At 39.1% G+C, this 72,089-nt stretch overlaps 1 long non-coding RNA gene across 1 annotated transcript; it reads right to left on the reverse strand.

Annotated features, from left to right (window-relative positions):
* Positions 1-5,667: 5,667 nt before the first annotated feature.
* LOC131519718 (uncharacterized) lies at positions 5,668-40,219 on the reverse strand. Its single transcript, XR_009265755.1, has 3 exons — positions 39,863-40,219; positions 37,383-37,506; positions 5,668-5,949 (listed from the first exon to the last, which is right to left on the reverse strand). It is a non-coding gene; the product is annotated as an uncharacterized LOC131519718 (long non-coding RNA).
* Positions 40,220-72,089: the final 31,870 nt, after the last annotated feature.

Consider the following 72,089-nt stretch of genomic DNA (forward strand, 5'->3'; position numbering starts at 1 on the left):
CCATAACAGCACTAGAAAACCAGAGGCCATGTCATTAGCAGACCAAAATACTAAGGAATTTCTGTATGAATGATATAAAGCAAATGGACTTGGTTACTGGCAAAACCAAACAGTATGCAGGAATCTACTTTCCAAACAGTTGCCTATGGCATTTGCCCCTTAGGGCCTCTTCTTAGGACTGTAGACCTAAGAATACCTCTCAAAATAAGTGAGTTTACTTCTAGGGAATGCCTAGCACGAGCCCTGGAGGTGGAAAGAGAAGTAGGGTAAGGTCCTAGATCACTGCCAGCCTCCATGCACATGGAGCCCCAAACCCCAAAGATGGGCTTCTCCAGCCTTCACACAAACCCACCCAATATGGATTCAGGCCCCAGTATTTGAGGGGAGAAAAAAAGTCAATAAATGGACCAAGTAGAGGAACTGTCCTCAAGGAAAGCACTATTAATGCAAGAAAACTAAAATCTTAAACTTATAGAAGTGTCTGACAATTTAAGAAAATCATTGCCATTAAATGAGAAAGGAACAGTAGGAAATTTAAAGCATGAGAACACTGAATAACTTTCAGAAGCTAAAATTCTGGTTGCTAGAATGAAAGTTGAGTAGAAGGACTGAATAGAAGACTACAGATGACGGGAGGTGTCTTAGGCAATCTGGAAGCTTGAGCTAAGGACTTTCCCCAAGAACACCATTCAAAAATAAGGAAAAACTATGAAAGGAGTTAATACACATGGAGCTATATCCAGACATCTAATATTTACCCAATAAGTGAACAGAGCATGGAGGGGGAAAAAAAAGAAATAATGGAAGGAATTTCCATATGCTAAAGAAGGACATGTACGTTCAGATTGAAATGGCCCACCGTGTGCTTTATGCAAATGTTAAAAAACACGTTTTGGTGATTTTTATGAATTCCAAGGATAAAAACGTTACAAACTTTTAAAACCAGAAAAAGGGTAGAAGGGAAGGAAAAATTACAAAGGACTTAGAGTGAAACTGGCACCAGACTTCTGACTAGCAAGTTGAAAAGCTAGAAAATCATGAAGGAATTGCCAAACTATTCTGAGGGGAAAGGATTTGGAAACTTTTCCCAGGCAAATTAGCATTCAAGTATGAAGGCAAAATGAAGATAATTTTGAACATGCAAGCAATTTAGAGATTTTGCCACCCACATAACCTTCTGAAAATATTACTCAAAATAAAAATGTAATCCAAGAATGGGAAGGAGATAGGACACAAGAAATAGAATAGGAATAGAAGAATTGAATAAGCAACCAGTAAAGCATATAATTGGTACAAATAAATTCTTGTAGGGTGGCCGTAATATGTATTGTAATTGTTGAGCAAAGAGTCCCAAGATAGAAAATGTAACTTAACAATGTGGAACGATAGTTGCAGCAGCAATGGCAGGTAGGAGATGGAGCGGACTGGGGAGGGCAGAAAGGAGCTAATTGATGCCAATGCTCTTGAACAGTTTTTTTTTTTTAGATTTTTTTTTTCAACATTTTTTATTTATTTTTGGGACAGAGAGAGACAGAGCATGAACGGGGGAGGGGCAGAGAGAGAGGGAGACACAGAATCGGAAACAGGCTCCAGGCTCCGAGCCATCAGCCCAGAGCCTGACGCGGGGCTCGAACTCACGGACCGCGAGATCGTGACCTGGCTGAAGTTGGACGCTTAACCGACTGCGCCACCCAGGCGCCCCGCTCTTGAACAGTTTTAAGGGAAGACTAGAAGGGGAGTATACAGTGCTTAGAAGGGTATAGATGAGTGGGAAGGAGGGGGGTCCCATTGTCACTGAAGATTCCATTAAGTTCCCAATTCAACTAGCATGAATGCCGACTATTTATCAGGCCTCCAGGAACTCTGTAGGGCAAGAGCAGATCTGTGTATCCTGAGTAGCTTTTTCCTGACCTCTTACTTGTTTAAGAATAAGTTGTCCATAAAGCTTATCATCCAAATCTAGATATGCTTGAGATTGAACGGGACTATGAACTGGCTCAATGCAGCACAATATGCAGGACTGTCCTGGAAAGTGAAGATATACAGTCATCCTACCTGTAAGGTAGTCATCGGTCAGTTACACTGACTAGGCTGGATAGGGTATACTCAGGTTGGAGAAAACAGCTGGATCCTTGCTTGGCAGCAAATTATGGGTTTTTATCAGTGTTGTTGATGAACTTGCATTCCAACCTATGCATTCTATGTAAGGGACGGTTTGCAAACATCAGGATCTGTTCTTGAATCAAGCTCTGCCACAATGTTTATTCCCAAAGTAAATCTAACAAAAGACACCACATTTGAGGTCTGTTGCAACCCTTGTTTAAAATGATCATTTCCTGAGGTGCCTGGGGGGCTCCATCGGTTAAGCACCCGACTTCAGCTCAGGTCATGATCTTGCAGTTCGTGGGTTCAAGCCCTGCATCGGGCTCTGTGCTAACAGCTCGGAGCCTGGAGCCTGCTTTGGAGGCTGTGTCTCCCTCTCTCTCTGCCCCTCCCCTGCTCATGCTCTCTCAAAAATGAATATTAAACACAATTTCTGAATAATCATTTCCTCACATTCCAAAACTGAGAGGCAGAGGTTGTAAATGCTCCTTTCAAGGGACTTAAGAGATAATTATTGCTATCTCAGAGGTGGAGAGTTCTGCAGTATCCATATGGGCTGGTCATAGCGAAGGAAAATATAAGGAAGCGTGTGTAGACAAAAAGACCACCAAATAGCCTTATTAAACCCTGCCTGAAGTGCAGGAAAACAAAGCAGCTAATAGCTGTAAGGGCCCCAGGTGAGCCAGAATCAGGGTTTCCTGACTTGCGTCCTGCAAATCTTAAATAACATCTTTACAAGCAAGGCTTTCCCGGATATGGTCTTCCCAGGATTGAGGCTCTGAATGCAGGTTCCAGTACATCCTCTCAGATTTTAAAGTGTTCTATGTCAGTGTACCCCTTTCTGTCTTCAAGGCCCTTAAAAAGACACATTTAAGATAAAATTAAAGTTGTCCAAAATATAAACATATATGATGAATAGGTGTGTAATTCCCTTTCAATTATTTCTGGATTCTTCTGGAAAGCCAGTATCCAGTCTTTTTTTTTTTTTAAGTTTATTTTGAGAGACAGCACAGGTGCATGCACAAGCAGAGGAAGGGCAGAGAGAGAGAATCCTCAGCAGGATCTGATGCAGGGCTCAAACCCATGAACCATGAGATCATGACCTGAGCCAAAACCAACTGTTGGACACTTAACCGACTGAGCCACCCAGGCACCACCAATATCCAATCTTATTAAGCAGAAGTACAAGCAAGTGTGAAACCATGTGTTAAGAGAAATCCAAAATTGAGCATGTACAACCGGGTTGTTTTTATTTATAATACTTAGGTTGAACCACATGAAATTAGACCTGATGCTCAGCATTAGCTTGTTCTCTACAGCATATATGGGGGGTGGGGGGCTGGGACTTTGCCATAGTAACACTGAATTATCCTCTAGTGTTCCTCTCCAGAACAAGACTTAGTATAAAATAGGTCCATCTTGGATCACAGCCAAAGTGATTTAATTCCTGAAGTTTTAAAAGAACATCACTATAAGGCAAGGTGGGCCCCAAAGTATGCCTAAGGTAGGTCCATATTTTAGTTAGTAAATTAAGTTAGTAAATAAAAGTATTTCAAACAATGCTTACTGTGTGCCTGGAATTGTTTTAAATGCTTTACAAATACTAACTCATTATGGTGAAGTCAAAGACTTTAAGAATATAAAGTGCTTTTAATAATGTAAAAAACCTTATTTTTAAAGGCAGGCAAGGGAGACAAAGAGGGAAGAGAAAAGCAAGAAAGAGAGGAAACCAGGAAATTAACAAAGATGAGGAAAGAAAGTGGAATTTTTCACTGGGAAATTGAGGTAATTGATGGAAGGGGTTAACGATGAGAGAGACGGTGTGCAAAGTTGCTCATCGAAAACCGAGCCCCTTCCAGCACTGGTATTTTGGGAAAGCCGTTTGTAAGAGCACAACACTGGTAGGAAGAAAACAAAGGTGCATTTCTACTCTGGCCTGAAGCAGCCTCAGATTCCCATCCTGGAGTCTGCCTTTCCCCCATTGTTGAGCAATGCCAGACCAACAATAAAAACAGCGTGAATTGAGCATTATCCATGTTACTGGCACGTTTCCAAGCAGATCACGTGCATTTTAGCAGATAAATTCCTTCATCTCTATTCCCTTACAGAGGATGCTGAGGCCATTGGGCAACAGATACACTCTGTGAGTCAGGAAATAGAAGATGAAAAGTGAAAAACTACATTTCCCTGATTCCTTTATAGTTCAGCCAGTCATATAGCTTAGGCCAAGCAGATACACCTGCATGAAATTTGGAAGCTTCAAATTCTAGGGTATCTACAAAGATAGAAGTTGTGCTCTATTAACTTCTTTTGGAAATCACTGCCACGAGGGTATTTCGGTATCAGACTTAGAAGAAGCTGGTTCTTTGGAGTATCCGTAGCTTTACGGGGTTGAGAGGTAAGGAGCAGAGGACTCATTCACCCAGTCCACATCATGGCAGACGTCAGGAGCAAGACGGTTTCTAGAACCGGCAGTTGTGGAGGCAGCTTCCGAGTTCCCCAGCTTCCTAATAATGACAGAGCATAAGCTCACTCACTTCGTAGACCAATTCTGCAGTACCATTTTGGGAGCTTGCCTGGAGCCTGTTGCTTCCTCTTTGAAAGTTTTATAAGCATCTAATCCCCCAACCGAAGCTCTCCTTAAACTGGCTCGAGTGGATTCTGTTGTCTACCACTGGATCCTTATTGAGGTACCTTGGCTGACTGGAACCGGTTATCTGATTTGGTTGGGTTACACAGTAGTGAAGATTCATTTGCCATTAAGGAATAGAATACTTATAATTCACAACGTGGCAGTGGCAAAATAGCTACTTAAGCCATCCTAGCCATACAGAGAAAGTGCCTATTAAAGAGATTTTGGCACATGGGGCCTACCTCCACAGCACGGTAGGAGAATCACAAGAAATAGAGGAGTGCTGGGCATTAAATGCTTTTAACTACGCTTCAGAACTTAAAGAAAATTGAGGCTTAGTGTCAACTTTTAGATAAAGACAGAATCATGGAGTTTCTCGCATTTTCTAAAAAAAAATCTTATGAATGACATAGCTGGATAAAATATAACACATCGATTGACAGAATACAACAGATCGATCAACTGGCAGACTACATTAGCAGATCGATTGGTCCATAAATGGATCCATAAACAGATAAAAATCAGAGTGTCATTGTGCAGGGTGGGGAAGTAAATTTTCTAGTGTATTTTATGTGAAACAGCACTGACTGAGAAAGAGTGGAACCATGAGAATTAGAATGGTAACGTTTGGGAGGAATAAGGATTCTGAGTTATCCAAACTCTATTAATCACCCTGTGAGAGCAGAGTTACTGCTGAAAGTTGTTCCTGCTTGAAGTCTCCTCAGGTTCCATCAATTCCACCTCTCATTGCCTTCAGACTTTTAATTATAGCCCAGCATTCCCCAGGAGACCAATTAGAAAGTCAAATCCAGGAGAAGAACACTCAAATGCCAAAAAAATTACATAATTAGCTTTACATATTGCTACATAACATACCAACCCAAAACTTTGCAGCATAAAGTAACAAAAGTTTTATCTAGCTCATGAGTCTGGTTATCAAGCGGGGCTGAGAAGACCTGGGTGGTCCTTCTGATCTGGGTCAGGATCAGCTCTTCATGTCTGAGTTCACTCATGTCTGGGATCTTAAGTAGATGGCAGTGCACTGTTCATATGGTCTCTAATTCACCAACAGGCTTGCTTGGGTTTGCCCAAAGGTTTTGGGATGGTTTCCACTGCTTGGGTTTGCAGAAGCTGCAAACCTTCGTGAAGCCCAAATTCAGAACTTGAGTAATGTTGCCTTCTCCACATTCTTTTGGTTAAAGCTGGTCAGAAGCCTGTCAAGAAGTGGAGAAATAGATTCCACTTTTTTGAAAAAAAATTTTTAGTGTTTATTTTTGAGAGAGAGAGGGAGAGGACAGAGCGTGAGTGGGGGAGGAGCAAAGAGAAAGGGAGACACAGAATCTGAAGCAGGCTCCAGGCTCTGAGCTGTTAGCACAGAGCCCGACGCGGGGCTTGAACTCACAAACTGAGATCATGACCTGAGCCGAAGTTGGCTGCTTAACCGACTGAGCCACCCAGGTGCCCCAGATTCCACTTCTTGATGGAAATGGGGCAAATAATTTGTAGGCCTTTTTAAAACTACCATATGTTTACGGTGACAAGTGACAATCAAACTAAGGTGGCAAAAAATAAGGAAATGGATTCTGATGGTGCTAGAGCAGACCAAGAGAGGGTGTAGATCTATACTTTTTCTTTTGGAGCATTTGTTTCACATAAGCAGCATGGAATGAGCAGAAAGCATCAGATAACAGTCTGAGAAGACAAACAGCTTTCAGGAGTCTCACTTGTTGAAAGAACAAAATTCAGGACCCACAAAAGTAAGAGGCTGTTATAAACTTCATGTTTCTAGGTAGACTATTATACAGCTAAATGTAGGAGCAAGAGTGAACCAGAAATAAACAGGTTTCTACAAATGGTGAAATCCACCTTCAAGTCAGATCTATACTTGACTGCATAGAGGTAATCTACCCTGTTCTGTCTGCCAGAAGAAAATTAAATTCTCTTGGGAGGAAAAAAGACCTCATCCCAAATCTTCATGGTTTTTCATATTGTTCAACATTCAACTTAAAAAGTTATTAGGCATGTTAACAGAAAGGAACAAGAAAAAAATCCAGAAACAAATCTACAGATGATCTAGATGTGATTATCAAGTTATATTTTAAGAAGATGAGGAGTTTCTCCAAATAAGTGAAGTCTATTTAAAAGAAAAAAAAAAACAAAGGAAATGGAACTGTAAATTAAATAACTAAACTTAAAAATTCAAGAATTCTTTAACCACAGCTAGTCATAGCAATAGACAGGATTAGTGAACTACAAGATAGATTAAGAGAAAAATTACAAACTGAAGCATAATATTGCAGGTAAGATTCCTTAGGAAGCAGACTCTAAAACAGAGAGTAGAATTCAGAAATTTTCAGGGGAGAGCTCTTTGGGATAAACATTTGGAGGGAAGTAAAGAAAGTGAAGGGCAGAGAGAAAAATCGCATCTCAATAGAGTCAGCCAATTTCACGGGAAACGCTCAAGCCAGGGGGCAACTGGGCCCATCTTTTATACTCCTGCATTGATCAATCATTTGATAGGCTGTTCCCAGGATGAGGGCATGGACTTCAGGGAGGTGGTTAGCTTCAGCTGAATTAAATTCCTGGAAAGAACCAACACGTGAGAATTGTCAGCACCAACATACCCAGCAGCTGGGAAAACAAGCCTCTCAATCAATCGTAACTGGGAAAGGTGAGTGTGATGCAGTGCAGCAACCAAAACATAAGAAGATGGGCACCTGGGTGGCTCGTTCCGTTAAGCATCCGACTCTTGATTTCAGCTCAGGTCATGATCTCACAGTTTGTGGATTCAAGCCCCATGTCAGGCTCTGCACTGACAACATGTTGCCTGCCTGGGATTCTCTGTCTCCCTCTCTCTCTGCCCCCCACCCCCGCTTGCACTCTCTCTCTCTCTCTCAAAAATAAATAAACATTAAAATAAATAAAACACAAGGAGAGAAAAAAAGGTTTAAACAAACAGAAAATATATTTGTAAGACAGAGATGGGATATGATGAAAGGGCCTAAGACACATATAATTGGAACCCAGAAAAAGAATGGGGCAGAAGGAATATTTGAGATTTTTCTAAAACTGACCAAAGATATCAAATCACATATTTTAAAATCCTATGAATCCAGGAAAACCACACCCAGGCACATCATAATCAGATTGCTGAAAAACAAATTTAAAGCAGCCAGGATAAAAGACACATTACCTTCAAAGGAACAACAATAAGTCTGAGAGCTGATTTATCAGTAGAAACAATGGAATTGAGAAGACAAAGATAGAATATGTTCAAAGTGTTGAAAACAAGTAACTGCCACACAACCTGAAGAAAATACTGTTTTAAAAAACTACACACAACCTGAAGAAAATACTGTTTTATAAAATGAAATTGAAACAAAGACATTTTTTAGACAAAAACTGAAAGCATTTGTTGCCAGTAGACCCTTTACTAGAAGAAACACTAAGAGACTTTTTAAGCAGAAGAAAAATAACCCAAGATGGAAGCACAGAAATGAAGAATGAAGAGTATTAGGAGTAAATCTAAGTCAATGTTATTTCTACAAAAACTGATAATATTGTCTTAAGGGGATTAGCATATGTGTAGAATAAAAATACAGGAATAACATAAAGGATAGGAAGGGTGAACAAAGTTGAACAGTTCTCTGGTTCTTGCATTACGCAAAAAGTAAAAGTGACAAGTTATATTAGTCTGCAGTCAGTCAAGAACGCATGGTGTAATCTCTAGGGCAAGGTGTAGAAGAATAGTATTAGAGTATGTAATTAACAAAATAATCAAGCAGAAAAGTGGAATAAAAAAAATTTGATTAATCCAAAGGAAGTTAAAAGTAGAGAAAAATAGAACAGGTGGGTCAGATAAACACAAGTAGTAAGAGAGTCATTATAAACTTAAATATATTAGTAATTACAATAAATATAAATAGAACAAATAGTTTGACTAAAAGACAAAAATTGTCAGACCCAATTTCAAAAACCCACAAATACATGCTGGTTATAGGAGATACATTTTTTGAGAGAGAGAGAAAGAGAGTGAGAGAGAGAGAAAAAAACACAGTGGGGATGAGAGGTAAAGTGAGAGAGAGAAATAGAGAGAGAATCCCAAGCAGGCCCCATGCTCAGTTTGGAGCCTGATGTGGGACTTGATCCCATGATCCTGGGATCATGACCTGAGACGAAATCAACTGACTACACCACCCAGGTGCCCCTAAGAAATATAATTTAAATATAAGAACAAAGAAAAAGATTAAACAGAATGGAAAAGTATACACCATACAAACACTAACCAAAATACTGGTAAGTCTTAACTATTATCAGAAGGATAGTATTTAAGAGAACAAGCATTACAAAAGATAAAAGGGGCATTTATTCATGTCAAAGCGGTTAATTGACTGTAACACATAAAATACTAAACCTGTAATCATCTAATAACTTAGCTTCAAAATACATACAGCAAAAACTTATAAAACTAAAAGAAAATTTACATAATCCATAAATATAATGGAAGAATTTAGCATGTATCTCCAAGTAACTGATACAATAATCAGATTAAAAAATTGTAAGGATGGGGGGTGGGAGGGAGGGGAGGGTGGGTGATGGGTATTGAGGAGGGCACCTTTTGGGATGAGCACTGGGTGTTATATGGAAACCAATTTGACAATAAATTTCATATATTGAAAAAAAATAAAAATAATGATTAAAAAAAATTGTAAGGATATAGACAATTTGAATAACATGCTTAACAAACTTTTCCTAATCTACACATACAGAACTCTGCACCAACAATTTCAGAATATACCTACTTTGCAATTATCTATGGAATAGTTACCTTAATTACTCACAGACCTCAAACAATTTTAAATATTGAAGCCATACAAAGTATGCTCTCAACACAGTGGAATTAAGCTCAAAAACAATACAAAAATAGAAGTTAAAAATCTCCAACTGCTCAGAAATTAACTACAAATCAAGGAAGGTATAAAAGTAGAAAATGAAAATATTTTAACTTTATAAAATTTTAATGTTTTTAATTATTTATAAATTTATAAATAATTTATTAATTATAAATTATTGATATTTTAATAATTTTTTAATATTTAAAGGTTAATAAAAATATGGCAAATCAAAATATGTGGGATACTGCTAAAGCTGTGCTTGTAAGAAAAGTTATTGTGTTAAATGCAGATATACCTAAAGGAAGTAAAAAAGAAGAAGAAGAATAAAAAGCAAAAATTGTTAAGATAGAAAACTGGTACATTATAGAAATACTCAAGAAATTCAAAGGTGGATCTTTGCAAAGACTAATGAAAAGAATAAATTCCTAAGAAGACTAATCAAATATAAAGAGAAAAAAAGTGCAAATACAATATCAGAAATGGAAAAGAAACATCACTATGGATCCTACTGATATTGAAATGATAATGAAAAGTTCTAAATAACTTTATGTTAATATATTTGAAAATGTAGATGAATTAGACCAATTCCTTGAAAAACGATATTGAAAACTTAAACAATTTTATGTTTATTAAAGATGTTGAAACTGTAACTTAAAACCATCCCACCAAGGAAACTCCCCACCCAGATAGATTTACTCATGAATTCTTCTAAACATTTTAGGAAGCAACAACAATTGATTTTATGTAGTTTTTCAGAGCATAGAGAAAGAATATTTACCAGCTTGTATTATAGGACCATATAACCTGGACATTAAACCTGGGTATGGACATAAAAAGAAAGGGAAATTATGGATTAGTATTTTTGCAATAATATAGATACAAAAACCTTGAATGAAACATTAAGAAATGAAATTCTGGGGCGCCTGGGTGTCTCAGTCAGTTAGGTGTCTGACTGTGGCTCAGGTGATGATCTCACGGCTCATGAGTTCAAGCCCCACTTAGGGCTTTGTGCTGACAGCTCAGAGCCTGGAGCCTGCTTCAGACTCTGTCTCCCTCTCTCTCTGCCCCTCCCCTGCCTGCGCTCTCTCTCTACTTCAAAAATAAATAAACATTAAAAAATTTTTTTAATGAAATTCTGAAATGTGAAGGAAAAGAAAATATATAATGACCAAGTTGAGTTTGTTCCAAGAATTGGAAGTTGGTTTACCATTCCAGATTCAATCAATGTGTCTCACTTACTTTAACAGAAAAAAGTAGAAACAGCTTGTGATCAACTTGAAAGATGCAGAAAAGCACTTAATAAAATGCAACACTCTTCTATGATAAACTTTTAGCAAATTAGGACTCAAAAGGAAATTCATTTTCTGATAAAGAGGATTATAAAAACTGTATAGCATATATCATACTTAATGGTAATAATTTTCAAGTCAGAGAATATATTTTAAATACACATATCTGACAGAGGACTCATATCCAGAATATGTAATGACCTCCACAGCTATAAGGAAAAGGCATGTAATCCAACTTTTAAAAATGGGCAGAAGACTCGAACAGGCATTTCACAATAGGGAATATTGAAATGGCCAGTACACGTGAAAAGACGATCAAGTTATTAGACATCAAGGAAATACAAATTAAACCCACAATATGTTACCAGCAGATATCTATCAGAAAGAAGAGCTAAAGAAGGAGGAGAAGGTGGAGGAGGTGGAGGAAAAGGAGATAGGAGGGAGGAGATATAGAAGGAGAAGAAGGATAAGGAGGGGAAAGGAGGAGGAAGAGGAAGATGGAGGGGAAGAGAAGGAAAATGAAGGAGGAAGGGAAGGAAAAAGAAAGAGGAAGAGGAAGAAAAGTAGACCACGAAGACTGAGAAAGAAGTGGGAGAAGAAGAAATGCACAAGTTATGGATGCCGTCAGCAACTGGAACTCTGATGGTACTGCAGATGGGCATGTAAATCGGTACAACTGCTTTGGCAAACTGTCTGGCATCATCTTTTTAAGCTGAATCTACATACACCATATGATCCAGTAATTCCACTCATAAGACTATACAACAGAAAAGTGTACATATACTTACCAAAAGACTCTCACAAAAATACACTTTTACCATTTACAGCACCATTCACCAAAGCCCCAGACTAAAAACATCACAAATATCCATCAACAGAAGAATGGCTAAAAAACTGTGGTATATTTGTACAATGGAAGAGCACAGTAATGAGAATAAATAACCTACCACTACATACAAACTCACAGATCAATCTCACAAATTTAATACTGAGCATAAGAAGCCAGACACAAAAGAATGCATTAATAGAATTCAAGATGAGGCAAAACTAATCTATGTTGATAGAAGCCAGGGTACTGGTTGCCTTGAGAGGGGTAGGCAGGCACTGCGAGAGGGCTTCTGGAGTCCTGGGAGTGTTCTGTTTTTTTCATCTGGTTGCTGATTACAGTTTATGTAAATTCAATAAACTCTACACTTAGTATTTTGCTTCTTTATAGATCCGTTATTTCAAATTTAAAATTAAATGTGTTTAAATTAAACACGTTTAAAATTAAATGTGTTTCCTTATAAAATATATAAAAATTATTGATTTTCTATATATTCACAAACTTTAATCAGTTTTTTAACATTACCTATTTTCAGCATCATGTCTGGCTATTTTTTCTAGAATGTATCTTTTTAACTATGGTGTTTACAAAAATTAAAATGCCTACAATTTTCCTCAAATTTATATTTTATGGGCATTCAGTGTTAAATTATTGATGCTTTAAAATAATCCTGTTCTGTATATTTTCTCCACCTGATAAAATCTCTCTCTACTGAGGTACCTGGTAAGCTCAGAGCAAATTCTGCTAAATTTGGGATACTCTTAAGTCAATACTTTTATATTGAAGTATGCAAATTTAGAAGCCCAGATAGTTTCTCAGAAAATATCTCTTGGCCTGCCTTCAGGATCTATTTCTTTGATGAATATTTTTACAGGACAGAACTTGTCAATTAACTTTATGATTCTTCTGAACGTTTTGCCAGATTTAGATACTGAAAAATAATTTTTATTAAAATATGATTAGTCAATCTCAGAGCTTTGTAGTTCCCCTAGGATCAGTCATTGGGGATTGTCCCTTGCCCCTCCTTCTCGCTGAGGTGGCGTCTATATTGGGGTTCATGTACCATCATGGCATGAGGGTAGACATCTAGTCTTTAATCATCTGTCCACAGCCATCTGCCCAGTCACAACCATGGTCATTGTCCCACTTCCTTGCTGGAAGCTTCTAAGCATTCTCATTCTTAGTGATTTGGAGACATACCATCCTTTGATGTCTTTTGATGACATCCCCTTGCAACTGATAGAACAACTTTAGGTCTGCCAGTTGGCCTGTAGCTATTTTTTGTGCCTATTTTTTATAGACAAATTCTGCTCTCCTTCTAACTCCTTTGTCTTATACAATGGGTTGCAGGAAACCCACTGGGGCTACCTCATACCCGTCCAACCCTGCTCCCCATGTTTCTGTCCCTAAGTTTATGGTCATGGGATGCTCCTGAATGAATAGTTCCCAGGGTTCTAGACAGGAAGCAGAGCATGTGTCCCCTCTACTCAAGGCTTCTCATGTTTTAGAGAGTTGTTCTAGTTTTTGTCTTTTCCCCCATGTTAGAGCTAACCACAAGGCAGGGGAGCAGGGCATACCACACTTGTTTAGAGATCTTCACCATCATCCTGCTCTCTGCTTCTACGCTAAGTTTTCCCCTAACTCTTAAGACCCCACCCTGTAGGGCGCAGAAGGGCTAATGAACAGAGTCCGCAGGTTTAATAGGATAGGCTTTATGACACTTAAATACCAAGGATTTAATGCATTTATCCTCTGACTCTGCTGGGCTGACGTCCGCTCAGGACAACGGAAGCCTGTGGTCCAGCCCCAAGAGGGGCATGTCACAGGATAAACAAATAACCTAAATAACAAAAACCACACGGACGAATACGATCCTGCCATAGTAGGCAGCCATTCCCTTTACAGCACTTGTTACAGGACAGCAAAGTCTTCTTAGCTCAACACTTGGAGTAAACTTTGCATGTGCATATGCAGAGCCTAAAATCTTTCTGCTCAATAGTAATAACCCTGTTAAAAGTAAACATTGGCTTTGGTAGAGTACAGTAGAGTGCACACAGGAAAGAACAACAGAACTGGATGATGAATAGGCCACCAGACAATAGCAGAATTTTTAAAAATTCATTCCTTATATAGAACAGCGTTTCTCAACTAGGATCCCTGGACTCATGGGGGTCTGTAAGTACATTTTCAATGGCCTATGTGTTCCCTGCAGAAATTTTTTAAGTCTATATTTCCCTTTTGATAATAATCTTTAAAAATACTATCAACTTTGGGGCACCTGGATGACTTGGTTGAGCGTCTGACTTCGGCTCAGGTTATGATCTCCCGGTTTGTGAGTCTGAGCCCCACACTGGGCACTCTGCTGTCAGCGCACGGCCCGCTTTGAATCCTCTGTCTCCCCCTCTGTCTCCTCCTCCCCTGCTCCTGCGCTCTCTCGCTCTCGCTCTCTCTCTCTCAAAAATGAGTAACTATTAAAAAATACTATCAATATATGGGGCACCTGGGTGGCACAGTCGGTTAAGCGTCCGACTTTAGCCAGGTCACGATCTCACAGTCCGTGAGTTCGAGCCCCGCGTCGGGCTCTGGGCTGATGGCTCAGAGCCTGGAGCCTGCTTCCGATTCTGTGTCTCCCTCTCTCTCTGTCCCTCCCCCGTTCATACTCTGTCTCTCTCTGTCCCAAAAATAAATAAACATTGAAAAAAAAATTTAAAAAAAATACTATCAATATAAAAAATACTATCAACATATTAGTAATCATCTAGACAACCATGTTATCCTCAAATGATATTACCATGCAATTTTAGCTCCAGCACCTGCATTTGTGTTTACAGTAGCTCAAAGGAGTCACTTTAAGGGACCACACAGCCAGACCTTAGGTGTCCTAATATCAAAACAGAAATGACTGACTACCCCTTATTCTCAATTACACTCACGATGAATTATTTTACCAGTTATGAACGTGCAAGTTCTCTTTTGAATGATAGTTTTCAATTAAAAGATTTTTCCAATAGCATGCAATTTTGATTTCACGTATTAGTTAATAACGAGATTGATTTGACAACTTGAAACAACCTCCTGCCACCAAGTAATATAATGGACTATTCTAAAGATTAAGACTAGTTGCAAAAAACGGCAGTTGAGGATTTAATGCATAGATGAGGCATTTCTGCTAAATGGAAGCCAAATGATGTCACTGTGTACCTTATGAGAAAACTTTTTCATACTTTGGATGAAGAAAAGGGATGAGAGATTTGAGTCATCCCTTGGCACAAGACAGCTTAGGTACAGCAAACTCAGAAGACCCAAACAACACTGCATTCACATTTCAAACTGCAACTTAGCCAAAGAAAACAATTATCCAATACACTGAAATAATATTGTTAATTTTGATTATTATGGTTTTTATTTATGGTTTGTTGATTTTTAGTATATAAATTTTGTTTTCACATTTGTACTTCTTGTAACTAGTTCTTCTTTTTTGCATGTATAAGAAACATTAAGATAAAAACAATTTGAGTTCCCAAAAATAAACCTTCACACACACACACACACACACACACACACACACACACACACACAATCCAGGTCCAATGTTCGCACCTGTGAACTCTTCCAAATATTATAGAAGAAATAATAGTCCTTTATACAAACTATTCCAGAGAAGAGAAAAAGAATATGCATTCTCAACTCATTTTCTGAGGCCAGGATAACTTTGACACCAAAAACTGTCCAGAATGTTACAATAAAGAAAAGAAACTGCAAATCAATCTCTCTCAGGAACAAAGATGGAAAACTTCTCCATCTCCAAAATACTAGCAAATTGAATAAAAGGAGATTTTTCACTGGAGTTTGTGAATCATTGATCTACAGAGGAATTATTCATTAATAGTAGAACAGCACTATATGGCATTTATTGTTAACATAAGTACTTTTAATGAAAAAAATCATTTCAGAGTCAATAGCCACATTTTCCCAGTAAGCATATCATTTTTTATTTGAAAAACACTCTGATAGGACATGGTTCTGGAAAGTGGAGGTGCGACACAAAGAGAAAAGCTAATTGCTGTGAATAATGAAGAAAAAAGAGATGGTGTTCCTTTGGCAGCACAGGAAAGAGAACAGGAGGAGACTAGACTAACAAGGAAGGGAGACGAAGATGGTGAAGCCCGAAGAGAGGAAGAGCTCAGGAACCGGGCATGTAGGACAAAACAGGAACACGTTCCTGGAAATGGGAATGTCCAGCGGACTTTTGAAAGCAGAGGTGGCTGACAGTCTGTGGTGAGTTGCGGGGCTGTGCGACAAGCCCTCACTCTACTATCCTCAAAGCCTCAGATAAAATTCTTCCAACTTGCCTTGTGATGGAGATACTTGGGGGAAATCTAGGACAAGGGGCTGTGTTCTACATTTGGACCCACAGGTAGAAAAAGGAACAGGCACAGGAGGTGAGAAAGAAAGTGAAGGTCTAATAAGCAAGAGCTGCTGGAATCTACATGAATCTGGGGGAGGTGCTAAAGATAGGATCTTTGGTCATTTTAATATTAATATCAAGAACAAGATGACTCTTTGGGATGATGACATTTGGGTTAAACATATATGAGAAAATACCGATATTTATTGAGTTCTTACTATGTACCAGGCAGTTTTTCTGAGCCCTTCACATGTATTAACCTATTTAATTCTTACAATAACTGTATAACTAACTAAAATCCTTACTTCCACTTTACAGTTGAGGGTTAGGTAACTTGCCCAAGATCACACAACTTTTTACGTGCAGAGTTGGCATTTGAACCCAGGGGGTTGATTTAACAGACCCTGTGTTCTTCCCTGCCTCAAAAGTGTTTCCTACCTTACCCAGTACATTGGAGCAAGTAGGCTTAAGCTGCTACATCTACATCGTCTCCTCACACCTCCTGCTGCTCCTATAGTTTGCATTTCAGGTGGTGACAACACTATCTACCCAGCCACCCTGCAGAAAGGGGAATCATCCTTGATCACACACCAATCCTCCATCAATTACCCACATTTTCCAGTACATCCCAAACACTCCTCAGATTTGTCACCACCTCATCATTCTTTGTAACGCTGACTCAGGGTGCCCTTATCATCTTTCAGAAAATGATCACAATAGTTTTCTCTTGGTCCGGCTGCATCCACTTCTTCACCCTCTTGAAACTGAACACTCCCACATGCAGCCTTTTTGATCAATCTCAAATCCAACTTCTACCACATCATGCTGCCTTATCTTCCCCGTGCTCTTCTGTATAGGATAAAATGTTAAGCCAACCTCCTCCTTTTCTTCCTCCGATACTTAATTGGCAATTGTATCATCAGGTTTATGCATTTTAAAGCCATTCCTATTTTCAGCCACTGGAATTAGGACAAGACAAAGAGGGCTGGCAACTTGAAGCTCTTTTGCAGCCCCTGAATGGCAGGATCATCGTTATGGCACTCAGCCTTCAGCTTCAAAATAGAGAATAAAAAGCAACAGGAATTGAAGAGAGAAGTATTTATTTTTATTTGTTTGAAATCAAGATCCAGCCATGGTGGAACAGACATGGTGCCTTGGGCTCCATATCTAATTACTTACACAGCTGGCACACAACAAACCCAAGCTAATTAGACATACTTAAGTAAAAACATGGCATGTGATAAAAGAAAATTAACAAATTATTTTCTTTTGCAGACACCATGTAATATTCAAGTTAATGTTGCTGTTGTGGTGTTTTCATATATTCTGGCCCCTTTGGGGTTAGGATGTCTCTTTGTTCCTGAGCTGGTTCACACATGCCTGTGTAGTCTCAAGTTGTGCTATAGATGCACGCTATTGGAGTGAACACTGCATATTTTGGAAATTTGTCATGTCTGAAAGCAGGAGCTTCCTCTTTCTGGTGGACTGAGGCAGGTACTTGCTTGTTTCAGTTCACTTCTTCCTTCCCAAAAGGCTTAGCAACTCAAGGAAACTGACAGCTCATTATTTCAGAACTTGGAAGAAGTGTCGGGGTTGGCATGCATGAGCCTGTCTTCCCCATGAAGACTGCCTCCCTGATCTTCAATTCAATGTCATTCAATTATACAAATATTTATTAATTGACTTCGGTACAAAGGATCAGGCTGGGTACCCCAAGGAGGAAAAGGAGCAGGACACAATTTCTGCTGTAAGAAGTCTTGTTATAGGGGCAGTAAACAAACACCTGTACTGTAAGGTATGGCAAAGGGTCCTGAGAAACACACAAAGTGCTCCGTGGGAGGGACAGGAAAAGAGAAGACAGGCTTAGTGTCTGCAGCACTGCTGTGCACAGTGCTGGGGACAGCGCAGCTCTGCCCTTCACTAGCTGAGGAGAGAACTCAACTCAAAGCCTTTTCTTATTATCCCATGACAAAAATTTAGATTGAGGACTAAACATCTTTTATGTGACTGTCCTCAGTGCAGCACCCAAAAGATAGAAGGAACTTAGCAAATGTTGTTCCCTTTTTCTTTGCCAGTATCTTTGAGATAGATTCTCCCCTAAATGGGTATGAGATTTACAGGCAGGGGTTGGGGCATGGAGATAAGCATTTTAGGCACAGGAAAGATCGTGAGAGGACACAGAGGTGGGGGAAATGAATGTTGTTGAGAAAAGGGTGAATGTTCGCCAGTTTTACTCGTGGGAAGTAAAGAGATGGACTTGGAAAGGGAAGTTCGGGCCTTACTGAAGGGGCAGCAATACCTGGAGAGGCAGGGTGGTGCGGTGGTTAGGCCTGGGTTTGGGAGCCACATTTGTCTAGTTCCAGTCCTGGCTCTGCCACACCTATTCACTGTGTGACCTGGGGCAAGCTATCAGCTCTCTGCGCCTCTGTTCCTCCACCTATAAAACGGAGTTAATACGAGTGCTTTTGCCATATTCCTGTTCTGTGGATTAAAAGGGTTAAAATTTGTGAAACAATCAGAAATGTGCCTGGCACATAATAAATACCCAATAAGCACTAACTAGCTCTTATTATTAGCAGGCTGAAATAGTCATCATGAAGTGTCATAGCCAGGAGGCATGCTACAAGTGCTAACCAAGCAGAGGAAATTTAATCTGTTTTTATAAGATAAATGGGCCTTTCTGATCTGAGAAACAGCTCTGCCTTTTTACCTGGTTGAGGTGATATAGAGGTTTCTTAGCAAATGATAAAGAATAGGTATGAACTGTCCCCTAGGATTTCCTATTCTTTACCTGATACCTGTAGCTCCTCAACTCCATGAGGTTCCCTAATTCCACTCCTGTAGGGAGATAGACAGCTGCCCCTCACCGCTGGAATGTCCTACCAATAGAAAACATGTCCCCTTATTGCTTGCTGGTGACAGAAGCACCATGTTGGATGGAAAGATGACTAAGTGGCCAGTGGCTAGCTTGAGGAATGATCGATCAAGTTTGGAGAAACTAAAAGCCTCACCTTCACAAAGAAACTAAGGGAACCCTGGGTTCAGAGATTAGAGACCAGCCTGGACAAGCACCAGCTCCTGATCTCTGTGTGGCTGTGCTCCAGAGGCTGAATGGAGGAGCCACCCAGAGAGTGATGTTCTGAAAGCCCTGGGTGGCCCCTGCGCCTCCCTCCCCCAGACCTTATCTTTAGCTGGCAGGCATATTTGTGGGGTAGCATTGTGTCCTTTGGACTAAGAACATGTTTTTCCTCTTGAGTAAGGAACAGGTGGTTGGAATTAATACTTTTGTCTTCAAAAAACCTAGTAAGTGAAAAATTCAATCCACATGGCTTTGAGAAGAGAAATTATATCCAAAAACCAGGAGCTGGGGAGCCTGGGTGACTCAGTTGGTTAAGCTTCCAACTCTTGATTTTGGCTCAGGTCATGATCTCAAGATTCATAAGATCAAGTCCCGCGTTGGGCTCTGCACTGCCAGCATGGAGCCTGCTTGGGATTATCTCTCTCCCTCTCTCTCTACCCTTCCCTTGCTCCCACTCTCTTGCTCTCTCTTGCTCTCTCTCTCTCTCTCTAAGATAAACTTTAAAACAACAACAGCAACAGAAACCAGGACCTAATCCCTCAATCCCTCAACAAAAGGAAGAAATTAGAAGGGGAATCACTCATTTGCACCAGGGTGTGTGTGTGTGTGTGTGTGTGTGTGTGTGTGTGTGTTTACACTATAACCATAATGAAGTAGATGAGAGTGAATTCCAAAAGTTCAAAATAGGCATAAGGTACAAGACTTAGTGAAGAAATGTGTACTCCAAGGAAGTTTGGAGACCCCTGCCTTCCTAATGTTACAAGCTTAAAAGTGGACTTATTAGTGAGAGGAACAAACACTTTTAGACTCTGATGCTGAGCCACCTGAACTTGAGTGTTTGCTGATAAGGGGAGTACTGAGAAATGCTAGCTATCCAGGACCTGGAGACCTTGAGGGTCCATAGGAATTCGCAGCTCCCTCCTGCTGTGGAAAAGACACCACTAGTCCAGAGACCACTATGTCCTTTGCAAGCTGGGTTCAGGTGCATCCCTATCCACTGGGAAACAGGGGCCTTCAGTCCCAGCCAATTCATCGTTAACAATCCACAAAGAATTCCTAGGTCATTCCACAAGCCCCATCCCTGGAGCCCGCACACTGGAGAACAAGTTTTTATCAGGAAGGGAGAGTCTAAGCTGTGCTCTGATTCCAACAGCAATGGAAAGGGAGATTGAGGAGGAGAATCCATCAGCTGTCGCAGCATCATTCAGACACTCATATAAGCTGCACCCACTTTGCTCTGGATATTCGAGATGGCAAAGAGTCCAAAAGCCATATCCTCACATCCTCAGAAAACAGTTAAATATACTTTGCAACGTTTGGCTGCGAGGGACTAAGCTCAAGTTTAATGGTCACACACAAGAAAAAGTAGATTTAGTTAGTATAATTCCTGGTAATAATGAGTAAATTTTACCTCAACATAAAAGCAAATGAAAACATAATGAGAGCTGCCCAGCAGTAGATCGAAGTATTGGCCTTCAGAAGAGTGAGTTCCCTATCACTGGAGGTATTAAAGCCCAGACTGGGGGCCATCTGTCAGCTATTGTGTAGATGTGATTTCTGTAATGGGAGATGGCTGAAGTAAACAAAGAAGGTTTATCCTTGACCAACTCTCACCAAGGCTGTTTTTGCTCTTTCAATGACCCAAGCTCTTCCATTGCTTTAATCTTGCTTCATAGAACCCTAGAATTAGAGTTTTGCTTTGGTTTTTCAAGTTCTAAAAAGGACCTTAGAGACCATATGGATCAAGCTTGGCTCATTTTACTGATGAAGAGCTTGAGGTGCAACTGCTAGTTGTCATCTTACACGGTCAGTAAGTGGTAAAACAGGGACATGAACCCATGACCTGAAGTCCTATGGTGGTTTCCCATCTGGCTTCCTTCCATCCATTATCTTCCTAATACTATTAATCCTACACATATGCCAGATTGATATTTCTAAAAGATAGCTCTGATTATGTCATTACTGTATTAAACTACTTCAAAAGCTCCTGTGTTCTTTAACACTATACTTACAATTATTTATAATGGCATTTAAGACTCAACTTTCTTGGTTTTATTTCCAATTCCAATCCCTCAACCCAGTTCTTCATATACATCAAGATGTTAAATGTGTATTGATGCTATAAACATTGGGGTACAAGTGCCCCTATGCATCAGCACTCCTGTATCCCTTGGACTGGAAAGTGTTATGCTAAGTGAAGTAAGTCAGGCAGAGAAAGACAGATACCATATGTTTTCACTCTTATGTGGATCCTGAGAAACTTAACAGAAGTCCAGGGGGGAGGGGAAGGAAAGGAAAAAAAAAAGGTTAGAGAGGGAGAGAGCCAAAGCATAAGAGACTCTTAAAAACTGAGAACAAACTGAGGGTAGATGGGGGGTGGGAGGGGGGGGTGGGTGATGGATATTGAGGAGGTCACCTTTTGGGATGAGCACTGGGTGTTGTATGGAAACCAATTTGACAATAAATTTCATATATTGAAAAAAATAAAAATAAAATAAAATAAAATAAAATAAAATAAAATAAAATAAAATACAAGTTTCCTACCCTCATTAAACACAGCTTCTGAGATGGCTGATTGACAAAGACTAAATAACTTTTAGAGGTATTGTTTAGCTCTGGGACTTTATAGCCATTTCTAAGTTAGAGGTAGTAGATAATAACAGGGTTCAGAACACACTACCCCCAAATATGGCACTCTGGCATAGTGAATATTTTAAGCTGAAGGAGTCTGAGTAAAAGGCAGAAGCAGGGAGGTCTCTCTAACCGCCCCCTAACCCTTCTCCGCTGAAGTAGGTCATAAGATCTTCATGTGAGAGGTGCCCTCCCTATACCCAAAGGAAAGGAGTATCCTTATGTCCAAGACAGGGACACTAAGAAGAATCCAAACAGACCTTGCTAAGCTTTCCCCAGGTTGCTACCCTCAGCTCATACTCTTGGGCTTATCATATCTTTCCATTCTTCATCAAACCTAGCTAAAAAAAAAAAATGTGTATTGAATGCAATTGGCTTTGGAGAAAACAGTTTTACTTCTCAGACTATTTCTTGCCATATTTCTCCTTTGTAGGGTTCACTGATCATCTGGTTGTTGAGAAGCATGTGACAGACCTCAGATTTTTTTTTTAACATGCTGGTTTTCAGGAAAATTAGCACAAGATACCATGGAGCGAGTTTTGACCATTATCGCACTGAGGAAGCTTCACATGAAAGTGTAAAATGTGGCAGGGGAAAAAAATCTAGTCACAGCCCATTTCCAAGAATTTCTTAATAATTCATCTTTATTTCACCATAATAATAAATCAGAGCTTTTAAAATGTGCCTTCCAAATACCAGTTTCTCAGAATTCATTCTGCAGTTATGTGAGAGTATGTGCCTTCACAAGATCAACACCAGCATCTTTAGTATTTTAAGAGAAAAGATCAAGCCTCCTGAATGCATTTAAAAGCCAAGTAGAAAAGACTCCTGCAAAAACATTTAAGACATCTGTCATTCTGGACTTTAATACAAGTGACACAGTAAAATGTACTGAATCACAAATTAATCTGAATTCATGACCATGACAACTTTGACTCTCAAGCACTTTTACAAGCCAGCATTTCCATTAATGATTGACAATCTCTACACTCTCCAACTTCCATGTCAAATAAGCCAGGATCCTACTCCTTTGAGGATGAAAAACAGAATGACTTGTGATAGAACTATTATTTGCCAAAGCGTGTAAGTTAGCTTTCTTTGCTGCTTAATGACTTACTACCCAAACTTAGCTTAAAAACATCTACTAGATTTTCAGAGGATGATAAATCAAATAAACAAAAAGATAATCAAATAAACAAAAAGATCAGCAGACTACTGATCTTATAAAGGACTTGGAGGATACATGAATTTCAAAGTTTGGTTGATTTTCAGAGTTATAAGTGAGTTGACATCACTTGTTGAATCATGGTTACTTTGACAAGACTTCTGTTGATTAGCTGGCCCACTCAGAGGTGTGCCTATTTGAGTGAATTCACTCCTGACTGATTTTTCCAAAGAAATAAGAGGCTCCTACTGAATGGTTGGGCTTACAAAAGTATGTTTAATGAGAAAGTTGTAGTTGATCTATTAAATGGATTCAAAATTGGTATGGTAGATATCTGTTTCCATGGTTACAGAAAAATTGCTCTCTTTATAAGAGTATGTGAAGTAGGAAACCTCAAAAATAACTTCCAATGACCTCTGCCTCCTGTTATCATGCCCTTGTGTAATTCCCTCGCCTAGAATGTGGGCTGGATTTAGTAACTCACTTCTAACAAATAGAGTGTTGCAGAAGTCATACAATGTCAATTCTAAGATTAGGTTATAAAAAACACTATGGCTTCTGCCTTATGGGTCTTCTTTCACTTGCTTTCACTTGGATGTCTCACCTTGGCAGGGACTGAGCTGCCATGTTGTGAGCTCTGTTGAGAGGCCCATGTGACAAGAAACTGATAGCTCCTATGAACAGCCAGTGAGGACCTGAGGTTTGCCAAAAGACAAGTGAGTGAGCTTAGAAGTGGATTCTTCCCTAGCGGAGTTTTGAGATGACTGTAGTCTCAGCCCAACACCTAGACCTCAGTATCAAGTCAGAGGCACCCAGATAAGCTGTGCCCGGCTCCTGACCTACAGAAACTGTGGGAAAACAGAGGTTTGTTGTGTTAAGCTGCTAAACTTGGGGATGGTTTATTATATAGCAGTAGAAGTCATATGGCATGTGAACTTTTTAAAATCTTTACTATTTAGTTATCATCTGTGAGTCAGCTGGGCAGTTCTTTTGAACTGGGCAAGTTCATTTTATCATCACTGGACTTTCTCATGCATCTGGGATAAGCTGGTGTATCTGATGGTGACTGAATCATCTTAGAGGGCTTTACTTGCATCTGATGGTTGGCAGGCCATTGTGTAGGCCTCTCTACTTCTTTTCCATGTTTTAGCAGGTTAGCTCTCAGGGTTCTAAACCCAGCAAGAAGGCAAGCCCTCGTATGCAAGTATTTTTCAAGTCTGTGTTTGCATTAGGTTTGCTAATATTCCATTGGCCAAAGCAAGTCACATGACTAACCCATATTCAAAGGGTGAGGACAGAGACTAGCCCTTTAAAGGGAAAATCTGCAATGTCACATTACAAGAATGTGGCTGCTGTGAAGTGAAGGATTTGTGGTCACTTTAATAAAAAAAATGACAAAAATAACAGCAAATGGCATTTCCTCTTTTTTCTTCTATTTTACAAAGAAAAGAGGTGAACATCCCAAGCATTACTAAGTATTTATAAGTAAGCTGGAAAGATTTCACAAAGTTAAAAAGAATTATAAAGAAAGTTAAAGAATTATAGGGCTGCTCTAAAAAGGAAGATTAGATGAGCAAAACTATGTCATTTGGATAAGAAACAATAAATGGAGTTCCTATAAGTGTCTAAACATACAGTGTTCACAAAAATAAGAAAGCATATACATACATGATCCTGAAGTCACAAAAGTAAATCTCGCCGAAACATCAAGAAACCCATCTTCCAAAGGGATTTGCTCCTGTTATTACAAAACAGCTCTCTTCCATTAATGAACTTTGGGAACTGCATTGCAATCACCCTCATTTTAGGAACACATGGCAAGTTTTCTGGATTCACATATAAGGTGATGTGTTGCCTCCACATTTGGAGCCTAAGACTATAGAAAGGATTCCAGTATATATCACCCTTTAGATATTTATTTGATCTATTGATATCTTTAGGTTCTCCCCGCAGTTGATCATAAAATTTAGCAATACTGAAATTGCACAAGAAGCTCTACCCAGGGATCCAGATGCATAGGCCCATTCTAAATTATAATGAGTCATATCTATTTTTCAAGTTGCTACTGAGGCTCTCACATTTTTAGAGACTTATCTGTTTTTGTGTTCTAGATTTCTGTCCAATCAGCAGGCAGCTCACACTAGTTCTTAACAAACCATATCAACCATATCTTATTTGTCCACGCCAGCTTCTATCCTAACACAATGGCTTTTTCACATGTATTGTACTCATCATTGCAGAGAAAATTGATTCCAAACCCTTCAAAGTCCAACAACTGATCTTGAAATTCACTATAAGAAAAAAGAACAAAATATACAATCATGGATCCCTTGCTTCTACCTCATAAAGGCACTTCTCTACTTTCATGTTTGTTGTACTAAAAAGTTGTCCAAAATTAAGAATGTTATATGGTTTACAACAAGGCTGAATTGCTAATGTAGTTTTATATAAGTGATTATTGTAATGCCAATTACAATATTGGGTGACCAATTCCTTTTCAGAAAAATAGCTAAGTTCAATCCTAGTTCTGTGGGGACAACAATCAGATTAAACAGCTTCTGAGAAAATATAGCATATTATAAACATTAATGATGATACTTTATAATTTTTAAGTTAGTATTTATTTTGTCTGTGGATATACAGTGTCTTAAAGGTAGAGGAGGAAGAGGTGCATGGAATATTACCTAGAAATTTTAGGGGTTTTTAAATGTTCTCTTTTTATATCTGTATTATAGTAGAATCACTCTTAAAGGATTGCCCATATTAGAAGATCAAGACTATAAAAAAGCAGGGGCTCCTGGGTGTCTGACTCTAGATCTCAGCTCAGGTCATGATCTCATGGTTCATGAGATGGAGCCCTGCATCGGGCTCTGTGCTGACAGTGGAAACCTGCTTGGGATTCTCTCTCTCCCTCTCTCTCTAACCCTCCCCCCACTCACATGTGCACATGCACTCTCACTCTCTATAAATACACATTAAAAAAATATTTGTTAAGAATATAAAAAAGCAGATTTACATAAAGTCTTCCATAGACTAAATGGAGTTGAATTGCATATCATAGTAGTTATATTTTCTACATAATATATATTTTATGTAATTGTGGTGTATTATATTTTCATGTGCTTTTTAATGCTAAAAGGGTCAAAGAAACTGGTAGAGGCTTATGTGATCAGAATTTTCTGGTGGTTTCTTGTTCATCAATTCAGCATATTTGAAGTACCTTATCAAAGTCTTTAAATACCTTATCAAAGCCATAAAGCTAATATTATTATAGCAAATTAGAACTACAAAGGATTTGCTCATTTTTTTCTTCACAATAGCTATCCAATGTTTTATCAAAAAGCCAATTTTAGGGGCGCCTGGGTGGTGCAGTCGGTTAGGCGGCCGACTTCAGCCAGGTCACGATCTCGCGGTCCGTGAGTTCGAACCCCGCGTCGGGCTCTGTGCTGACAGCTCGGAGCCTGGAGCCTGTTTCCGATTCTGTGTCTCCCTCTCTCTCTGCCCCTCCCCCGTTCATGCTCTGTCTCTCTCTGTCCCAAAAATAAATTAAAAACGTTGAAAAAAAAAATTTTTTTTTTTTAAAAAAGCCAATTTTATAAAAGAAAGCTCTGATTCTCAGAGGGTTATTGTCAACCATCACCCAGCCAGTGCCTGGAATAATTAGAACCACACTCCAGTCTTCTGGCTCCAAACATATTCTTTCCACTTTGTCACATATCTGTATCACATCTTTACCCCCTCCCCAATCTTCCATAAGCATTCTATTTCCCATATACAAATTCTATAAAAGCAGCACATGAGAAACACAATCTCTGTGAGAGATTCTGTCCCTCAGCAATTACAGAGCCCAGTGCGCCTTCACAATTTAATTACTTGTTAATTAATTATACCAGTTGACATTTTGAGGGTAGGGGAAATCACAGATACTTATGAAATGCATCATATTAATTAAACCCACACCCAAACAATAGTCCGGAAACTCCCTTGGTATGAGAGAAAGTATGCATACTTCTTTGTCTTAAATTCGTTATAAACATGTGCATACCTCTGTGGTTTATAGTCTCTTGAATATTCTTAGTAAAATTTCATGTTGTAAAGACTCTTATAATAATATGAAGGTATCTTTGCATTTGTGTAGTGTCTTACAGTTTGTAAAGCACTTTCAAGTGCATTATTTAATCTTCCCACCAAGCTGTGAGGCAAGCAGATGCCAATTGTCCCCATTTTATAGACATAAAACTGAAATTCAGAGAGGTTAAGATTCCCTTGAGTTAGAAACTCATAGGTACAGGAGGCAGCTCACCTCAGAATATTAGAGCTTGAAGTGCCTTCCTTAGATATTATGTAAGGCAGTATTTCCCAGTATATGTCCTGTGCTACACTGATCTTGTGAGATGCTCTATAAAAAGTGGTTGAGTGCTCCAGTAAATTTAAGAAACACAGCATATTATATTCCCTACTTGAGAATATATGTTGGCATTAAAAGGCTCTGAAAAGTATTGCAGTATATTTTTTAAGGTTAATTTTGTTCAACTCGGTGTTTCGCAAATTGACTTAATTAAAGAACCCGGTTGGAAAATGTTCACCTAGGGTAACCCTGCATTACAGAAATGAAATAGCTAGGGGCGCCTGGGTGGCGCAGTCGGTTAAGCGGCCGACTTCAGCCAGGTCACGATCTCGCGGTCCGTGAGTTCGAGCCCCGCGTCGGGCTCTGTGCTGACAGCTCGGAGCCTGGAGCCTGTTTCGGATTCTGTGTCTCCCTCTCTCTCTGCCCCTCCCCCGTTCATGCTTTGTCTCTCTCTGTCCCAAAAATAAAAATAAAAAAAAAAAAAAAAAAAAAAAAAAAAAAAAAAAAGGTTGAAAAAAAAAAGAAATGAAATAGCTGATATTCAAAAATATAAAATTCTTATTTAAGATCACACTATTAATTACATTAGAGTTAGAGGGAAAACTCAAATCTCCAAATTCAGATTCAATGTTCTTCCTAATGTCCGACATAACTTTTCTATACTTGAACGCTTAGTTTTCTATTCTAGGAAAAATAATTTGAGTGGTTTTTATACTCAAAATTAGATACATGTTTTGAATAAAAAATATTGTAAAAAAAAACAAAAGGAGAGAGAGACCACCCTTGGTTTTTAATTCACCTTTGTGCTATCAAAATAATCTTGTTAATGATACTAGCTGTCATTCTTGTGTGCCAGGATTTTGAATAATTTTTAAAACTTTTAACAGACTTGCAAGTTAAATATTTTTACAGATGAAGACACTGAGACTCAGGAAATAAAATAACTTGAGGAAGATTATTCACTTATTAAAAGTAGGAGCCATGATTTAAAGTCCAGTCTATTGGACTTCAAACTTCTTCAAAAATAACATCCTGAGGGTCCCATTCTTTTGGAAGAGATCCTTGCAGCCTGACCACTCTCTTTCTTATACAATGACAACTGCAATGAATATTACAGAGTAGGCAAATTACACAGGCAGAAGCAAAACAATAAAACCTAGACATAGATTAAGCAGACTGGGAACAAGCAGTGTCTGAGAAAGAGAAAAGTAGGTAGTTGTAATTGCAGTAGATATGCTGCATTCCCTTTTTAATGCCTCCAATTCTGCACTAAATAGTTTTAAATGTAAGACCAAAATCCAGAAGCACCCACTGGCCATTAATGGGGATTGTCAGAGGATTAGAATTTCAGATCTAATGGGGCCTTCAAGGTCTTGGACACTTAATCAGGACTTGAACTCCATCTACAACATCCCAACAGCCTCCACTTGACCACCTCAGTGATTGGAGGACATTTTACCTCCTCTAGAAGGAGACCATTGTATTGGGCAACTCCAAATGAAGGAAGTTCTCTGACTGAATACCCATTTAGAGAAGTGTGCATTTCTGTCTTGTTTAAAGTACATCCCTAGAGTCTAGCAAGAGAGAATTCATCGCTAAGTATTTTTTTTTTTGAATGACTGAATGGTACTGACATGAAATATTCCTTCTGGTAATGTTTGTCTTGTTATTCTAACTCTGTTCTCTATGCAAAAGGGAAATGATTCTCCCAGAAGGTATACAGCTGGGCAAGATTCCTAGGAAATAAAACAAAAATCTAGGTACCGCTTTAAAAAAATTACATGTAATTCATGGGGCGCCTGGGTGGCGCAGTCGGTTAAGCGTCCGACTTCAACCAGGTCACGATCTCACGGTCCGTGAGTTCGAGCCCCGCGTCAAGCTCTGGGCTGATGGCTCGGAGCCTGGAGCCTGTTTCCAATTCTGTGTCTCCCTCTCTCTCTGCCCCTCCCCCGTTCATGCTCTGTCTCTCTCTGTCCCAAAAATAAATAAAAAACGTTGAAAAAAAAAATTTTTTTAAAAATAAAAAAAAAAAATTACATGTAATTCAAATGCCATAAATTCACCCTGTTAAAGTGTAAAATTCAATAGTTTTGAGTATATTCATAAAGCTGTGAAACCACCACCACTATCTAATTTCAGAACATATTTATCACTTCCCCCAAACCTCATACTTATTACCAGTTATTCTTCATTCCCTCTTCCCCCTCAAACCCTGGCAACCACTTTCTGCCCTATGATTTTGCCTATTTTGGACATTCCATATAAATGGAATCATATAATATGTGGCCTTTTGTGTCTGACTTCTTTACTTAGCATATTTTTACAGCCCATCCACATTTTGGCATGTATCAAGAATTCATTCCATTTATTGTAAATAATTCATCACATGGATATGCCACATTTTGTTTATCCATTCATTAGTTAACGTGCATTAAGTTTGTCTCTACTTTTTGGCTATTAGGAAAAATGCCAATATGAACATTCACATACAAGTTTTGTGTGGATATATGTTTTCAATTTTCTTGGGAAGATAACTAGGATTGGATTGCAAAGATATATGGTAACTTGATGTTTAAGATATATGGTAACTTGACGTTTAAGACATAAGGTAACTCAATGTTTAACATTTCAAAGAACTGTCCAACTATTTAACAAAGCAGCTGAATCATTTTATGATTCCATCAGTAATGTACGAGGGTTCCAATTACTCCAAATCTTCATCAACACTTGTTGCTTTCCATTTTATTGTTTGGGTTTTTTTTTTCCAAAAAATATTATAACCATTCTAATGTGTATAATGTAGTATCTCATAGGATTTAGATACGCATTTCTCTAATGACTAATGATGTTGAACATCTTTTCATGTGCTTGTTAACAAACTGTATATCTTCTTTGGGGAAATGTCTATTCAAATCTTTTGCTTACTTTTTAAAATTGGGTTGTCTTTTGGGGCACCTAGGTGGCTCAGTCGGTTGAGCGTCCGACTTTGGCCCAGGTCATGATCTCGCGGTCCATGGGTTCGAGCCCCACATCGGGCTCTGTGCTGACAGCTCGGAGCCCGGAGCCTGTTTCAGATTCTGTGTCTCCCTCTCTCTCTGACCCTCCCCTGTTCATGCTCTGTCTCTCTCTGTCTCAAAAATAAATAAACAGTAAAAAAAATTTTTTTAAATAAAATAAAATTGGGTTGTCTTTTTATTAAATTGAAAGAGTTCTTTATACATTTTAGATGTAAGTCCTATCAGATATATAATTTGCATTTCTATGACTAGTTTGTTTTTACTTTCTTAATGATATTCTTTGAAACACATATGTTTTTTAATTTTGATGAAGTCCAGTTTATCAATTTTTCTCTCATTGCTCCTGCTTTGGATATCAGATGTAAGAAACCACGGCCTAATCAAAGGCATGAAAATTTACTTTTATGTTTTCTTCTAAAAGTTTTATAATTTTATGTCATTAAATTAGGTATGTGACTCATTTTGAGTTAATTTTTATATATGGTATGAGGTAGGGTTCCAACTTCATTCTTTTGCATGTGCCTATTCAATTGTCCCATAACCATTTGTTAAAATACCACCCCTTCCCCACTGAATTGTCTTGATGTCCTTGTCAAAAATTAATTAACCATAAATGTAAGTGTTTATTTATGGAATCTCAATTCCATTCCACTGATCTATATGTCTAACCTTATACAAATACCACACTATCTTGATTATTGTGGCTTTGTAATAATTTTGAAATTGAGAGCTTTCAAAACTTTGTTCTTTTTCAAAGTTGTTTTGACTATTCTTGGTCCCTTTCCATATGAATTTTACAACTTGTCAATTTCTACAGAACAAAACAAAAAGACAGCTGGAATTTGATAGAAATTACATTGAATTCGGACGCTTGGGTGGTTCAGTTGGTTAAGTGTCTGACTTCGGCTCAGGTCATGATTTCCCAGTTTGTGGGTTCAAGCCCTACATTGGGCTCTGTGCTGACAGCTCAGAGCCTGGAGCCTGCTTCAAATTCTGTGTCTCCCTCTCTCTTTCTGCCCTCCCATGCTTTCTCTCTCTCTTTCTCTCTCTCAAAAATAAACAAACATTTAAAAAAAAATTTTTAAAAGAAATTACATTGAATCTGTAGATGAGTTTGGAAGTATTATTATCTTAACAATATTAAGCATTTTGATCCATAAAGATGGTATGTCTTTCCATTTATTTAGGTCTTCTTTAATTTATTTCAACACAATTTTGTAGTTTTCAGTATTTAAGTCTTGCACTTCTTGTGTTAAATTTTAAATATTTTATTCTTTTTGATACTATTGCAAATGGAATTGTTTTCTTAATTTTATTTTCAGATTGCTCATTGTCACTGTATAGAAATACAACTTATTTTTGTACATTGATCTTGTATTCTGCAATCTTACTTAACTTGTTTATTATCTTTAATAGTTTTCTTGTGGATTTATAAGCATTTTACATATACAAGAAAATATCATCTGTGAAAAGAAATAGTTTTATTTCTTCCTTTCTAATCTGGAACCCTTTATTTCTTTTTCTTGAATAATTGCCCTTGGTAGAATATTCAATACAATGTTGACTAGAAGGAATGAAAGCAGACATCTTTGTCTTGTTCCTGATATTAGGGGGAAGGCTTTTAATCTTTCACCTTTAAGTATGTTAGCTGTGGCTTTTTTGTACATGCCCTTTATCATGTTAAGAAAGTTCCTTTCTCATGACATTCAAGACTGCCAACCGACACATGAAAAGATGCTGATCATCAGGGAAATGCAAATCAAAACTACAGTGAGATATCACCTCACACTTCTCAGGATGGCTAAAATCATCAACACAAGAAAAAAACAGGTGCTGGTGAGGATGTGGTAAAAGGGGAACACTTTTGCACTGTTGGTAGGAATGCAAACTATTGCAGCCACTGTGAAAAACAGTATGGAGTTTCCTCAAAAAGCTAAAAATGGAACTATCTTACAATCCAGCAATTACACTACTAGGTATTTACCCAAAGGATATAAAAACACTAATTCAAAGGGGTACATATTTATAGCAGCATTATCTACAACAGCCAAATTATAAAAAGGGACCAAATGTCCATCAACTGATGAATGGCTACACATACACACACACACACACACACACACACACACACACACACACACACTGGAATATTACTCAGCCATAAAAAATGAAATCTTGCCATTTGTAACAACATGGATGGAGGTAAAGAGTATTATGCTAAGTGAAATAAGTCAGAGAAAGACAAATGCCATATGATTTCACTCATATGTGGAATTTAAGAAACAAAACAAATAAGCAAAGGGGGGAAAAAGAAAGAGAGAAGCAAACCAAGAAAAAGACTCTTAATTACAAAGAACAAACTGATGATTACCAGAATGGAAGTGGGGAGGATGGGCTTAATAGGTGATGGGGAATAAAGAGTGAACTTGTGATTAGCACTGGGTGCTGTACGGAAGTCCTGAATTATTATATTGTATACCTGAAACTAATATTACACTGTGTATTAACTAACTGGGATTTAAATAAAAACTTTAAAAAAAGAAACAAAGAAAGTTCCTTTCTAGTTCTAGTCTGTTGACTATATCATGAATGAGTACTGGATTGTGTTGAATGCTTTTTCTGCACTTGTTGAGATGATCATGTGTTTTCTGTCCTGTTTTCTATTAATTAGGTATATTACATTGATCAATTTTCATACTTTGAACCACTCCTCCATTCCTGGGATCAATTTCACTTGGCCATGGTGTATAATCCATTTTATACATTGTTATGTTTGATGTGCTAGTATTTTCAATATTTCAAAAGAAACATTGGTCTATTGTTTTCTTTTCTTAGGTTTTGGTACAAGAATAATAGAAGCATCATAGAATGAGTTGAGAAGTTTTCCCTCCTTGTCAAGTTTTTGGAAGAGTTTGTGGAAGTTTGCTGTTAACTGTCTTTAAACATTTGGTAGAATTCACTAGTGAAGTCAGTTGAGCCCAAGTGTTTCTTTGTAGGAAGGTTTTTGCTTATTAATTCAATCTTTTTAATTAATAAAGGTTTATTCAGATTTTCTATTTCTCTTGAATCAGTTTGTATCTAAGAATCTGTTGATTTCATCTGTTAACTAATTTATAGGCATGTAATTATTCCCTTATAATAATTTTTATTTCCATTGGTTGGCATGTTCCTGTTTTGATAGTGAGGAGGGACAGAGAGAGAGGGAGAATCCCAAGCAGGCTCTTCACTGTCAGCACAGTGCCCAACACAAGGCTCGAACTCACGAAACTGTGAGATCATGACCTGAGCTGAAACCAAGAGTCAGACGCTTAACCGACTGAGCCACCCAGGCACCCCTTGATACTGATTTATAGAGTCTTACTTCTTTTTATGTAGGCAAGTCTAGACAAAGATTTGTCCATTTGGTTCATCTTTTCAAAGAAGCAATTTTTGGTTTTGTTGATTTTGTTCCCTTTCTCTATTGTTCTTCTGTTTCATTTATTTTTGCTCTAAACTTTAGTTTTTCCTTCTGTTCATTGTGGGTTTAGTTTACTCTTCTCTTTTTAGTTTCTTAAATTTGCAGGTTAAGGTATTTTTTCTTCTTCTTTTTCTTTTATAATATGGCATCTACAGTTATACTTTCCCTCTTCTCACTGCTTTAGCTATACCCTATAAGTTTTAGCACATTGTTTTCATTTTCATTCATCTCAAAGTATGTTCTAAGTTTTCTTGTAATATCTTCTCTAACTCATTAGCTGTTTGGTAGTGTATTGTCTAATTTACACATTACTTGTGAATTTCCTAGTTATTTTTGTTATTAATTTCTAATTTCATTGCACTGTGGTCAGAAACCATACTCAGTATGATTTTAACTTATTTGAATTTATTCAGACTTATTTCCCTTCAGTGAACATAATTGTACTGAATATCATAATGTCTTACATTAAACTTCCCAGCAGTGTAGATATTTAATGTTTGTTGAACTAAATTAATAAAATGTTCCCAAATATCAGGTCTAACATAGTATCTTATATAAATATGGCAACCAAAAAATATTTTGAAAGATATGAAGATCTGTAGTATACACCCATGTTACCCAAACTTAATTCAAAATTAGACTCTTCTGGGGAGTATTTTTAAACTCGTGACCATGCTAGTTAGACAATATTAATGGGGTCTACTCTGTGTGACTCCACCCTCAGACCTGCCGAATCAGAGCTCACCTCTACAATGCTACCAACAAATCAAGCAACTGCCCATTTCCAGTCAGAACACTACATATTCTGTTTCATAAATATTGTCCTTAAAAAATATCTAGAGTTATTTCTAAATTGCACCAAATGATTTAAGTACATACAACTAATAGAATGTGATTCAAATTTGTCACTGATGCAGACTGGAAGTAGAATATTCTGGGCTAAAGCATAACATCATAACATTTAAAGAAATATTTATATAGACCTTAAGAAACTTTTAAACAAATACATAAAATTGTTTCTTCACAACTGAAATATAAATATGTCATCACCGCCTTTATCATACTACTAAAGAAATAATGAAGGGAATACACTGAAGGAAAGTAAATTCTGTTTAGGAAATACTTGTTACATGAAGTAAATAGAGCCCAAATTCTCTAGGCAAAACCTAAGTCTCCCCATTGTCTCCCCCGCCATACCTTTGAAATGCCCTCAAGCTCCCAACATTTTAAAGTTTGAATATTATCTCCTAGACCATCTCTTAAACAACATATTGTCAGGACATTTCTCCTGCTTCTCTATTTAGAAAACAAGGACCACTTTATTCAGATAACCTATTTTCCACCTTGAGAGAAAATACTGATTCTGCTTTCTTTCAGTTTTAACCTATATTTCAGAAAAGGCTTAAAAATATGTAAATAAAATAAAGGAAATGAAAACAGAATATAAAAGAAAACCATTTAGAGTCACTAGAAACAATTTTGTTTCCTTCACTCCTAGCTCTAAGATGTGGAATAAATATGAAATTATTCCAGAAAAAGAAATATGATGGTAGGCTTATCAATATCGTGGAAAAGCCATCCTCAAGATTTTTCTGTCCTTGACTCAGATTCATATATGAGACACTTTCATGGGCATAGACACTGGTGTAATTGCTTCTGAGTTGGGTCTGAACAGTATGTATAATTCTCCTCCATCACTTGCAGGCATCACTACTGATAATACCACATTTATGTGTCCAACATCCAGTCGAGAATTGCTTCAAAAGAAAGGAAAGGCTGCTAGGATTTAGTGCAAGTCTAATATGTGTCAGGCTCTTCCACATGTTACCCTAATTAAATTTAAACTTCTAAAACTTACAATCACCATGAACCATAAAAAAGCTAAATTAGTTTTTATGCTACATTAAGCCCAGGATAATGTAACATATTTATCCACAATAAGAAGAGTAGACGAGTGAAACACAAGCTTTACTTAACAGCTGAGTTCTGAGTTCCACCAAGGGACTCCTTTCTGGTACCACCCTTAAACCTTTGTTATGTTTTGTTGCTTTTGCTTTTTTATTTTGAAATACCTTAGGATTCACAGAAAATTTCACAGAACTATTACAAAGAACTTCTTTGATACCTATCACCAAATTTTGCTATTTAGGTGTGACCATTTGTCTCAACTGTTTTATCACTCTCTCTCTCTCTCTCTTTGCCCCTAAATATTCAGAGTATATTATCTAAGAACACGAGGAAATTTAACATAATGCCATACTATTTTCTAATCGTCAGTCCTTACTCATATTTCTCTGATTGTCCCAATCATTTCCTCTGTAGCATTTTTTTCTTTGTCCGGGATCTACTTCAGGACCCACTCTGCACTTAATTTACATACCTCCTTCGTCTCTTTTCATTTGGAATGAATTCTTAGCCTATCTTTGACTTTCATGACATTCACATTTTTAGTTGGTTTTATTTTTTGAAGAGACAAAGAAGATGAAAATGTTTAGTTCTCCTCAATAACTTTTCAACATTGATGATCCAACTTCTTTATTAAGTGCTTTATATTCCTAAGACCTCTTATCTACAGTAGAAAACAATACCAAGAAAAACAAATGCTTAAAAACTGGTTCCATTTATCAATTTTTTTAAAAATCAGTGGTTTTAAGAATCAGATTTACAAAATGTTCTGACTAAATTCATTGGTATTTTCTTTGTTGCCTGGAGACTAAACACATTGATCTGGTTTTCACTGTTTTATAATGCAGAAGAGAGATGTAAAAATAAAAATATTACATGAATTCAAAGTATCCACTTTCAAGGTCATTTGTTAGTTAGTACTGATTGGAAAGACAATTCATAGGACTAAGAACAAGAAAGGGGTACCTGGGTGGCTCAGTCGGTCAAGCACCTGACTTTGGCTCAGGTTATGATCTCACTGCTCATGAGTTCGAGCCCCACATCAGGCTCTGTGCTGAAAGCTCAGAGCCTGGAGCCTGCTTCCAGTTCTGTGTGTGTCTCTCTCTCTCTGCCCTTCTCCCACTCATGCTCTGTCTCTTTCTCTCAAAAATAAATAAACGTTTAAAAAAATTCTTTTTTAGAAGAACAAGAAAAAGAACAATCCTGCCTTATAAAATATTTTAAAGAAGCCAAAAGAAGGTCAAAACATTGAGCTAGCTTCATGGTCTAATAGTAGGAGCTCAATATAAGTATTTATTGGATAAATGAAAGAATAATGAAAACTTCTCAGAGAGAGTGACAAGGCTAAGTGCTTTTATTTATTTTTTAAAAAAAAATTTTTTAACGTTTATTTATTTTTGAGACAGAGAGAGACAGAGCATGAACGGGGGAGGGGCAGAGAGAGAGGGAGACACAGAATCGGAAGCAGGCTCCAGGCTCTGAGCCATCAGCCCAGAGCCTGACATGGGGCTCGAACTCACGGACCGCGAGATCATGACCTGAGCTGAAGTCGGACGCTCAACCGACTGAGCCACCCAGGCGCCCCAAGGCTAAGTGCTTTTAAATAAGATAAACAGAAATCTTGTACCTGTAGCAGAACGGTCAGTGTTCTTGTTCTGAAAGTCATGTGCAGCTTTGGGGAACAATTTCCATACACACTGGTGACTTCCTCCTCAAGATCCTGTGTCTCACTGGGTAAGAGTCTTCTGTGCCTGCATGCAGGGCAGTCAGAAAAGCAGGGAAGTCAACACCCCTAGGAGCAAGCCCAAGACAATGGGGCAGCTAGTGGATAAATATGCCAGCTCCCTTGCTTTTAATGGGATAATTGCAAGGTGCCTTCTACAGTCTCTCAGGGTCATCAGTGGGATCAGCCTCAGTCACCTCATGAGTGATAACCTGCTCATTATCTGTACTTTTTACTGGCTTTCCTCCTGTCCCTCTCTCACTCCCTCATTCACTTGTCAAGCTGGGGATCATCCTTCAAATAAACCAGTGCCACCAAATCCTTGTCTCAAAGCCTGCTTGAGAATCCAAATTAAATCAATTGGTGCCAAAAGTGGTCTGAGGCAGCAGGGGGTAAGATGAGGTTTAAGAACTGAATCACGTGTCTACCCAGCTGGTCAAGAATATCCTATTCGTGTATATATTAGGGTTCTCCAGAGAAATAGAACCAATAGGTTATATATAAGAGGAGATGTATTTTGGAAATTGGCTCTCATATTTATGGAGGCTAGAAGTCCCCCAATCTACCCTTCTGCAAGCTGGAGAGCCAGGAAAGCCAGTGTTATAATTTGTACCAGTCAGAGGGCTTGACAACCAGGGGAATAGATGGTATAACTCTCTGTCCAAGACTGAAGGCCTAGAAGGTAGCAGAAGGCCCAGTATTAGTCCCAGAATCCATTGGCCAGAAAACCAGGAGTTCTAAATGTTGAAAGGCAGGAGAAGATAGATATCCTAGCTCAAGAAAAGAGAGAGAGAATTCACCCCCTCCTCCACCTTTCTGTTCTATTCCAGCTCTCAGTGGATTGGATGATGCCCACCCACACTGGTGAGGGCAGATCTTTACTCATTCAATTACTAGTCTCTTCCAGAAACCTTCACAGACACTCTCCAAAGCAATGTTTTACCAGCTATCTGGGTGTCCCTTAGCCCAGTCATGTTGATTACTAACTAACCATCACAACAGGGTATGTGAGGCTCATACAAACCTTGGCACAAGATGATGGCTCAGAAGCTAAAAATTTTACTGATGGCGACTTGGGGATAAAGCTTTCACCAGTTCAATGATTTACATATTTGAATCATTTAAAAAGTATGTAGAAAGCAATGCATATAAGACAATGGGACTGGCTGGTTACACCAGGGTACATTGATCCCCTACAGAAGAATAAGGGTAATTATATATATATATATATATATATATATATATATATATATATATATATATAATTTTCCTGCAGTAGGAAAGCAAACACAGCCTGGGATAAAACTCGGGATCTGAGAGTTAATGTTGCAGAGATTCAAAAAAGATTGTTCGGTCAAGACAGGTCTGTTATACCAAGATTAGGGCCCTGGTTGAGAAAATCTTGGACCCGAAACACAGGATAAGACATTTGGCTGAATATCCCTGAAGATACAAAAAAGAGCTACAATGGCTCTTTAAAGTCTCCTTAACCCTCAAAGTCTACAGCGGTGGCCTGCCTTTCCCTGTTAAAAGCTGGAAGCATTTCCAAGCAGGAAGATACTATAGGATTCTCTCCCACACAAGGGAACAGATTCCCCCATCAGAAGCTACCTCTACTTTTTTCTGTGGCTTTGGCCAATAAACAGGGTTAAATCCCAACATAGCCCATCTGGGGACATGATGGGCTTGATAAAGAAGAAGACAGCTTACCCACCCCAAAGCTGCAAGTATTAGCTAGCATCCACCAGCAGGAGCCAGGGGAGTAACCACCAGATTAGTTTCTAATGGTCTTAATCTAGGAGGCCAGAAATATAAACTGACTTGACTTAATGGCACTGTCTTGGGATATAAGATTTACCTCCCTGTCAAGGACACTAGGAGAGAGAGAAGACTCACTACCAGGATGACTCCAAGAATTCAGGAGAAAGCAATGAGGTAGAATCCTTGCAAGATAATTCTTGTCTTCAAAATTCAAACCTCACCTCTCCTCAACTATCCTACACCAATAGTTAGTGTCAAGTTTATTATGACCTAAGTGAGAATGTACAGCCCCTGCTGTGGGAGGAAATGGGCCTGGATGACATGTATCAAATAAAGCAAGATACCATACATTGGAAGAGACCTTGAGGGTGTTGGATTGAGGGACTGGAGTATAGGTGGGATAGGGGAGAACTGACTGATTGTAGGGGCCCTCTCCCATGACTCAGGACCTAAATCTTGGCAAGGACACCCAGTGCCAGTCCTCATTACACTGTTTGAATTTCTTACCAGTAAAATGAGGCAAAGATGCCAGAACTTCCTTGGCAGAGCTTGAGAAAGCTGCCAGAAGAATCAGAGAGTGGACATGTTAGAATGGATTTATGTTAGAAGACCGGAGAACTTACTAGCTTCAAATATTTCCTGAGAGAGCTTAAAGGGCACTTCCTTCACCAAAATAATGTATAGACTGTACCAGGGAAGAAAGCACCACCATCACTGAGAGGCTCAGAACTTCTGTAGACCAGGGCTATAGCTGCTGTACTGGGTTCCCCCATAGCAACAGGATGAGAAGATTCTGGAATATCAGAGTTCTAGTGGAAGAACACAACCATCAGGGCCAAGGAAGACACAATTTCCATAATGGCAAGCAACACCAGAATGTCAACTTAGGCCTTGATGTACAGAGTTCTATGGCGATGACTTAAAAAAGCATGAAGTGAGACAGATGGGCAGCCATTGAGAGTATTGCTTGGCTTATGTAATCAAAAGAGATCAAAACTGGGTGAGAAGAAAGCATATGCAACCTTCAGTAATGGAAAATCATGAACCCTCATCCAGTTTGCAGACCTGAGTCAGTGCTCAGGTCCAGAGTGCTTTGTCCCTTTGACAAACAACTCTGCAATGCCACCATTTAAGTATATACAATAATTATACCCCAATACTTCCCCAAAGAGCCCTCTGGAGGGTAACACCCAGATCTTTCAATAGCTATTATCTATAGAAACTGAGCTGATACTAATAAGGGGCAAAATGCCATCATGGTCTTCCTGTTAGAGAGAGGCATATGGAGGTCAGTTGACAAGGGCCCAAGTACCTGACAGTAGATCCAGTGACCCCACACACTCATCTTGTCCCCGAAGGTGTAATGAAAATGGATATCATGCTGATTCCCTATACATTATGTTAGACATGGTGAGCAGGAAACGGCAAATTCTCTTTTTTATGCTTGGGAAAGATACATTTATGTCAAAGGTTGTAGAGAGTTATAAATCCCTCAAACACTGAGGGGCCTTTTAAATCAGTAAGAGGGGTCCCGTTATCTGGAGGCATGTTTGGAAAACCTCTTCTAAGCTAAAAGATAAGTTATTACACCTTATACTTCCTACCACTATGAAAGAGATGTGGCCCTTCGTAGGGCTCTTTGGATTTTGGAGACAGCATCAGTCATATTGGGAAATACAGCTCCAACACTTTTATTAGAGAAGATTCTAGTTTTGAGTGGTGTCCAGAGCAATAAAGAGCTCTGCAAAACACTCAGTCTGGAATATAAACTCTCTTGCCACCCAGGCCACATGACCCAGCAGATCCTATGAGACAGAAGAAAGATAAGGATGCTGTGCGGAGCCTCTGCCAGACCCCAGTGGGAACTTCTTAGCACAGACCCTCTCAGAATTCTGGAGCAAGTCCATGCTGTCTGCAGCAGATAAATGCTCTCCATTCAAAAGGCAGCTTTAGGCATGCTACTGGGTAGACTGATTACCTGGCCACAGGACATCAGACGACTCTAAACCAGAGCTTTCCAATCATGACCTGGGCATTATCAGATTCATAAAGTCATAAATTTAGATATGCACAAAATAAATCAATTGTTGGATGAGACAGGTATGTTTGGGATCAGGCGTAAGCAGCAGGTCCACAGGGCAGAAGTATGAAACGTTAACAGTTGACCTTGACCTACATGCTGCATCAATGCTTCTCTCTCAGCTCACACCTATGGCATTGTTGGAGATAGGGGATAAGGGGAAGAGGTTATAACCAGATAAGGGGAAGAGGAAAATACTCAGGCATGGTTCACAGGCAGGTCAGCTCAATATGCATGATGGTATGAGCAGAAAAGAGACTGATGCTGCATTAGTCACATTCAAGTGTAGCCTTGAAAGATAGGCATGACGGGAAATCTTCCCAGCATGCAGAGCTTTTAATTTGGTCACTGACATTGTGTAAAGGGGTAAATGGCCTGAGAGAAGGATAAACTCATGGGCAGTTGCAAATGACTCGGTTGATTGGTTAGGGATCTGGAAAAAGCAAGAACACTGAAGACCAGAAAGTCTGGGGAAGAAGCATGTGGATAGACTATTAGCAGCAGTCATAAAGTGTGCAGATTTCTCTTTTCTTTTTCGTGTCGGTGTCTACCAAGTGCCCATCTGCCTCAGAGGAGGTAAAGAACAATCTGTTGGACAGATGACTCACACAGTGGGTATCAGCCAGCTTCTTCACTGGCCTCCCCAGTGCTTGCAGAACGAATGGGTCCATGAACAGAGTAGCTCTGGTGGCAGAGATAGTGGCTAATGTATAGGATCAACCACACAGACCTCCTCTCCCCAGAACTGATCTTCCTCCTGTCAGCAGCAAAAACTGACAAGGGACCCCCATGAAGAAGACCAACAAGCCACATGGCAGCAAGTTGATCACATCAAATCCTTCCATCCTGGAGAGGGCAGCAATTCTTCCTATATGAGAGTGATAATTTATTCTAGGAATAGGCTTGCCTTCCCAGGACACAGTACCTCTGCCAGTACCATTATCTGAAGGCACAAAGAATGTCTGAGGTACCAACAAAGGAGCCAATATACTACCTCTTCACATCAAAGAACCCAATTTATGGTTAACAAGGCACAAGAATGAGCATGTGTCCACTGATTCTATAAGACAGCACTTCACCTGGAAGCCACTGGCCTAATGGAAAATAGACATGGCGTCTGGCTTGAAGATAACACCTTTCTGGACTGGTGGTATTCATGTTTGATAATGATATATCTATGTTCAGCCAAATGCCATCATATTGTGCTGTCCTCCATAGCTAGAAGATAGGTCTGGAAACCAAGGGCAATTTTTTTTTTTTTCTTAACCGTCAATTCCAGGGACCTACCTGGGAAACACGTTTCTGGTCCCTAAAACACTACCCTCTGATGAATTAGAGGTCCTGCTTCCTTGAAAAGGTGGGAATGAGATGCCTTAACCAAAGCACATAGTAAAGTTTCCATCAAACCTAAAATTACATTTACAATTTGTTTAATTTGGGTTCCTCATACTGATAGACCAGTAGTGAGAAAAAAAGAAGTTAATATACTAAAAAGAATAATTGACTCCAATCATCATGAGTGACTAAGATTGCTGCTACAAAAAAAAAAAAAGAGGAGTGCAGGAGGAATATTCACTGGGGCATCTCTTAGTGCTTCCCTGCATGATGATATCTATAGCAATGACGGCCTGATAAGGACACTGTAACCAAAGACCCTCAGGGATGAAGATCTGGGATCATTCCATTGGGCAAGTTCCCTAGGTCAGCAGAATTCTGACCAAAGATGAAGAAATCTCAAATGGTGATAGAGGAGGGTGATAATGATTATCAGTTACACTCTTGGGGGAAAACTGCAGCTTATAAAATCAAATGAATTTAATGTGGAATGCAAGAAGATCTAGAAGATGTTGTGGGTGCTCCACGCACACCCCCCTCAGCCCACCTCAAAGTTAGATGCCACTTCACTGGAACAATCCCTGTATAGGCCAATGACTTCCTATCTCAAACATCTGGATCTCCTGGGGCAGGAGCATCAGGAGTAGACTCTGCCCATGCGCAGGGCAGGCTGAAAATGCCAGGGAGTTAATGTTCCCAGCAGCAATCATCATCTGATCAGGAGTGGGAGTTTCTGGATAGATACCCCCAGCTTCCTTGGCCTTTGGTGAGACAACTGTAAGGTATACATTGAGCTGACGCCCTGGCTGTCCATGGTGGGAGCTCACTTGTTAATATACTTGCTACCTTTTCTTCTCTTTCCTGTCTCACTGCCTCACTACACTTCCTGGTATCACCTCTGAAACCACTTGTACCCAAATGCTTGCCTCAGGGGCTACTTTTGGTGGAAGCCAAACTAAGATGGTACCTGAGTAAAACAAAGGAACAGAATTTGTAGAGTTGGTAATTGGGATCAGAAATAACAAGTACACTCTAGGTTACAGTTTTACTAAAACTATACCCAGATTTTAAATGAATTTATTTCTAAAACATAAAATTAGAAGAAAAAGAGCTATCCTGGAGCTTCTATTTGGGAGACAATAAATTTAAAAAACAAAACAAAACCAAAAAGACAGGATCTTCCCACAGTGAAATCCTTGAAATATTAGATAAAATATTACCAATGTTCTTTTAAATGCATAAATTCACAAGAAAACTAGAGAAAGACATAGGAACTGAAAACAAAATGAAATCTGAAGAACTGAATAATAAGGAGGTAAAACTGGCCCTGGGTTGATAAAACCCAAGAGACTGAGAGCAGAAACAAATGCAAGAAGGGAGCCATTCGCAATCCTGGCCATACAAGCCCCACAGATACAGGACTTGAAAAGCTGATTTTAAAATTTAGGTGGAGGGTCAAAGAGCCAAAAATGGCCAAGTTAATTTCGAAGGTCAAAGTGGGAGGGTTTTTTTCAAGCCAGACATTAAACCTTACATAAAGTCATAGTAATCAAGAGATTGTGGCATCAGCAGAGGGTGACAAATAGACCAACAGACCCATACCTAGGAAAAGGCCCTGGTGCTGCATTTTGAAGATCAATCACGAGTCTGTTCTAAATTAAAGATTCAAGGAATATATATAGCAAACGTTACAATTCCTTGCCCTAATAAAAATCTTCCATTAGCTAACCAACTACCTCAGTAATTTCAAACAAGAGGACTTCTACCATTACCTGTTGTCTGACATATAAACGTCAACTGAAAACAGTATTTCTGAATCCATTTATTGACTACCTCGTGTGAGCCAGGATCTGTAGAAAACACAGGGGACAAAAAGAAACTTTGGATATGGTCCTTAAGTTCAGGGAGCCCATATGACAATATAACACCTTAAATCCCTATGTTTAACTAAAGACATTCTCGTTCTTCTCATACAGACTCGTGGCTTCAGGAAAACAAAGCAGAGTAATTGAAAGGGCAAGGAGACCCATTTCTTAAATTGCTCTCTCCATTCTACTTCTCATTTGCAAGGAAAAGCACTGCACCCCTTTAGGGAGGATCCTTCCAAACCCCTTAGGCTTCCTGTCTTCTCCCTCAGATACCTTTAACCACAGATGGCTCCAAACCTCTGCTGCCCATCCTTCCCATAACATTCTCTCTGGATGACTGTCCTGAATGCTGACGATTTTTCCAACTGTTAACAGATCATCCTGCAGTTTCAGCCACCTTCCTCCTTCAAAGTGCCAGATCTCTTGTGAACATTTCCCAACAATCTCCCCACCATAGGACCAAAAGCACTTCAAATTATGAGAAAGGGAAGGTGGGGGGAGAGAGTCCCTGAAAATATGGTGTGTTTGAAATAAAAACATTGGCCACTACTGATCAGTTGGCAAAAGCAAATTCATTCCATCAGTGCCAAATAAAGACATTTTGATAAGCACTGTTGCCATCTGTTGAGTCGTCTTTATTCAAATTGCTTTTCATTATGCAGAAGAGTGACCTTAGAGAATGAGAGCCCCGGGCACCGCTTTACTTATTTTGATCCCTTCTGCCCTTTGATATTCCCACAGCCCCGCTTACAAGAACACACTGCTTCAGGAGTTACTATGCTATAGAGGTTTCTCCAGATTATGCTATAATTTCAGTTAATATAAAAATGAAATGACCTTGGATTTTGATTCAGTTGGCAAAATACTATGTGTACAAAAAATATATCTAAAGAGGAACGTGAACAAATTCAGAGAAATTAAAAAATATCAGAGCTTTTACTTGATACTCGATTTGGATTTTACTGCCTATGGCTAAAAGCCAAATACTGCACCTCTCAACCCTTTTTTTTTCTTTTTGCTGTTTAGCTTCAAACAAAATTTTTACACCATCCCCAGTGTGATTGTGTGTGTGTGTGTGTGTGTGTGTGTGTGTGTGTGTTTACCTAGTCCATGCCTACTATTTCACAATTTTATGGTTCTTTTAATGAGCATTTACAAGTCTATTGAAAGCCCAAGAGTCAAACAATAATAACAACAGCAAGATTACCTCCACAGTACATTGTTATTGGTGAAATACACATAAGGAGGGAATGCTAATTATTGGGTTAACTTCACACTTCCTGGTAAGATCAAGAAAGTGCCAGCATCAAAGCTTGCAGAGTAAGTTTCAATAGCTATGAAGAAAATTCTGGAGCCTATAAAGGACTATGATATTAAGACATGCTGAATTCTCATAAACTGATGGTGGGAGTGCCAATTGATACATCTATTTTGTAAACTGTTGACATTATGTGCTAAAGGTTAAAGTATACAGTATTTCCATTCCTAGATATATGTCAATATATACATGCACATGTGTACCAAGAGATGTGTACAAGACTATTTATCGCATCATTATTTATAATAGGATAAAATGGAAACCATCCGCTTGTCCATCAACTAGAAAATGAAAAAATAAAATGAGGTATATTCATATAAAAAATCTTACATAGCAATAAAAGTGAACAAGCCATGCTACATAATACAAGAATTGAGCGAAGAAAGTTAGAAAAGAAGGAATACATACTAGATGATTCCACTTATATAAATAAATGCCACAAATGGGCAAAAACGCATCTATTATGATAAACTAATGAAATCAGTAGTGGTGGAGCAGGGATAGTGCCTGGGAAAAAGCACCTGGTGCTTCTTGGTTGCTTGACAATGCTCTTTCTTGACTAGCTAGCGCTTTAATGGACGTTTGCTCTGGGATAATCCATCCAGCTGTACATTTATGTAATATGTATTATTTCTTCAATAAAACATTTTAAAAGAAGTAATGATACATTCCCAGTAGTTTTTTTAAGTTTATTTATTGAGAGAGAGAGAGAGAGAGAGAGAGAGAGAGAGAGAGAGAGAGAACGAACAAGTGGGGGTAGGGCAGAGAGAGAGAGGGAGACAGAAGATCCGAAGCAGGCTCTGTGCTGACAAGAGACAGCCCCATGCAGGGCTCAAACTCACAAACCATGAGATCATGACCTGAGCTGAAGCTGGATGCTGAACTGCGTGAGACACCCAGGTGCTCCATCCCCAGTACTTTTGATGTGCAAAGGAGGCATTATGTGAAAAACACCAACAATTCTAAGTTAAAAAGCGATTCAGAAGAGTTGGACTTAGAAGTTTTCAGAATATCTCAAGCAATTAATGTGGATTATATATTCCTTTTTATACAAGTACAAGAGGGATAAGGGTGCCTGGGTGGCTCAGTTGGTCAGTGTCCAACTCTTGATATCAGTTCAGGTCTTGACCTCAGGGTCCTGAGTTTAAGCCCTGCATTGGGCTCTCTGCTGGACATAGAGCCTACTTAAAAAAAAAAAAAAAAGATTAAATTCTCTATATAAATAACGTTTAAAGAGCTCTTTTAATAAACATCAATTTTGGGGCACCTGGGTGGCTCAGTGGGTTAAGTGTCCGACTTCATCTCAGGTCATGATCTCACAGTTCATGGGTTTGAGCCCTGCATTGGGCTCTGTGCTGACAGCTCAGAGCCTGAAGCCTGCTTCAGATTCTGTGTCTTCCTCTATCTCTGCCCCTCCCCTGCTTGTGCTCTGTCTCTCTGTCTCACTCCGTCTCTCAAAAATAAATGCTAAAAAACATTTAATAAAAAAATAAAAATAAATAAACACCAATTTAAAATTCTAAATAATAAGAAAGCATAGAGAGGCATAGTTTAACTGGCAGGTGTTTTCCTTAGTGATACACAAAATAATGGTGCATTTTTACAGTCAATGGCCTCTTAGATTATATGAAATATATTATAAAGGTGATTGTTTATAAATTCATTTTATCCAGGGGTACCTGGATGGTTCAGTCGGTTAAGCATCCAACTTCAACTCGGGTCACAATCTCATGGTTCGTGAGTTTGAGCCCCATATTGGACTTCATCCTGACAGCGCAGAGCCTGCTTTGTCTCCTCTGTCTCTCTGTCTCTGCTGCTCCCCCACCCTCTCTCTCTCAAAAATAAATAAATAGGAGACTCTCGGAAGATGGCAGCATAGGAGGGCACTGGGCTCACCTTGTCCTGCTGATGACTTAGATTCCACCCACATCTGCCTAAATAACCCAGAAAACCACCAGAAGACAAGCAGAACAGACTCTCCGGAGCCAAGCTTAGACGAGAGGCCCATGGAAGAGGGTAGGAAGGGCAGAGAGGCGGTGCGCGCTACACGGACTGGAGGAGGGAGCCAGGGCGGTGGAGGGGCAGTCCCCCCTCCCCCGGGGGCAAGGCAGAGCCCCCAAAGTCTGGCTTGCAAAAGTGGAGCGGCCAGACTCCTTGAGTTCTAACAGCCAGCGGGACTTAACATATGGAATGTTAAAAGTCAACAGCTCTGCTCAGCGAGCGGGAGGGCAAGAGGACACCGGGAGGGAGAGTTGTTGAGCCCCAGAAGACAGAGCTCAGCTTGGCAAGGGAACAATGGTGCTGGCAAGTGCCATCTACTTTCCCATCCCCCAGCCGAAATTCCAAAGGGAACCAGTTCCCGTCACCAAACTTGCTTGCACCACGCAAATGCCCAATGCTGTGCTTCTGTGGATCCATCCCTCTGACGGGTCTGCCTACCTGCTGGTGCTGCAGGGCCCCTCCTGCAGGGGACCGCCTATGGCAAAGCGAGCTAAGCCTACCCCTCCTACCCCTGTGCACCTTGCGGATCCACCCCAGCTAATTGGCCAGATCCCATCGAAGCAGCAGCACAAGCCTGGCAGTGTGCAAGTAGCCCAGACAGGGGCCACACCACTCCACAGTGAGTCCTGCCCCTGGGAGAGGGGAAGATAAGGTACACGCCAGGCTGACTGTGGCCCCAGCGGTGGGCTGGGGGCAGACATCAGGTCTGACTGCAGCCCTGCCCACCAACACAAGTTACTCCGGACCCCACAAGGGAAGTGCCCTGCAGTTTGGAGCCACCACGGGGACTACCCAAAATAACGAAACAGAAGAACTCTCTTCAAAAGAAACTCCAGGAAGTAGCGACAGCTAACAAACTGATCAAAAATGATTTAAGCAACATAATGGAACAAGAATTTAGAATAACAGTCATAAAATTAATCACTGGGCTTGAAAAAAGCATAGAGGACAGCAGAGAATCTATTGCTACAGAGATCAAGGGACTAAGAAATAGTCATGAGGAGCTAAAAAATGCTATGAATGAGGTGCAAAATAAAATGGAGGCGGCCATAGCACGGATTGAAGAGGCAGAGGAGAGAATAGGTGAATTAGAAGATAAAATTATGGAAAAAGAGGAAGCTGAGAAAAAGAGAGATAAAAAAAATCCATGAGTATGAGGGGAGAATTAGAGAACTAAATGATGCAATCAAATGGGCCAATGTCCCTATCATAGGAATTCCAGAAGAAGAGAGAGAGAAAGGGGCTGAGGTGTACTTGAACAAATCATAGCTGAGAACTTCCCTGATCTGGGGAAGGAAAAAGGCATTGAATCCAAGAGGCACAGAGAACTCCCTTGAGACATAACTTGAATCGATCTTCTGCAGGACATAGCATACTAAAACTGGCAAAATATAAGGATAAAAAGAAAATTCTGAAAGCAGTTAGGGATAAACAGACTCTAACTTACAAGGGTAGACCCATAAGAGTTGCAGACCTACCTACTGAAACTTGGCAGGCCGGAAAGGAATGGCAGGAAATCTTCAATGTGATGAACAGAAAAAATATGCAGCCGAGAATCCTTTATCCAGCAAGTCTGTCATTCAGAATAGAAGGAGAGATAAAGGTCTTCCCAAACAAACAAAAACTGAAGGAATTCATCACCACTAAACCAGTCCTACAAGAGATCCTAAGGGGGATTCTGTGAGTGAAATGTTGCAAGGACCACAAAGTACCAGAGACATCACTACAAGCATGAAACCTACAGACATCACAACGACTCTAAACCCATATCTTTCAATAATAACACTGAATGTAAATGGACTAAATGCTCCAACCAAAAGACACAGGGTATCAGAATGGATAAAAAAAAACAAGACCCATCTATTTGCTGTCCACAAGAGACTCATTTCAGACCTGAGAACACCTTCAGATTGAAAGTGAGGGGATGGAGAACTATCTATCATGCTATTGGAAGTCAAAAGAAAGCTGGAATAGCCATACTAACATCAGACAAACTAGACTTTAAGTTAAAGGCTGTAACAAGAGATGAAGAAGGGCATTATATAATAATTACAGGGTGTATCCATCAGGAAGAGCTAACAATTATAAATGTCTATGTGCCGAATACGGGAGCCCCCATATATATAAAACAATTAATCACAAACATAAGCAACCTTATTGATAAGAATGTGGTAATTGCAGGGGACTTTAATACTCCACTTACAACAATGGATAGATCATCTAGACACAGGATCAATAAAGAAACAAGGGCCCTGAATGATACACTGGATCAGATGGACTTGACAGATATATTTAGAACTCTGCATCCCAAAGCAACAGAATATACTTCTTTCTCGAGTGCACATGGAACATTCTCCAAGATAGATCACATACTGCGCCACAAAACAGCCCTTCATAAGTATAAAAGAATTGAGATCATACCATGCATACTTACAGACCACAATGCTATTAAACTCGAAATCAACCACAGGAAAAAGTCTGGAAAACCTCCAAAAGCATGGAGGTTAAAGAACACCCTACTAAAGAATGAATGGGTCAACCAGGCAATTAGAGAAGAAATTTTAAAATATATGGAAACAAATGAAGATGAAAACACAACAATCCAAACACTTTGGGATGCAGCAAAGGCAGTCCTGAGAGGAAAATACATTGCAGTCCAGGCCTATCTCAAGAAACAAGAAAAATCCCAAATACAACATCTAACAGCACACCGAAATAAAACAGAAGCAGAACATCAAAGACACCCCAAACCCAGAAAAAGAAAAGAAATAATAAAGATCAGAGCAGAAATAAACAATATAGAATCTAAAAAAACTGTAGAGTAGATCAACGAAACCAAGAGTTGGTTTTTTGAAAAAATAAACAAAATTGATAAACCTCTAGCCAGGCTTCTCAAAAAGAAAAGGGAGATGACCCAAATAGATACAATCGTGAATGAAAATGGAATTATTACAACCAATCCCTCAGAAATACAAGCAATTATCAGGGAATACTATGAAATATTATATGCCAACAAACTGGACAACCTGGAAGAAATGGACAAATGCCTAAGCACCCACCCACTTCCAAAACTCAAACAGGAAGAAATAGAAAACTTGAACAAACCCATAACCAGCGAAGAAACTGAATCAGTTATCAAAAATCTCCCAACAAATAAGAGTCCAGGACCAGATGGCTTCCCAGGGGAATTCTACCAACATTTAAAGCAGAGAGAATACCTATCCTTCTCAAGCTGTTCCAAAAAATAGAAAGGGAAGGAAAACTTCCAGACTCATTCTATGAAGCCAGCATTACTTTGATTCCTAAACCAGACGGAGACCCAGCAAAAAAAGAGAACTACAGGCCAATATCCCTGATGAATATGGATGCAAAAATTCTCAATAAGATACTAGCAAATCGAATTCAACAGCATATAAAAAGAATTATTCACCATGATCAAGTGGGATTCATTCCTGGGTTTCAAGGCTGGTTCAACATTCGCAAATCAATCAATATGATACATCACATTAATAAAAGAAAAGATAAGAACCATATGATCCTGTCAATCGATGCAGAAAAAGCATTTGACAAAATTCAGCATTCTTTCTTAATAAAAACCCTCGAGAAAGTCGGGATAGAAGGAACATACTTAAACATCATAAAAGCCATTTATGAAAAGCCCACAGCTAATATCATCCTCACTGGGGGAAAACTGAGAGCTTTCCCCTGAGATCAGGAACACGACAGGGATGTCCACTCTCACTGCTGTTGTTTAACATAGTGTTGAAAGTGCTAGCATCAGCAATCAGACAACAAAAGGAAATCAAAGGCATCAAAATTGGCAAAGATGAAGTCAAGCTTTCACATTTTGCAGATGACATGATATTATACATGGAAAATCCGATAGACTCCACCAAAAGTCTGCTAGAACTGATACATGAATTCAGCAAAGTCACAGGATACAAAATCAATGTACAGAAATCAGATGCATTCTTATACACTAATAATGAAGCAACAGACAAATAAAGAAACTGATCCCATTCACAATTGCACCAAGAAGCATAAAATACCTAGGAATAAACCTAACCAAAGATGTAAAAGATCTGTATGCTGAAAACTATAGAAAGCTTATGAAGGAAATTGAAGATACAAAGAAATGGAAAAACATTCTGTGCTCATGGATTGGAAGAATAAATATTGTTAAAATGTCAATACTACCCAAAGGTATCTACACATTCAATGCAATCCCAATCAAAATTGCACCAGCATTCTTCTTGAACCTAGAACAAGCAATCTTAAAATTTTCATGGAACCACAAAAGACCCCAAATAGCCAAAGTAATTTTGAAGAAGAAGACCAAAGCGGGAGGCATCACAATCCCAGACTTTAGCCTCTACTACAGCTGTAATCATCAAGACAGCATGGTATTGGCACAAAAACAGACACATGGACCAATGGAGTAGAATAGAAACCCCAGAATTAGACCCACAAAAGTATGGCCAACTAATCTTTGACAAAGCAGGAAAGAACATCCAATGGAAAAAAGACAGTCTCTTTAACAAATGGTGCTGGGAGACTGGGACAGCAACATGAAGAAGAATGAAACTAGACCACTGTCTTATACCATTCACAAAAATAAACTCAAAATGGATAAAGGACCTGAATGTAAGACAGGAAACCATCAAAACCCTAGAGGAGAAAGCAGGAAAAAACCTCTCTGACCTCAGCCGCAGCAATTTCTTACTTGACACATCTCCAAGGCAAGGGAATTAAAAGCAAAAGTGAACTATTGGGACCTCATGAAGATAAAAAACTTCTGCACTGCAAAGGAAATAATCAACAAAACTAAAAGGCCACCAACGGAATGGGAAAAGATATTTGCAAATGACATATCGGACAAAGGGCTAGTATCCAAAATCTATACAGAGCTCATCAAACTCCACACCCGAAAAACAAATAACCCAGTGAAGAAATGGGCAGAAAACATGAATAGACACTTCTCTAAAGAAGACATCCGGATGGCCAACAGGCACATGAAAAGATGCTCAACGTCACTCCTCATCAGGGAAATACAAATCAAAACCACACTCAGATACCCCCTCACGCCAGTCAGAGTGGTTAAAATGAACAAATCAGGAGACTATAGATGCTGGAGAGGATGTGGAGAAACGGGAACCCTCTTGCACTGTTGGTGGGAATGCACACTGGTGCAGCCGCTCTGGAAAACAGAGGTTCCTCAAAAAATTAAAAATATATCTACCCTATGACCCACCAATAGCACTGCTAGGAATTTACCCAAGGGATACAGGAGTCCTGATGCATAGGGGCACTTGTACCCCTAATGTTTATGGCAGCACTTTCAACAATAGCCAAATTATGGAAAAGAGCCTAAATGTCCATCAACTGATGAATGGATAAAGAAATTGCGGTTCATATACACAATGGAATACTACTTGGCAATGAGAAAGAATGAAATATTGACTTTTGTAGCATTGTGGATGCAACTGGAGAGTGTTACGCTAAGTGAAATAAGTCACACAGAGAAAGACAGATACCATATGTCTTCACTCTTATGTGGATCCTGAGAAACTTAACAGAAGACCGTGGGGGGGGGGGGGGGGGAAGGAAAAAAAAAAAGAGAGGGAGAGAGCCAAACCATAAGAGACTTAAAAACTGAGAATAAACTGAGGGTTGATGGGGGGTGGGAGGGAGGGGAGGGTGGGTGATGGGCATGGAGGAGGGCACCTGTTGGGATGAGCCTTGGGTGTTGTATGGAAACCAATTTGACAATAAATTTCATATTAAAAATAAAATAAAATAAATTCAATTTATCCATCAGAAGGATTTGAACATAGTGAAATTAGGAAGTTGGCACCAGCATAATGAAATGGCTAAGCAGTGGCCTCTCAGCTGTAAAGCTGATTCAATGTTAGCCATAAATAATGTATCCCCAGCGCATCTTCACTTGCATGGTGATTAAGCAAAGTGACAGTTAAGCATAAAGTCCCAGCAAAGAGAAAAGGAGTTTAGAAGATGGACTGAATGAGACCTGTATATCTACTGTTGTTTTTTCATTTCAAGTCAGCTTAGGGGAATGTTCACCTCAAGTCTACCAATTTGGGCTAATTGCAAGTGCTAGTTATGAATATCAACCAAATACCTGTATGTTCCTAACTCCCACAGTTACTTTGTTTCTAAGTTATTTGTGCGACTGTATTATCTCCCCTACTTCACCATAAGCAAGGATGGCCATCTTTTTCTTGCATCTTCTAAAGCACCCAGAAGATGCTGAAAATATAATAGTCAATAAATATCCCCCGAGGAAACGCTTCTGCACTGCAACGTCTAAATTCAAATTAGTACGATCCAAAAGGTTTTTGCCAGAGATGTCAAGAGGAAGCTAAAGAGCTCCTATTTTTAATTCACCTTCATTGATCCTAAGCACCATAATTACATTCCTGTAACACACAGCTGAAACCTATCTTGCCAGTTTATAGTATAGGTATGGCTGGGGTGAAGGTGTATCTTTGATTCATACTTCATAGACTCCTGGCCTCAAGTGCTAACTATCATATGACTTCCATCCAGTCTCTCACAAAGCCCGTACCACCACACAAATATTTCTGGGAATCTCCAGTAGGTGGCTCACCTTCGCTCAGTAATAACTCCAGTCTTGCTGATAGCTACTGCCTCTGTTTTTTCTATCCAAAGTGCATCCTCCAGCCAATGCTATGCTCACTGGGTGCTTTGCTTCCTGTCCTCTCCTAGAGGGGAGACCTATGCTTCAGACTGCTCTCTTGGAAAGGAGGCAGATTGTCTGTGTCCTTTGGGGTCATATTCTGTTAGGGAACTAAAGAGGCCAGGCTGCCAGTGCACTAGAGTCTTAGAATTCAGAGAAACAGGGGCACCTGGGTGGCTCAGTCGGTTAAGCCTCCGACTTCAGCTCAGGTCATGATCTCACCGTTCGTGGGTTTGATTCGTACGTTGAGCTCTGTGCTCACAGCTCAGAGCCTGGAGCCTGCTTCAGATTCTGTGTCTCCCTCTCTTTCTGCCCCTTCCCTGCTCATGCTCTCTCTCTCTCTCTCTCTCTCAAAAATAAGCGTTAAAAAAAAAATTAGAGAAACAGCCCTTTCAATCTTCACTCTGTCCCCTTCTCACAATAGTATCTGGGTATCCTTCCTCTGGGGGCTGGGCTTAGAGACAAATCCCCAAAATGCACTCAGAGATGTCATGAAAATAGCCTCTCCCTTTGGACTTGATAGCGTCCCTGGAAAAAAGTCTCTTTGGAACTTTTTAACAAAGAGTTTCTTTTGGTGTCACCCCACTGCTACCTAAATTATGTAGAAGTTGCTGTTAGGCAACAGGCTTGAGCAATGGAAACCCAAGTAAAGTAATAGGGCCCACAGTGACCACTGGGCTGAAGGCAAACAGGATCATTAGGTGACCCACCTCAAAATAGCCATAAGCCCTAGCTGACCAAAGGGTTACTTACAACTGGGCACAGGTACCAAAAAAGGAACATTCCATACATTGTTATACATGGCCATAGCCCGCCCCCCGACCCCCCACTGCCTTCTGGCAGACAGTCTCTCCTTTGCTGTCCTACCCACAGCTCCCTTGCAGTGTATTCAGTAAACTTCTATCTCTTTTGTTCTGCCTTGCCTTGGATAAATTCCTTCACTGCCTGCAATGCTGGCCTCCACCCAACTGGGTCACCCCACAAATTAGATGAACCAATAGCCCTTAAATATACAGCTGGATGGGGCAACTTGATTTTAAATTAGCAATCAGCAACTTCAATCTGAGTGTTTGGTTTGAAACATAAAAATGACCGGCTTTTGTTTCTATATATTTCAAGGACTGTCGGGTTACCTGTGCCAGGATGGCCTAGCTTGTGAATGCCTGGCTATTCAAGCTAAGTCAGATCTGGCCCCTGATTAGACAACCCAAAGGCCATTTTCAGACAGCTGCGTGCATCAGGACTCGGTTGTTACCATTGCTCTTGCTGAATTACTTAGTTTTTTGCTCGGGTTTCACTTGTACCTTCTAAGTTTATGCTTTCTGTGTAAAAGGTCACTCATGGGGATCTACATCTAGTTTCTTTTCTTCAACCAAAGAGTCAGTCCTTATTCAGAGTTCTACACCAGTATGGACTAGATCTAACTTCCTTGCCTGACCTCTCCAGGAGGTTCCTCAGCCCCCATAGGAACAGATTTAGTTCAGTAAGCCATCACATAGCTTGGCAGGCAAGAGTGGACATGGCTTATACCAAAGCTATGATCCTCTCCTCTGTGAGTCAAGGCATGATATTGAAGGGCATGCACTAGTTATTTCTACTAGCTGATTTCCTATCAACTATTATATTCAAAAATACCCTCCAAGGACATCATTCTGTGTTAGAAATGCATTGAGAAGGCAAAGATATCACAAATGCCAGAGAAGTAAGTATTTAAATAGGACAGTTTCTCTGATAATCTAGGGTTTATTCTACGATAAAATAGCTTTCAGCTTCATTTTTGGCAAAACATATATCAGGTAAAGAAATTAATATCTGCTGTTGGCAATATTCCATGATAGATACTTGCAATGGATAGAACACTATTATTTATGTGGCTTTAAGTTGCTCATACTTATACAGATATTTACATTGTGAATTACATCGTTTTTGAATTGAGGCACATAATGACTTAGATGAATGTAGACTCCGTGTTGAAATAATGAAAAGCCCAGGAAGGATGACCGAAGCAGTGTTCACAGAATTGTGTACATGAAGCTGCATGTATCTCCTTATGTTTAATATTGTTTAGTGTTGCAGAATTATAATCGATCACCATGTGTTTCAGTGGGTTAGAGCATTATAGCAGATTATGCAATAAATCTACCAGCACCATTAGTTACGAAATTAAACAAGAATTAGATATGGTAAGTATACAAAGGAGGGCTTTTCTGAAATTTTGCCCTAAGAGACTAGAGTTTTTTATTTTTTTTAATTGGATCTTCTAAGCCCCAAAGTCAAATGAGTTGACCCTCTACTCCCCTCTACTGGAAGCTATTGGTACTTTCAGACCAGTAGTAGCCTGACAAACAGATGATAAAAAATCCCCTCGCTGAGGTGTGATAAATTGTTTTGAGAATTCCAATATTCTTCTCTTGCTTTCAACTGTAATTCGCCAATGCTTGTTATCTTGATTTCATAATTTCTTCATAAACTCTGGAAAAGCATTGAACAATTCATCTCTGACTTACAATTCTTATTAAAACCATATACTGAAGAAAAAGATAAGAATTTTTAACTCTGTATGAGTACACTAATAATTCACTTCCTTTTTTCAGTTACTGTACTGGCTTCACGAGATACCATGGCGTGATCCATTCATTTGTTATAACAGACTTCTCCTAAGGAACTCAGTTTTGTAAAGGTATTTAACTAAGCATGCCATCTTCTCTCTTCTTGCCCTCTGCTTCCCACTCCCCTATTCTGCCCTCATCCCCCTCCCCGCCTCTGCTCACCCAAAGATCAGTATCTGTACACCTTTCCAGCAGCACTTCCAAATCAAGTGGAAAGCACACCTTAACATCTTTACTAAATGCATTAAGAATATAGAAAAAACTCAGCACCAAACCATAAAAGAGTTGGTTCAGTTTACAAATTATAACCTTCTTAGAGCATTTCAGTTAATTCCATGAAAATGGTACATACAGAAAAGGAGATCCAGGCCTAAGACCTCCATTTTTGTAACTTCATTTGAAGTCTGGAACAGACCATGGCCTGCCATTGCCATACCAGACCTATGAGCAAGGACTAACTCAGGGCTTTGCCGAATCACCAAGTCCTCTTTCATGGCACTTTTGGCACTTTCCTAATCTTGGGCTGCATACAGCCAGCCTCCTTGTTTCAGGGAAGTCAGGGTGTAAGCACAAGGCCATAGCAGTGCAGACTCAGAAGCCTAGACACGAACTGCCCCTTCAGCAAGCGTATCCGGCAGGACGCCTATTCAAAAGTACGTCTCTTCTAATCCCCCTCAGATCACTGCCAAGCACTCTGGCTTTGACTAGTTGTCTGTATGGACAGTGTCTTTATTTCTAAAAGATATTTTTTAAAGATTAGATGATATGAAAAAGAATTAAATTAATGAAATTAACCTACGTAGGTGGCTTAGTGGATTTGACTCCATTACTTCATAGTCACATATTTTTTCACTGATCTCAAATTATCTAGTTTAAACTCTTAATGCTCTGGATGAGCAGGGTGGCTCAAAGACTTTAAAGTGTTCCCTGTAAAATACAATTTGGATTCTGGAAAAGAGCCATGCATGCTACGTTCGTATTTAAAATGTCACAGAAAAAGGCAATAAACAGCTTAATGCTAAAATTCAGCTTAAAGCAACTTTGCAAATTTCAAGACTTTATAACTATTACTTGCCTCTATTTAGAAAGATATTAATTTGTAATGATTTCTCTGAGAGGGCTAGAATAAGAAACTTACAAAAAAATTACAGACCTTGTCTCTTTTGCGGACATAGTTTCTGATTCTCACGCCAAAAATCCATGTCTGGTACATGGCAAAGCCTTCGTATAATAAAAAGTGTTCCTTTCTGGGCACCACTGCCATCTCTCAGCAGCCCCTACTGAGCAGTAAGCACGTAAAGGTCACCCATTCCTCTGAAGAACTGCTCCTCAACTGTAACTGACTTCAATACAAATCCATTCTCCACAACAGTCAGAACTGCCTCTCTGGAATGTGCACTGGTCTTATCGGTCCCTGTTTAATTCCTTTCACAGCTACCTCTTGTCCTCACGAAAACCTACCTTGTTCACCTAAATGTTATAGCACCTTATGGTGTTTCTCACACACAGTAATGGTGGATGGATGCAGGGATGGGCAGATGGGTGGAAGAATGGATGGAGGATGGATGGGAGGACTGATGGAGAGGTGAAAGGGTGGACACAACTAGCAGATCTCCAGCTTCGCACAGGACTTGGCTGTGGCAGCTGTGGAGCCTCTCCCCACTCCCCACTAAAACGAGTGTAAAGAAAGAAAAAGGTGAAAACGCACAATACCATACGCTAATATTTAACAGCAATCTAGGGGCACCTGGGTGGCTCAGTCAGTTAAGCGTCCGACTCTTGATTCCAGCTAAGGTCATGATATCACAGTGCGTGGGTTTGAGCCCCACATCAGGTTCCTTGCGCTGAATAGTGTAGAGCCTGCTTGGGAGTCTCTCTCACTCCCTCTCTCTTTGCCCCTCCTGCACTCACTCTCTCTCTCAAAGTTAATAAATAAACTTAAAAAATAAATAAATACATACAAGCAATTGTGTTCAGAAAAATATGCCCAAGTTTTCTTCCTAACAGAATTAGACTTCACCTCATGAAAGAGTCCACTTGAGACAAGCAAATACATCCTTACCAAATGAAAGTCAGTGAACAAGACATTCAACTCAAGTGTAGTGGGAAGAACTGCAGGGAAGAGGAGAAACAAATTAATAAAGATAAGAGCAGATCTTTATTAGCCTAAAACCAGCAGACTAAACTGCATATCAACAAATCCAAGAGTCAGTTCTCAAAAGGACTGATAAAATAATCATTGCTTGATGGTACTGATCATGAAACTGGAAACAAATTCAATATCCATCGACATCAGAATGAATACATAAACCATGTTCTCTGCATACAATCGAATATTATGCAGTAATAAACCTGAAAAGTCTACAGCTGCATGCACCAACACACTTGAATCTCAAAAATACGTTAGGCAAAGGACTCCAGAAAAAAAAAAAGAATATATATTATATGCTTCCATATGCAAGAACCTCAAAAACAGGCAAAATAATCTATGGTGTTAATAATCGCAATACTGGTTACCTTTGGGGATAATGGTTAACTTTCACTGGTAAAGTGCTGTGTGTTTCTCTATGAGGAAGTTCTTGAGATGCTGGTAATATTTTATGTCTTGGCCTGGGTGGTTACATGGATATATTCAACTTGCTTTAATTCATCAAGTGATACACTTTGATTTATGTCCTTCTCAATGTATATGTTATATTTCAATTAAAAAATTTTTAATATAATCAAGAAACAACACTTTTTAAGGGCAAAATATATTTAATGAAGAGAAAATATCAAAATATTAGTAATGTAAGTAGCTAATATACTTACTATATGCATAACATTACGCTAAGCATCTTGTAACATATTACTGCACCACAGACGTATGAGATACCTACTCATTAGCCCTATTCTCCAAGTGAGGAAAATGATTCTAGGAATAGGAAAGTGACTGCTAGAAGTCACAGAGCTCAAAGCCCATGTCCTCAATGTTTTACACTGCTTCAGAATAATCCAATTCCCAAGACACAAATAAGTTCCTATTTATCACATGCTGTGTGAATTGTTTTAGACAATGGTTTCCGAACTTCTGGATTTCACAAACTATGAAAGCTGAAGAAAAAAGTTGGAGAGACCATCATGGAATCACCAGCTTTTAGGTTTTTTTCTAGTAGAAACATTATTTTTTTATTACCACTTATCATTACAATCATTTTGTAAGAGAATAAAAATTCTAACATTGATAATATAACATTGTATGTCATACACTTCCATTTTAAAAATTCTAACACTGAGAATATAAGAAGCACATAATCTCAGGATTAAGGACTATCCTTTAAATTAAATCAAATTAGGTTTTTAAATCCATTACATTTTCCTTATTTTTCTCATACTAGGGACTTAAGAGAACTTTTCTATGGGTCAGCACTTGGAATACGCTATTGTTCATTGGGAGTTGGGGATGGCAGGATATCCCAACATATTTTATGATGATAGTATAACCTTAATATCCTAATCTGAGAAAGATAAAATCGACCAATATAACAAATGAATGCAGACACAAAAGTTCTAAATGAGCAACTAAGCAGATAGAATTCAGACCTATGTTAAAATAATATTAAATATTTATTATTTTAGGAATTTCAGATTTATTTCAAGAATGTAAAATCATCTCATCCCAGAACTTCAACCAATATAATTAGCCAATAATATGTTTGCATCAGCCAACCATTGCTACAATAATGCTGAATAACAGACCATTATAAAACCTCAGCAGCATACAATGATAGGCTGTGTTCAAGTGTCAGTGGGATGGCTGGAGGTTGGAGGATCTAAGCTAGCCTCAGCTAGAGAAGCTCTGTTCCACATGTCTCTCATCTCCTTTGGACCAGCGGACTGGCAAAGGCATATTCTTCTTAAGATAATCATCTCAATAAATGCAAATATATATTTGAAGGAAAAAGTCCACCTCTTTTAGCAAATTAATTTAAGAAAGATATTTTTTCCATTATTATAAAGTATCTTTTTTTAAGTTTATTTATTTATTTTGAGAGAGAGAGAGTGAGAACATGCATAAGTGGGGGAGGAGCAGAGAGAGAGGGAGAGAGAATCCCAAGCAGGCTCCACTGTCAGTACAGAACCCAGTGTGGAGCTCAAACTCACAAACCGTGAGATCATGACCTGAGCCAAAATCAAGAGTCGGTTGCTCAACTGACTGAGCCACCCAGATTCCCCATCTAGATTTTAGCCATTATCACACTCAATTCTAAGATACTAAATCATAACCTTTTCATTAAAGTCAAAAACAATAAAAAACAGAAGTTATCCCTTACTCAACACTGAAAATACCAGACAATTCAATAACAAAAGTAAAAGAAAAAGAGATAAAAATATAGTCCACATTCTTTTTTTGACTCTAGGGTTGGATGTGTTCCAGAATTTAGAAGTTTTGATATTTTAGAAAAGTTCATTTACTATCTGTCATGTAATAACAGAAGAAGACGCAGATTTCTATAATCAACACTATTTCTCTATTAAAATGTATAAATAAGGGGTGCCTGAGTGGCTCAGTCAGTTAAGCATCTGACTCTTGGTTTCGGCTCAGGTCAAGATCTCACAGTTCGTGAGTTCGAGTCCCACATTGGGCTCCACGCTGATGGCGTGGAGCCTGCTTGGGATTCTCTTTCTCCCGCTCTCTCTGCCCCTCCCCTGCTCACTCTCTCTGTCTCTCTCTCTCTCTCAAAATAAACAAATAAACTTTTAAAAAATTAAAAATAAATAAATAAATAAAAATGTATGGATATGAACACAAAATGCAAACATAGAGACCATAAGCTGCCTCACATCCATGCCAGTCAGATTTTAGTTCCAAACTTACAAACTTGATATTCTCAAAGTGAATTGCAGGTAAGAGGTAGATTGCCTGCCTACACAACCCCAGAGAATTAACTAAAAAAGTATAATAAGAACTTATAAAGGTGATCACTTATTAAAGACATAAAGTACTTTTTGTATATGCCAACAAAACTTGGAAAACATTATTTTAAGAAGATAGTTTTTATAACAGAAACAAGACCTTACATAGCAATGAGCTTAATAGAAGTGTGTATTTTTTTTTTTGAAGCAAACGTCAAGATTTTACCACAGAACATTAAATAAACTAAAAATAACTGTTTAAAAATCCCTTTTAACTTGATGGGAAGACATTGTATTGTGGAGTTGTCAATTCTTTCAGATTAAAATTATTAAAATGTATATGTTCAATGACACTCTACTCAATATCTTAATAAGGGTTTTTTTGGGAATTTCATAAAAATAATTACAAATTTCATCTGGAAAATAAATAAGAATAAATAACTAGATTTTAAAAAGTAAAGGACAATGAAGAGACTTCCATCAACATATTAGTTCACTAGAATATATACTAGAAAGCTATAATAATAAAAACGATGGTAATAATGGAGAAATAAAAATGATAGAAATATATATTTCTTCGTAGCTTTCAAAAGATTCACTTTTAGAATGCTCAAAAATCCACTACAAATGTAATGGATAAGCTTAAGGATAACTTCTATTTTGTGACCTTTGCCAAGAATATTTCACTTTGCAGACCTAGGCTACTATGTAAGTTGTTACTCCTTTCAATCTATCTTTCTTAGCTGAACTCAAGTACTGTCACCACCAGATTTCCTTTTTATTTTTTATCTTGAGAAATTTTCTATTTTAAAATATCTTCAGAGATCATTGGAACCAATGTCTAGATAACAAAATGGCAGCCTTGTGTAATTTTTTGCACTATTATTCTAGACATGTCTACCTAGAATGTCGCTGATAATAATAAAGCATGCAGAAATGAAAATATTTCCTTACATGAGATTGTTTTGTGATATATTTCCTTCAAGAGTAAAAAATAAAGGTATTATGAATGTCTATTCAAGATTTTGGAAAAATCACCTAGACTTAAGGTCATGACCACTTGCCTACCTGTGGCCTTGGTAATAATTGCTACATCTGTCAATGGCTAAACCTCAGTTATAGGTAGTGTTTGTTATCTATCTCATTCTGCCTTTTAAGGATTTCTTTCTTGGTATAAAGTCACAATTCAGCTACCAGAAGAACTTCACCATTTTGTGTCACAGTACTCACAAAGCACCATTTCCATCCCTGTTCCAAATGGTTGCAAAGTTAGAGAAACCTCACAATGGGATGAGACATTGGTAAGGCTCATAAGAATTTCACATCTCTTTTGAGATCCCAAGTTCTTCTATGCTCAACATTTTGCTGCAAGCAAAGTAACAAACTGCTGCAGGTGGATCTGCCAGGAAATAGAGCATCTATTAGACGCCTACGTGGACATAGCATCTCTTAGACCCCTACATGCAGGCTACTCACTGAAGTTACCTGGAGATGGTCCAGCATCTCCCACAACCTTAAAAACAACACATACACAAATTTCCATCTGCGCTACAAAACATTATTTGTATAATGAAAATAAGTGACATCATGCCAAAGGAATAAAAATTTGTCTGCGAAGCAAGATGGTTTTAAGCGGGATTTGTTTGTGTTGGGATTAGAATTCAAAATATCCTGATAATGTTGGGCAATGGACTGAGTAATGAAAGGAACTGAATAAAGATAAATTCTGGCAAGTAGGATAAAAAAACTGAACTAATGTAGGATGAGGAAGACGTGTTTTATGAGCAGTAATGTGGGTAAAACAGACGGCTGGGTTTGAGTCAGTGGTAACCTCAGCATGAGTCAACAGCAATGTGACCTTGTAAGGTAGCAGACACTTGGTCTGATCCCACCAAGGAAACAGGCTTAGGCCCTGGATCTCCCACATTATAAGGGATGGAGGCCAACTCAAATGCATGCAGAAGACATTAAGCAGGATGGAAACTTGACCTCAAACTATATCATATGAGAAAAATCAAGTAAACAAGTAATCTAGCAGAGAAGTCCAATGGGAACACGAACGTTGCCTCCAATGCATTGCCGGCTCTGTTCTACGTGCTGCAGAGGCCAACAGGGAGACTGAGCATGACTCAGTGTAAGGAAGAACTTCATAATTTTCAAAATAACCCAACAATGGAAACATTGCTTTAGGAGTTTCATATCACTAGAGAAGCACAAACACAGCTGGAGGAAAATATCACTTGACAAGGCTTTTGCAGGAATCAGTGGGGAGTTTGGACTAAATGACCTTTAACATCTCTCTCAACCTGAATTCTGTGATTCCTCTACTCTAAAACAAGTATTTAAAAGCAGCAGAACGTGAGGGCACATTTGATATCTTTACTCCATTCAACCACCCTAATTAATGGAAATTCTCCATTAATCATGGCATCACATGGCATAGACAGAAAGCTAACCAGCAGTGATGCCAGACAGGGTTCAGACGTTGGCTCTACAACTTGCTGACTGAGCAGATGTGGATTAATCCTCTGGAAGCCTCAGCTTCCTGTAAAATGGGGATAACAGCACGCACCTTGCAGAGAGCATACACAAGGGGCCTAGCTCCAGAGATTCACAATCCACAGCGGCTATTATGATTACCATCAAGTCTGAAAACAACATTCCAGTTGTAGTAATGCAATTTGGATTTAGCACAACTTGATACACTTTACTGCCTTAATTAAGAGAAAACCACTGACCAAATCAAATAAGGGGTGAAAAGAATACAATAATAACCTCATCGTTAAGGAACTGTACCAAACTTCTTTCTTTACAAGTGTGGAGTCCTTCTAACTTTCGCATCTTTCAAAATTGCTTAAACACCTGTTTGTTCAAATCTTATAAAGGGGAGTGTAAAGTGATACCCTCTGGCTGGAAACAAACACAGTTTGACTAGTGATGTGCAGAACCACAAGGGGTGGGTGGGCTGAGAAATGACAGAGTGGTCTTGGAGGACAGTTTCTTTTTCCACTCATTTCAATCCCAACTAAGGGGGGCCTGATCTCTCAGCAGGAAGCACATTGTTTTATTTTCTGTATTTTTCTTTATCATGAAGTTCCTGGTGAAGAAATGTTTGAGAACATTGAAATACTGCCCCGATAGTTTAATTTTGCTTTTACTTCCCTTGCCAAAGGAGACATATCTAGAATTACTACTATATGATCCACTAATTCCAATATCAGGTATCTACCCAAAGAAAACGCAAACACTAATTTTAAAAGATACATGCACCCCTGTATTTATTGCAGCATCATTCACAATAGCCAAAATATGGAAGTAACCTAAGTATCCATCAATAGACAAATGGATAAGGAAGATGTGGTATACACATATACAATGGAATATTATTCAGCCATCAAAAAGAATGAAATTTTGCTATTTGCAACAACGTGGATGGATCTAGAGGGTATAATACTAAGTGAAATAAGCCAGAGAAAAACAAATGCTATAGAACTTCAGTCACATGTGGAACTTAAGAAACAAAGGAAAAAAGAGAAAAAAAAAAAAGACTCTTCAATGGAGAAAACAAACAGGTGGTTACCAGACAGGAGGTGGGGGGGATGGGTGAAATAGGTGAAGGGGATGATTAAGAGTATACTTATTGTGGGGGCACCAGGGTGGTTCCGTCAGTTAAGCATCGGGCTCTTGGTTTCAGCTCAGGTCATGATCTCGTGGTTCATGAGTTCAAGCTCCGCTTAGGATTCTCTCTCTCTCCCTCTCTCTGCCCTTCCCCACTCATTCTTTCTCTCTCTCTCTCTCTCTCTCTCTCAAAATAAATAAATAAATAAAACTTTAAAAAAATAGTACACTTAGTGTGATAAGCACTAATGTATAGAATTGTTGAATCATTATGTTGTATATCTGAAACTAAGATAACACTGTATGCTGATTATACTTGAATAAAAAGAATTTTAAATAAAACATGTTTTAATTAAAAAAATCTAAATGTTGCTATTTTTTTCAGTGAGATGAGGAAAAGAAAAGGTGTGAACATAATTTTTATTACTTTGAGTTTACCAAACTCTGGTTGGAAGTATCCATCTTGGTAATACTATATGTAAATACAGAGATTTCCTAAAATTTTCCAAGATCTGTTCCTGAGGTTCACCTGCAAGCATACAGAGCTGCATGGTATAATAGGAGGACCTGTGGCTCTACCTTAAATAGACCTGTGTTCTGGCTGATGTTGATTTGGAAGTCATCCTTTTCAAACATAAACAAATCAAGTCACTCTTCTGCTCAGAACCCTCCTGAGCCTCAAGGCCCAGAACCGTTACCATATCCACCAGGCCCTATGTGATGCAACTCTTCCCTTGCTATTGTCAAATCACATTCCTTGTCACTCTTCCCTTCCTGTATCCATTCTGGCCACAGTGACCTTGGGTATGAGGCCACCTCAGGGCCTTTGCATTTGCTGTTCTCTCTGCCTGGAATGCTCCTTCCCCAGATATCCATGTGATTCACTCCCTCACCTCATTCAGGACTCTGCTTGAATGTCCCCTCCACTGAACATTCTATATAAAAGAGTACTCTCCTTCATTACCCTTTATCTCTTACCTTGCTTAATTATGTTTCTTAGCATTTACCATTATCTGACCTACTACATACTTATTTGTGTAATTTTTATTGGATTTCCCCCTCCCATTAGAATATAAATCCATGAAAGCAGGGACCACATCTGTTTTGCTCACTACTATGACTCCAACAGGTAGAACAGAACCTAGCTCATGACAGACACACAATAAATATTCACCGAATGCATGAATTAAGGAATGACCTTGCATAAGACACACAATCCCACTTGTGTTCCAATCTTGAAAATTTCTAGAAAATTTTTCACTTCTCCTCATGCTCTAACAGTCTATGATTCTTCAGTTTCCTAAGCCAGTGTTCTCAATCATTATATTAGAAAAAGAAAGAAAAAGTTCTTATCATAGATTGGGTGGTTTATAAACAACAGAAACTTACTCCCCACAGTTCTGGAAGCTGGAAAATCTAAGATCAAGTCACCAGCAGATTCTGTGTCCAGGGATATCCCCTTCCCAATTCATAGATGACATAAGTTTGCTGTGACCTCACAAGGCAGAGAGGGTGAAGGAACTCTGTAGGGCCTCTCTTATAAGGGCATTAATCCCACTTATGAGGGCTCTGCTCTCATGACCTATTCACCTTCCAAGACCTCACTTCCAATGCCATAACACGAGGGCAGAGGGGGAAATTTCAACATAAGAATTTTGAGGGTACATAGACATTCGGGCTCTACAAAGTAGGGGAAGGGGCAGCTCATTCCTTTAATGTCATAAAAAGGATTCAGGACTTGGTTAATTGAAATATGTGATAATGTACATTCTTACATCTGCAGACAGCTAACCCAAAAAGAAGGTTCTAAAAACATCAGAGCAGTCAGATTGTCCTCAGCTTGCAAAACCTGCTTTACACTGGGTCACCACTATCATCATTAGCCCTCAATTACCACTTATCCTTATTTCCCTAATATGTTGAGTAACTAAACACTTGCCTTCCACAAGTGGTTAGGGGTATACCCACCCCTATTTCAGAGATGACAGACTGAGGGTCAGCTAGAACAAAAACTTGACCAACAATAATTTCTCTTGGGTACAAAACTGTAATAATTCGAGGGCCTAGAACATAGCACATCAAATATTTATTGGGCAGCGGTGGAGCTAGGATTTAAAGCTGCATGTATCTGGGTGCAAGGCCAGTTCTTTTTTCTCTCTGCTCTGTGGCCTCTCAGTACTCACTTGGTCAGGAAGTTCAGAGGCAATTCACGTGAAGCACCATAGACCACGCTTCTGAAGACTCCTTAATCGATTGCCTCTCTGACTCATTTGTGCCATAAAATGTCTGTCTTCTTGGAATCATGAAATGGTAGAGTATGGTGAAAAGAAACCAACAAGACAAAACACATCAGGATGAGTGCTCAAGAATTCTATTTCAAGTCCTGCCTCTGACTCTTACAACATACCACACTTAGGTTCCCAGAACTTCCGTTTTCTTATCTACATAATGGTGTGATCAGCGTCTTACTCAGAGCATTCCTGAGAGGACATACTATCTGACACTTAGTAGGCCTGCAGATCTTGTACTCATTCTAAAACACTAATGAGGAGATCTCATCTCTGTGGACCTCACAGTCCATCTCCTGTGCCAGCTGCTTCACTAATCAGACGAGTTACCGCTAGAGGACACTGAGCTAGCAGGAAGCTTAAGAAAGAACAAGACTGAAGGAAACCAAGACACCTAGTAGAGCTAGTGGCCTCTCCCTACTATGGGTTGTTGAACTGCATGTGTAATCACCACACTGCCCTGTGGGAGAGGCTTCCAGAGGACAGATGTCCTCTGAGGGTCACTAAGAAGACCAACAATTCTATTTCAATGCTGTGATTAGATGGCAGCATCAGTATTTACGAGGGTATCTCATCATCCTTACACCAGCCACAGAAAGACAACAATCCCCCTGAAGTTTCTAACAATACTGGGTTCTAGGCTTTAATCACAATGATCAGAGATCTCTCTCCGTACTTTCACTAATGCACTGAGATGGAAACTTCTGGCATCTTCACTGTGTAAGTTTAGCAGGAAAATTTTATTTGCCTTGCTCATGTAAAAGATATTTATGTGTATATGTCATGTATACAAGCTTGTCCCCTGTTCCTTTCCTGACTCTTGTCCAAAAGAAAATGAAATCTCTTAGACATATTTAGGCAGGCATTACCAGGAAAGGAAGTCAGAAATGAGAACTTGAGGTCATCCCCTGTAAATGTCCTTAACACAAGACAGAAGTATTTACTCTCCCTCCATACTGAATACTATTTCCAGAATTTTCTGTTTTAGACTGCAAAATCTTTAACAGCAAAGATGTAATTCTATGATCGAACGTTTAATTCAATAAAGGTCCCATGTTCAAAGGCTGGTCTTCATTGGCATTAGCATGACCATATAACTTATGACACAAAGTTATCTTTGAGAGTGGGGGGGGGTGTTAATAATTGTGATAGACAACAGACATGAACTGATGAGGTTGTGATCACTTTGTGCTTAATTGTGTCTAGAAACCATCCCACTAAAACTTTTACTATTTCAATATTTTACCTTTAAAAAAAACCCTCTCCTTAGGCAATTTCTTTACTTAAAAATTACTTGTGCTTTTTCTATACAAACAAGACTGGCTTGGTTCCCAGGACAAGTTGGTATCTGCCTCCTTAGAAATGAGTGGCATTTATCTCTCTCCCTCTCTCCCTCCCTCCCTTGTCTATTAACCCTATGAGCCATTTCTTCATGTAGAGTCTCTCTGGTAACTACATTCTTCTAGACTTCCTCCTCTGACCTCCCAGACAGACTCTACACAACTACACTTGTCTTCTATCTGTAACTGCTTTCAAATGCTTCTAAGTTATTGTCATTTCAAAAGACAAAAATTGTTTCCTATTCTAAACAACACTTACAATCCATTTCTGCAAGAATGAAAATGACCTATCAATTATTCAATTAATGGCCCCTAAAAAGTAAATTCTTAAAAAAATTTTTTTAACGTTCATTTGTTTTTGAGAGACAGAGAGAGACATGGCACAAGCAGGGGAGGGGCAGAGAGAGAGGGAGACACAGAATCCAAAGCAGGCTCCCGGCTCTGAGCTGTCAGGACAGAGCCTGATGTGGGGCTTGAACTTGTGAACTGAGAGATCATGACCTAAGCTGAAGTCGGACGTTTAACTGAGTGAGTCACCCAGGTGCCCCTAAAATTGTGCTTGTTTAATATGAGCGCAGAAATAGAGACAGAGATAGGGTGTTAAATCAGTCAGTCTGGCAGCTGGAGACAAGCAGCAGCTCCCAGGGTTGTTGATGTATGTCAAATCACACAAGTGCACACCTCCACTTGGCTAATTTCCTATGAACAATATGTCAGTGTGTTTGCTGGAAAGTCCCACCGAAAGGAAGTGAGCATTACAAGTGCGTTGAATATTACATATTAAAATTCACATTAAATGAGGAAGTAGAGAGGAAGTAATGGACCAAGAGAAGACCAACAACAACGGTCACACTTTGTTGTTCTCTCTGCTTCCTGGGCATGCAATTAAAAAAAAAAAAAGTTAGAATATTTGTTATTAAAAAAAAAAAAACTGTCTTGATTCTTCGAACTCCTCCCCGATTAGTTCAAGTGAGAGGTGATCTAGATGTGTAACAGAAAAGTAAAAAATAAAAACAAAATCCTTCTATATTGAAAAGAGTAAAGTGGTTTAAAGTTTTCTGGGCTACGTCTTCTCTGTTTTGAGCAAGAGGCACTTCTACTTTTGTTCTCACTTGCCCATTTGTTCAAAATAGAAGGTTCCACCACCACAACTTAAAAAAAAAAAAAATTCTCCGGGGTGACTAGCTCAGAGACAAAAAGAGTTTCAATTAGGCAGTAGCTGTGTTGTGAGCAGCTTACAACTAGCATTCCAGAAGGAATCTAGCCGTCTGCAAGGCATTTTTAAAAACAGCTCTACATGTCCCTTAACAGCCAACCCCAATCACCTACAAATATATTTATTATATGATGTCATCAGTTATTCTAATAACAGTTTCTACATGACATTGTTTTTAAAAAATACCTAGCAATCAGGTTGGTCGAAACATCACTCTGACTTACACACACACTTAGTCTCTTTTCATCTTCCACCCCTTTCGGCCTGCCCTGAAGCACAAAATGTTCAGTGAGTAGGACCCGTCGTTATTTATTTCTCAAGGGACCCTGAACACTGGACTTCTGTTTATAAGTTCAGTTACCAAACACTTCCCCAGAACACTCAACCCACAGTTAAACCCTATTAGTTAATTTGGTCTCCATGAATACACCATACACGGGGCCTATTTTCTGGTAAAAAAAAAGTTAAACAAAAAAGATTTGCAAATGTTTTTCTCATAAATAAAAAGGTGTTACCCAAAAGAGCCTCTTGTTTAGAGGCATAGAGGTGGTCAAGGATAAAAAACAAAACACACACACACACACTTCTGAGCACTAAAATACAATTTTGCATCCAAGTAGGAGTGAAAGGTTTGATGCCAGTGCACATAGGCATTATAATTATAAATTAGCTGATTTCTCCTGGGTCCTGCTGGGCACGAACAACATTTGGCCATGTTTGTGTCAATTTACCTAAAGTCATTACTCAAGAAACAGGCTTATGCTCCTCACTTAGCATGTTTTTTTTAAAGCACTGGGAGTGGTTCACAAAAAAGAGCCTTTTGTGAGGCAACAAGAAACTTTTGCTAGTAGTGTGAATTTTACCCCACCTAATTGTGAAATTCCTTTTTTAGTGTATAGGATTTCCTCAAGGTGAAATAACCCTCATTCAGTGATTTGATACAAAGGGCATACCATGTTAAATTTCCCATAAAATCTAATAAATCAAGGAGGGAAGTAAAATCCAGGACTTAGCCTTTTCCTCCTTACAAATTGCTCCCTGTCTTCTAGTGTGTTAATCCTTACTTCGCCTGTCATCTCACCTTGCTGTACTCATGCCCAAAAGAATGGATGAAAGCATAGTTAGGCTCAGTTTATACTATTAAATAAACTGCAATGTTTAAAATTAATTGAATTCTTTTTAACTTTTTAAAAAAATTTTTTAATGTTTATTTATTTTTGACAGAGAGAGGGAGAGACAGAGCATGAGGGGGGAGGGGCAGAGAGAGGGAGACACAGAATCCAACGTAGACTCCAGGCTCTGAGCCATCAGCACAGAGCCCGACGCAGGGCTCAAACTCATGGACCCTGAGATCATGACCTGAGCCGAAGTCGGACACTCAACCGACTGAGCCACCCAGGCGCCCCCAATTCTTTTTAGTTTTTAAGTCAAAATTATCATGTTGAAAAAAACCCTGAAACTGTACGAAATGTCTCTATGCCAAATTTAAGCCCTCGTTGGGAAATGTCCATATGCCTGGTTGTTTCCTTACCTGTAGGTCAGCTGGGTGCTGCCTGGAGTATA

This window comes from Neofelis nebulosa, chromosome 8, assembly GCF_028018385.1.
Source record: "Neofelis nebulosa isolate mNeoNeb1 chromosome 8, mNeoNeb1.pri, whole genome shotgun sequence".
Classification (NCBI taxonomy): domain Eukaryota; kingdom Metazoa; phylum Chordata; class Mammalia; order Carnivora; family Felidae; genus Neofelis; species Neofelis nebulosa.